The sequence below is a fragment of the Pelophylax lessonae genome (genome assembly GCF_965119305.1).
Source record: "Pelophylax lessonae genome assembly, chromosome: 12".
NCBI lineage: Eukaryota > Metazoa > Chordata > Amphibia > Anura > Ranidae > Pelophylax > Pelophylax lessonae.
Window position 1 is genome coordinate 189,932,813 of NC_138779.1, and position 72,089 is coordinate 190,004,901.

A 72,089-nucleotide genomic window follows, 5' to 3' on the forward strand; every position below is an offset into this window, starting at 1 on the left:
GTTCCAAATCAGGGACATTCCCTTTAAAATCAGGGACAGATGGGAGCTATCTATCTGCTAAACCTGCTGAAGCCAGTGAGTGTGTAACTTGCTGTGTTCTCTACCTTTAAAAAATGTTATCAGTTAGCATTGTTCCCAGGTATCTCTGTGGACTTTATAACAACTACTCATTATGTTTTAAAGATAAGAAGAGCAAGAGATGCCCCATAGTCCTAACATACTTCCAAAGGTGGCAACACTGCTTCTCCATAGATAGGGTACAGTTAGTGAGTGTTGTCACCCTTGGACAGATTGGCTATTTTGCCAAAAATATCTTAATTTCCTCAAAAATGTGGAAACATCAGCAAGGAACACATTGTTATATCACTCATATAGGTTAAATATCCATCCTACGTAAAAAAAAAAAAAAATTTTCAGAGATAACAATAAACTCCATTAAGTAGGTTAATAAGTAAACGACATAGATAAAAAAACCCATAATAAGTCATAGTCTCAGGAGATCAGCACACATAGAAAATCAAGAAAACTTGACATGGAACTCAACCCAGTCCTCTGCATCTGTGCTCTTTTATCTGCTACATTAGGTAAGTAAATAAATACACCCAAATATCGAATTTGAAGTCAGGTGTCAGTCATGGCTTTCCCAATAAACACAATGGAGGAGCAAGTGTAGCCATCTAAAGATAAGAAGTTCATTATTTGCAGGATTACCAGGTAAAAAAATAAGTGAATACGCCTTTTAAAAAAAAGTAAAAATGACACATTATGTAGCAACTTTAGCATGCTTTAAGTACTCTTGGCCAATTTGGGCTCATTAAAGTAAACTTATTGTACAAGCAGTTCAATGACCCCATTTAAGGTTAATTATCACATAATATTTTAAAACATGAACATTCCTTAATTAAAATTTACCCCCTGCCTCCTGTGAGGACATGCCACACAGCATGCAATGCATTAAGGATGTGGCTCTGCAAAATTTCCCCTTTTAAGTGCAGCAAAGTGCCTCCTGCTTTTTTTTCCTGGCATATTTCAAGGGTTCGTAGTCGCTATGTGGTCCCTGGGCTTTCACACTCCCTTCAGTGTCAGTATTACTGTTTCACTAGTGTAGAGATTAGGATAATTTCTGCTATTTTGCTCAATATTCAGCACTTTCTGGGAGGTACACCAAGATGAACTGTTTGTGAGCAATTTACTATCGTGCACATATAATATATATATATATATAAGCGATCGACCGATATCGGTTTTCCGTTACCGATACCGATAGTTTGGCCATTGCATATCGGTATCGGCCAATATTGGCCAATGTTTTCGTACATTTAGAAAAACATTGCTTTTTTATTTTTATCACTTGACAGGTACTCTTGTGGAGGGATCTGGGGGTCTAAAAGACCCCAAACCCCTCCTCTGCACTTAAAAGCATTCACAATGCCAAGTTTGGCTGTTTTGAATGCTGTAATTTTTTTTAATCTGGCGCCGAGTACCCGGAAGTGATTTCATCAGGGTTTTTACATGGAGACCCGATCAGAGCCGAATGCGGCTTTGATCAGGTCTTCGGCGGCCGTGCAGGCTGGTTGCCTGGGTCTCCCAGTGGGATGGAAGACCCAGGAGAGCTGCGGAAGGCGGTCGGGAGGGGGGCGTCCCCTCCCGCTCCTTGTAATGACAGCCGAGCGGCTTCTCAGCCGCATCGGTTGTCATTACAAGACAGCCGGCCATCGGCTATGGACGCCGGTATCGGAGTGATGCCTCTAGCTGCAGGCATCACTCCGGTACAAGCACTTTCCCGAAATATCGGCAATATGGGTCACCTTGGTGGCCGATTCCGATATATTGGGGAAAGTGCAGATCGGCCCTCGATATTTTGGCTTTGCCGATAATCAGTCGATCGCTAATATATATACACACACACACACACAGGTACATCTCATAAAATTAGAATATCATCAAAAAGTTAATTTATTTTAGTAATTCAATTCAAAAAGTGAAACTCATATATTTTATACAGGTGCGTTACACACAGAGTGATATATTTCAAGCATGGCTTTCTTTTAATTTTGATGATTCTGGCCTACAGCTAGTGACAACCCAAAATTCAGTATCTCAAAAAATTTGAATATTGCATAAGAGCAATAAAAAAAAAAAAAAAGGATTTTTAATATTGAAATGTTGGTTTACTGAAAAGTATGTCCATGTACGGTATAGTATGCACTCAATAGTTGGGGCTCTTATTGCATGAATTACTGCATCAATATGGTTTGGCATGGAGGCGATCAGCCTGTGGCACTGCTGAGGTGGTATAGAAGCCCAGATTGCTTTGATAGTAGCCTTCAGCTCAATAGTGGCCTTCAGCTCATCTGCATTTTTGGGTCTACTGTCTCTCGTCTATCTCTTGACAATACCCCACAGATTCTCTATGGCAGCTATGTCCAAACTTTGGCCTTTCTAGCTGTTCAGGAACTAAAATTCCCATCGTGCTTAGTTATGTCTCTAAATGTCAGAGATTTACAATGCCTCATGGGATTTGTAGTTTCTGAACAGCTGGAGGGCCATAGTTTGGACACCCCTGCTCTATGGGGTTTAGGTCAGGAGAGTTTGCTGGCCCATCAAGCACAGTGATACCATGATCATTAAACCAGGTATTGGTAGTTTTGGCAGTGTGGCGAGGTGCCAAGTCCTGCTGGAAAATAACATCAGTATCTCCATAAAGCTGGTCAGCAGAGGGAAGCATGAAGTGTTCTAGAATTTCCTGCTAGAAGGCTGCGCTGACTTTGAACTTAAAAAAATACAGAGGACCAACACCAGCAGATGACATGCCTCCCCTCCTCATCACTGACTTGGAAAAATTTGCATTTCATTTGAAAATCAAGATCCCGGAGTCTGGAGGAAGAGTGGAGAGGCACAGAATCCAAGTTGCATGAGGTCCAGTGTGAAGTTTCCACAGTCAGTGATGATTTGGGGAAGCCTTGTCATCTGCTAGTGTAGGTCCACTGTGTTTTTTTTTTCTCTTTTAATAAATTTGTATTGAATTATTATAAAGGGAACAAAAGTGTAATTACCAGAAAGTAGTGCAAAAACAAAGGAAGAACTGTATACAATTATATAAAAGGGAGTGATATCTGTGCTTGGGTATAAAAGTCATAAAAAATAAAAATACATAAATGAATATGACAATGATGATGTCATTTCCTGTGACGACACGCGTAAGGCAGAAGTAGGATACTGGACGCCCAAGCACGCTCCATGCCACGGTTTAAAATCGTATATGCTCGATTGTATGCTGTTCTATGTAGGTGAAATTTTTTTTGTGATTACATTTTAAGTCCTATACCATTTGCACTATCGATTGTCCATTTATTCTGAGGTAAACTGTGACTGAGACAAGCGGAGGATGTGTAGTGCCATGTATGCAGCCTGAGGGATTTTAGGATATCTATGACTGATTCAGGAGTTGCTACCCTGCGGTTTGGATGATCCTGTGTTTCCTGGTTCTATTTGCCTGTTTTGACTTCTCTTCATGAAGGTCAACTTTATCTGGTAAGAGTCCCCTTTGGCTGTCACATCTGGGTGCTCATCTAATTCACACTGTTTCACCGGTGATTGGGACTGTACCTCAAATCTACATATACCTTATCTTTACCAAGAATTTTTGGACTGCATTATTATTGCATGTTGGGACTTTTTATATTATTCAGATTCTTTATAATTGGCGCTGCTTTTTATATATTTCCAACTGTATACAATAGCACCAGTAGAAGAATACTCGAGAGAGAACACATAAAGCCCTAAAGTTAGCGAGATAATCATAGCATATCTAGAGAGGTAACATGTAACAATAATGAACAGTTTTAACCAGTAGTGAATTTAACAGAATATAGAGTAGCCCTTGAAGTATGGTAAATAATTCGTAAGTTGGTACAAAGTGTGGTTCAGCAGAGAAGGGGCATATTAGGACTCATGGTAGGTAGAAGGGGTAGGAAAATCTATGGTGGCGTGAAGGCAATGTAGGAGCAGTATCTGGTGCTGTGATTCAGAAGAAAGGGAAAGGAGGAGGCAAGAGAAAGAACAGAGAGGAGAGCTCTACAAGTGGGGAGTCTGAGCCTAAAAGGGGGTCAAGGATGGAAGTTTGTTTGACACCAGGTTGACCAGTATTCCCATGTTTGCTGTAAGATGAGGTGTTTATGTCCATCTTTTGCTAAGATAATATCATAATCGTAGTGGTTCTGGACGCAATTAATTTCTTCTATTTATTTAGGCGCGGTGGAGGTTTTACAGAGTTTGGTAATGGAAATCGTAGCAGCCAGGAGGATGCGATAGTGTTTGGGGAGGTTTTCTATGGAGAGGTTTAGTAGTGCTAAATCAGGAGAGGGTATAATATGTGAGCCAAATATTTGATAAATCAGGTGGAAAACTTCCTGCCAATAAGGAGTTATGATTGTACATTGCCAAAGAATATGCAATAGTGTGCCAGGGGCACCACAGTTTCGCCAACATGTGGGGGATGTATGGGGACAGAATTTGGCGATTTTTGTAGGGGTTAAGTATCTACGCTTGACAATATTTTGAGTGAGTTCCCAGAGTGATGTGCAGGTCGTGGCCTCGTGTATGGATTGCAAAGCCTTTTGCCATTGGCCGGCTGAGTAATCATGACCTAGGAGAAAATCTAAAGAATCTCTTGGAGGGTGTTATAGAAGATGGAGGTGCCTTTAGTTCTCTAGGAATCAGATTCCAAGTATTCCAGGGTTATTTTGGGGATGGGTGTGAGTGGATGTGAATTGTGCTTGAGGCAATGAGCGATTTGTATGTTTTGCAATTGGGCATTGCAACATAGGCCAAGAGTTAAGCATGGTTGTGTAAAAGGTTTAGGTTGTTTGTTTAGGATTAGGTTGTCTAGGAGTAAAGAGATGTGGTTGGGCCAATGTTGGATGTCTGGTATCAGATGGTGCAGAATCGAGATTGGTAGTTAAATAGGGCTGGTAGGTATGGATTCCCAAGTTGTGAATAAAAAGAGGTGCCAAATTTTCACAGCGGCTGTCATGGTGGGGTCCACTGTGTTTTATCAAGTCCAAAGTCAGCACAGCCCTCTACCAGGATATTCTATAGCACTTCCTGCTTCCCTCTGCCTTTACACGCACATGAACTTTAATGGCATTAAAGTTCATGTGCGTGTAAAGGCAGAGTGAGTTCCCAGAGTGATAAAGGCAGGCGTCCCAATACTTTTGACACAATATAGTGTATGTATAGTATATATATTTAATTCACATATATCACATGCAAGCAGAGCTCCATTGATTACTTTGGGAGAGCTGATCACCCAATGTAAATAGTAAGCAGGGCTGTTCTGTTTTTTCACAAATAGGTACAGGAGACTGCCCCTTCCTTCCCTGCCCTCTCCACCACAGCACCAAAGGCAGTTGCCTCTGACGATTATGGGTTGGCTATGCCCTGGCTACAGGAGATAGTCAGAGACTGTGTGAATGCTACTGGAGATGGTCAGAAACTGTGAACATAGTATAAGGCTTCATTCACACCTGAGCGTATCGTTTTCAGATGTTTTTTGGGCAGTTTTCAGGCATTTTTTCTGGCATTTTTCAGGTGTTTTTTGCAGGTGTTTGGAGGCAGGCATTGACATGTAACAAAAACGCATGTAATCTGCCAAAAAAGAAGCTTGTGTACTTTTTTGAGCTTCAGGCGTTTTGCTTCAGGCGACAAAAGGCTCATATGTGAACAGGGGCCATTGAAATTAATGGGATTTTGCTTGTTGGGCGTTTTGAGACTTCAGAGATGAGTGTTTTAGGAGCTCAGGTGTGAACAGTGCTTAAGAGTTGATGGGACCCTGGGACATGCTTCAGCAGACAGTCATAGACTAGGAATACATTGCATAAGACTGCTAAAGATCACTGCACACCAGAACCAAGCCACTATATAGGGAGCTAAAGATACGGCTTCAGCCTGAACTCCTCCTGGCTATGCTCCTCTGACATATATACGTAAACCCAACATTTCATGTTTTCTCAAGTGTTCTCCTGCTTAGTGTGGTGAGTTTAATAGGAAAGAAAGAGGACTGGCAAGAACACCGGGGATTCTACACAAAGGAAGCATTACAAAGAGAACAGGAGGCTTTTTCATACAAGTATTCAGAGATTCAGAGATTTTTGAAGATATGGAGGAAACATGGGTCAACCTGATAACAGTGGAACACTGTTGGTCTGTTAGGGGAAAGTTCAAGTCTGTTTCCCATCGAGTAATAACGCTAGAACAAGATTTAGTGTCCAATGCCAAAAGAGCTTTATATAGTAAGGATAAGCCAGATCTCGGTGGTTGTATTGTAGATAGGATATTTTCCATCGGATTAAAATCAGATAAGGAGCGTAGGGGCTTTGATAAACTTAGATAATTGATGATATCTCCACGCTTTAAACAATATAACAATTAATATTACAGAAGTAATTTGTCATTTAACCAACCTGTTTGTGTCCGTAGCACCACTTTGCAAAATATCAGCTGCACCGCCTTGGGGACATTAGCAGTTGCCCTCAGAATCCTTACAGGTCTACCAGCACCTGGTCACTATTACTGGACCACACCCAACCAGAGGACACCATACCAACAGATGGGTCCCCACTTTTATCCCACAACAGCAGATTTCAACCCATTCAAGGACCCCTAACCACCGACCTTGTCACCTACCCAAATCCCAAACCTATCCAGCCATAACCAGATGACTTTCAGCCGATGACTTCCAAATTCCGACTGTTACAGCCCAACCCCTCACTGCAGTCTAACCTCCTGCGCTCCTTCCCATCTCCCTGTATCCTCAACCAATCACGTGAATATCCCTTCTTTTCATCTCACTTTAACCACTTCCCAACCACCACCCGCCTTTTTACTACGGCAGGGTGGCTCTCCTGAGGAAACCGATGTAGACCTACGTTGGTCGCACGCGGGAAGCAGCGGGGAAGCCAATCAACGGGTCAGGCAACTCCAATTGCCGCCTGACACCCACGATAGCTCCCCGCTGAGAGAGAAGAACAGTCAGCTGTTGTAATCACAGCTGACCATTCTTCTCCTTGAAATGATCACAAAGCTCATGTCATCCTTCTATATAGGATCACATGTCTCTATGGTCATTTCAGAAGCCACGCCCCCACAGTTAGAATCGCTCCCTAGGCTCACATTTAACCCCTTGATCACTCACAGGGTTAACCCCTTCCCTACCAATGGTATTATTACAGTAACAGTGCATATTTTTAGCACTTATTACTGTAGTAATGTCACTGGTCCCCCCCAAAAGTGTCAAAAATGTCAGTTAGGGGTTCAATCTGTCCGCCGCAATTTCGCAGTCCCGCTAAAAATCGCAGATGGCCACCATTACTAGTAAAATAAAAAACAATAAAAATGACATAAATCTTTCCCGTAGTTAGTAGACGCGATAACTTTTGCTCAAACCAATCAAAATACGCTTATTGCAAATTTTTTACTAAAAATATGTAGCAGAAAACAAATTGGCCTAAAATGTTAAAAAAAGTAGATTTTTTTTTTTTTTTGAGAATGTCATATAGCAGAATGTGAAAAATATTGTTTTTTTTTTCAGTCAGTTCTCTAGCTATGCTGGGAACTTGGTGTACTCTCTTCCAATGATCAGACTTGTCCTGACATGCCCCCCGCTGCACAGCCATTCACTGGGAAAGTCAGCGTGCTGCTGCTTCTCCTCCCCAGCTCTTATGCAGCTAAGAACAGAGGGAATGGGATCACTTTGAAAAAAAGAGGGGAAAAAAAGGAATTTATAATGTTTTTTTATATCTGTACAAAAATGTTTTGTTTTTCATTTCTATTTTAAACGGAATGGGTTGTTTTACAAGGTAATCGTTTACAGTGACTTTAGGACCTAAAAGTAAACCTTCCTGGAAAAAAAGGTTATCTTCCTTCCCCCAACATAAATGGTTCATAACAAAAACTAAAAATAGACCATACCAAAAATAAAAAAAGGAGAAAGAAAAAAAACCACCTCCCTGCTGGATTTTGTGTTTAATTTATTTTATAAAGAATGTAAAGTAAGAAGGTAGAAGACACAAAGGGGAAGGACACAAAAACTCCTGGCTGGACAGAAGCAGAACTGGGAATTATGGCAGGGAGAGCTAACTGTTGGGGACATATGAGAAACCAGGGACTGATTTAAAGTGGAGTTCCAGCCTCAAAACTAAAATTTGACATCCGCTTGCTCTAAGTAACCTGAAAAAGAATTCGATAATCACGATTTTTTTTTTTTTTTGCTTTACTTACCTTGTTTTGAAGAAAATATACTCACCTTACTTCCACTTCCTCCCTCTGCGGCCGCGGCCCGTGCCTTAACTTCCTGTTTGCATTGACTCCTGAGAGCTGAACGTCATCGCTCCCAGGAATCAATGCGCCTGCACCGGCCCTGCTCGTCACTTCCGGTGCAGGCGCGTCATTCCCTGCTAAACAGCTTCTGGGCATGCCCAGAAGCTGTGCAGGGATGCCGTGCCTGCACAGGAAGTGACGAGCGGGGCCGGTGCAGGGCATTCTGGGACCGAAGAGGACACTAAAGAGGATGCATCGGCTTCAGCTGCCCACACCTGAGATGGCAGCGCTGGACAAGACATTTTCAAGGTAAGTATTTCTTCTAAAAGGTAAGTGAACCTGGGGACAGTTCAGAGGCTATCATTGCTGAAGTGCCCTAGCCCTGACTGTCCCAGGGGTATTTTTATCGAAAAAAAATTTTTGGAGGCCGGAACTCCGGTTTAATCCACCATGCTCTATTTTTACTATAATATTACTTTTAGGTGTCTTGACCTTTTCATTCACATTACTCTTTGGTAGTGATCGACCAATATCAGTTTTTCATTGCCGATACCGATATTTTGGCCAATGCAAATCGGTATCTGCCGATATTGGCTGATATTTTCGTACAAAAAAATTATTTGACAGGTACTCTTGTGGAGGGATCTGGGGGTCTAAAAGATTTCAAACCCCTCCTCTGCACTTAAAAGCATTCAAAACGTCAAGTTTGGCTGTTTTGAATGCTGTCATTGTTTTGGATCTGGCGCCAGACAGTACCCGGAAGTGATGTCACTCATGACATCACTTCAGGGTTTTTGCATGGAGACCCAATCAGAGCCGAATGCGCCTTTGATCAGGTCTTCGGCGGCCGTGCAGGCTGGTTGCCCGGGTCTCCCGGTGGGATGGAAGACCCAGGCGAGCCGCGGAAGGTGGCGGGGGGGACGTCCCCTCCCGCTCCTTGTAATGACAGCCAAGCGGCTTCTCAGCAGCATCGGTTGTCATTACAAAACAGCCAACCGTCGGCTATGGACGCCGGTACGGGGGTGATGCCTGTAGCCGCAGGCATCACTCCGGTTCAGCACTTTCCCCAAATATCGGCAATATCAGTAACTTCAGTGGCCGATTCCGAAATATCGGAGAAAGTGCATTTCGGCCCCCCGATATATTTGTTTTGCCGATAATTGGTCGATCTCTACTCTTTGGTCACTGTGGCCCTTAAGAGGATCACTGGCATGGGTAGATCCAGTTGGGGCCTCTGTGTTGCAATTGTCCACCTCCCAGTCCCTAAACATGAAGGTAAAACCTTCTTGCAGATTTTGTTATACCACTGTTGACTATTCAGGAACTTGCCTTAAGGCCTCATGCATACGGGATGTGTTGGAAGGGTAAAACCTTGCAGATTTTTCTATACCACTGATGACTATTCAAGATTAGAACTTGCTTTAAACATTACATGTATTAACCTACTGAAATCTGCTTTTGCAGCTTCGGCCTCTACAACAGAACTGACCAGTAATTCAACAGGATGGCTCTGGGAAGGTGAAGTGGTGTCTATGCACTGTTTCACCAAACTTAAAGACGCTGAATTTATCTGGCATGTGGATGGAGATTTATTACCCGGAAGTGATCGATATCATCTTTTCGAAGACCCCTTTGGACCCAATACTTCTCTGACCATCAGCCCTGTCTACAGAATTGACACAGGATCCTATACCTGTTTTGCCTTCAATTCAAAATTTAACGAGACCAGTAATGCCCTGAACTTGAGCGTGGCCAGTAAGTGATATGTTGTGTATACTTAAAGCAGAACTACACTGCATCTGAGCACCACAAACCAACAATGTTATTTATTTTGTTTTTAAAATTCAATCAAACTCACCCATCCATTCATGTTTCCACGCTTTTTGAGAAATAAGTTTGAAAAATGCCTTTTAGCATTTCTAGTTGCGGCCGTCTTGAGGGCAGATGATACCGATGATAGCATTTACTTCCTGGAATCTATCTGCCCTTAGCTCAGGCATGCAGGCAGGAGGGTATGCTTAGCAGAGAAATCTCCCCCCTCCCCTCCAGAAGACTCCTTGGATGTATGACCTTATTTGCATAGACCAAAAAGCAGGAAGTAACTGAAGAAATGTAAAAAAAATGAAGGTTTAAAACATTAAATATGAACTACTTCCCTATCTATTTATTAACCACTTCAGCCCCGGAAGGTTTTACCCCCTTGATGACCAGGCCATTTTTTGACCTCAGCCGTGTTAGCCCCCCATATCAACATTTTTGAACAAAACATATGCAGTTGGTTAGATCTTTGTTAGATCAGGTTAGATCAATTGTTGTTTGCGTTAGGTCTCACACAGAAGTAGAGATATTAACAGTTATTTGCAGGGGGGGGGCTAACCCGTCATCAGCCCCCCCTTATAAAAAAATTGACCAAACAATTAGTAATTATACGAGATCTAACTTTGAAATTACTTGATCTTACCGGATCTAACGAAGGCCTATTAGCCTGAATGAAATTTTACCATAAAATTGCATGTGGGGGGGCTAGCCCCCCTTTATGTAATACCAAATATTCATAATATCTCTGTAATTATATGAGATCTAATGTTAAAACCACTTGATCTTACCGGATCTAATGAAGATCTATTAGCCTGAATTAAATTTTACCAGAAAATTGCATTTGGATGGGTGGGGAGGCTAGCCCCCCTATTTAATACTACCTAATATCTGTGTTTTCATGTGAAATATCTCTGTAATTATATGAGATCTAACCTTGAAACCACTTGATCTTACCAGATCTAATAAAGACCTATTAGCCTGAATCGAATTTTACCTGAAAATTGCATGTGGGGGGGGGGGAGCTAGCCCCCCTCATTAATCACTTAATAAGTCTGTGATTATGTGAGATCTAACAAAACAACTAGTTGATCATACCGGATCTAACAAATATCTTCCAAAATAGCGAATTGTTTGATCAATTTTTTGGTAAGGGGGGTTGATGATGGGTTAGCCCCCCCCCCCCCCCTGCATATAACTGTTAATATCTCTACTTCTGTGTGAGATCTAATGCAAACAACAACTGATCTAACCTGATCTAACAAAGATCTAACCAACTGCATATGTTTTGTTCAAATCATTTTGATATGGGGGGGGGGGCTAACACGGCTGAGGTCATTTTTTGCGATTCAGCACTGCGTTATTTTAACGGAAACTTGCACGGTCGTGCGACGCTGTACCTAAATACAATTTATGTCCTTTTTTCCCCCACAAATAGCGCTTTCTTTTGGTGGTATTTGATCACCTCTTCGGTTTTTAGATTTTGTGCTATAAACAAAAAAAAGAGGGACAATTCTGAAATAAATGCCATATTTTTTACTTTCTGCTATAAATCAGTTTAGGCCAATTTGTATTCTGCTACATATTTTTGGTAAAAAAAAATCCCAAAAAAGCATATTTTAATGGGTTTGCGCAAAAGTTATAGCATTTACAAACTACGGGATAGATTTTTGGACTTTTTATTTATTTTATTTTTTTATTAGTAATCGCGGCGATCAGCGATTTTTAGCGGGACTGCGACATTGCGGCGGACAGATCAGAACCCTAACTGACATTTTTGACACTTTTTGGGGACCAGTGACATTAATACAGTAATCAGTGCTAAATAATATGCACTGTTACTGTATAAATGACACTGATACGGAAGGGGTTAATACTGAGGGTGATTAAAGGGGTTAATTGTATGCCTAATGTGCTTGCTGACTGTGTGGGGGGAGGGTCCTGTGACAGGCACAGAGAGATCGGGGTTGTAGCTTAGCTGAAACTGCTGATCTGTCCCTGCCTGTCTGACAGAAGATCCGCCTGCTTTGTTTACATAAGCAGGCGGGTCTTCTCTCCGTTTCTCCGCCGCTCCTCCCGCGGCCTGCCTCCCGCTTCCCTCTGTGTCTAAACACAGCGGGAGCGCGGCGCGCCGGAGAAACCGCATGCACTCGGTCACATAGTACTACATGACTGGACGCAGCTGAGCCGCCCTGCCGCAGTAAACAGGCAGTGGGCGGTCGGCAAGTGGTTAATGCTGGCGGCATAGGAATTAAAAATACTCAATGTTGATTGAGAGAGTGAAGGAATAATTAATGGTTTTATGCTTATTTTTTTTTTTTTTGTTTGTTTTTACTTTGTTACAGTTACAGGCTGAAAAATTTAAAAAACACAAAGAAAATAAAAATAAAAAAATAAATAAATTATATATATATATATTCATACTGTATAGAGGTAAATATGGACTATTGCATATTATTATTTCCATTTTGGACACCAATCTACATTGCTGTTTGTCCACAGAACTCAATAGCTTGAAGTAGAGCTTTAGGCCAATTTCTTTTTTTTAATTTTGTATAGAGTAACGGAAGGTTATAACCCCTGTAAGATTTACTTTTGCCCTCTTGTCTCAGTAGGGAGATCTCCCTTCACTTCCTGTCCCATGGCCAAAACAGGAAGTGAGAAGAAATCCCTGCAAATTAAGTCAATCTCTTGGGACCCCCAGGTCACCAGAACTAGTGTCCCCATTGGAAGATTTCTCCTGTATTATATTTCTGGAGAAAACCCAAAATGTGGGATTTTCTTTTACTTTCATTTTTAATGATAAGGGAAACAGGATAAATATAGAGGGGGAATCTCCCTAACAGGGGCACAGATAGCAATAACAACTGACACGTGTTCTAATCCATCTCCCCTCTATCCAAAATTGAAAAAAAAAAGTTTTGCCTTAAGGCTCGGTTTCCACTAGTGCGACTTGCGGTGCGACTTGACACATGTCAAGTCGCACAGCAAGTCAAAACCCATTGTTTTCAATGGGGCATGTTTCCACTGCCGCGGCTTCAGTTGCCGCGACCTCAAAAGTAAATCGTGTACTACTTTTGAGCGCGACTTCCCTCTATATATGAGGGACAAGTCTAACTGAAGCCGCGGTTTACTTTTGCTACGAAGTCATGCTAGAAGTAGCACGACTTCGTAGCCGCACTAGTGGAAACCGAGGCTTAGTTATACTTAAAGCTATTTTTTTGTAAATGAGAAGCTAATAGCAGAACTTACATGCACTTGCTGTCGTTTTTTGTTGTTTTTGTTTGTTTGTTTTTTTTCTCCTCTGAACTTCCTTCTCAAACTCTACCCCGCCACACTGACTTCCGTTATGTTGGTGCCCCCTTTGCCTGCTGGGAACTATGGACTCCCGCAAGGGTCTCCTATACATTGGAATTGTAATGTTGCCTGAAGCCATTCCCAAAACCAAACACCCAGGTAGCGTGAGAGGGACTCAGAGCCAAACCCACGCCTCTTCTCCACAGAGGTGATTGACCACTGTGGATGAGGAGGAAGAGAAGGAGAGGCGTGGGTTTGACTCCTTGTGTGATATTGGCTGACCCCAGTGCCTGTACCATCTGTACCTCATTTGTGATATCCTGGAACACCCAAAGGGGACATGAACATCTAAAGCCCCGTACACACGTACCGATGGTCGGCATACAAATGTTCCTCTTTTCTCCCCGGGATGTCGGTGTCTGCTGAAAAGTGCAAAGACAGCACAAGGACAGCACAAGAATTTTGTCCGCCGACTGCAGAAGTGATGTCATGTAATGGTTAACTTTCCCTGTGTTTTCTATTTTCTGAGCATGCCCAGTCTTGCAAATCTGCGGTCTGTCGGCCGAATTGTGTACTGACAGGCGAACAATCGTCCGTTCTGGTGTCGGCATACAAAAATTTTCATGTTTGCAAGAAAGACTTTTGTCCGCGGATTGTGCGCAGACATCTGTCGGAGGCACCATACTAACACGCGTACAATCGGCAGATCCTTCGTCCACCGACGTTTGTATGCCGACGATCGGTACGTGTGTACGGGCCTTTAGAGTCACAAGTGGGCAGGAACAAAGTTGGAAATTATTGCAAGGAGATAGCACTGATGAAGAATTCAAAACATACACTATATTACCAACAGTATCGGGACGTCTGCCTTTACATGCACATGAACTTTAATGGATCCCGGTCTGAGTCCTTAGGTTTCAATATTGAGCTGGCCCGTCCTTATAACAGCTTCAACTCTTCTGGGAAAGCTGTCCACAAGGTTTAGGAGTGTCTATGGGAATGTTTGACCATTCTTCCAGAAGTGCATTTGTGAGGTCAATGGCTCGCAGTCTGCGCTCTAATTTATCCCAAAGGTGTTCTATCGGGTTGAGGTTAGGACTCTATGCAGGCCAGTCAGGTTCCTCCAACCCCAAACTTGCTCATCCATGTCTTTTTGAACTTTGCACTTTGTGTACTGGTGCGCAGTCATGTTGGAACAGGAAGGGGCCATCCCCAAACTGTTCCCACAAAGTTGGGAGCATGAAATTGTCCAAAATGTCTTGGTATGCAGACGCCTTAAGAGTTCCCTTCACTGGAACTAAGGGGCCAAGCCCAACCCCAAAAAAACAACGCCACACCATAATCCCCTCTCCACCAAATGATTTGGACCAGTGCACGAACCAAGGTCCATAAAGACATAGATGAGTGAGTTTGGGGTGGAGGAACTTGACTGGCCTGCACAGAGTTCTGACCTCAACCTGATAGGACACCTTTGGGATAAATGAAAGCAGAGACTGCGAGCCACGTCTTCTCGTCCAACATCAGTGCCTGACCTCACAAATGCGCTTCTGGATGAATGGTCAAACATTTCCATAGACACAATCCCAAACTTTGTGGACAGCCTTCCCAGAAGAGTTGAAGCTGTTATAGCTGCAAAGGGTGGGCCAACTCAATATTGAACCCTATCGAGTAAGACTGGGATGCCATTCAAATTCATGTGTGTGTAAAGGCAGGCGTCCCAATACTTTTGAAATTATAGTATATAAGTGTAGGCAATGTGTCAACCCATCAGGTTTTTGGCATGATTGATGGCTGAGGTTTCTATTTTTTGTTGTGCTCCTGCGGGATGTAAATTTCTGAGCGAATGCTTTTGTTTCATGAGACAAGAGGTCTCCCTCAAACCTTTCTCTCTCCATAAGCTTAACCACTTTACCTCTGGCCACTGTGCCTCTACTGCGGCACAGTGGCTTGTTATCGTCCAGGGACGTAGACTTACGTCGCTGGACTCCTCCCCCTGTAGGCGGCGCTCGCGCTGTTTTAATTCACAGCGGGAGTCGGGCCAGGGGAGGAGCGGCGGTGATCGCCGCTGCTCTTCCCCGATCGTTGGGGAATCTAGTTTGGAGATCCGCCCGCCTGTGTAAACAGAGCAGGCGGATCTCCTAAGTGACAGGGAGTGACAGATCGGAGTGTTCAGAATAGCTGAACATCCGATCTGTCCCTGGCTCACTCAGTCACCTCCCCCCCCCCCACACGTTAGTAAGCACCAGGCATACATTAACCCCTCCCTCTCCAATAAAATTAACCCCTTCCCTGCCAGTGTCATTTTTACAGTAACAGTGCATATATATAGCACTGATTACTGCAGTAATGTCACTGGTACCCCCAAAAGTGTCAAAAATGTCATTCAAGAGTCCGATCTGTCCGCCGCAATGTTGCAGTCCCGCAAAAAAAATCGCAGATCGCCGCCATTACTCGTTAAAAAAAAAAAACATCAAAAATGACAGAAATCTTTCCCTTTGTTAGTAAACGCAATAACTTTTGCGCAAACCAATCAAAATATGCTTATTGTGATTTTTTTTTACCAAACATAGGTAGCAGAAAACAAATTGGCCAAAAATTTTAAAAAAAATTGATTTTTACATATTTTTGGGAGGAATTTCATATAAAAAAATGTTAAAAATATTGTTATTTTTTCAAAATAAACGCTCTTTTTTTTGTTTATAGCGCAATAAGTAAAAATCGCACAGGTGATCAAATACCACTAAAAGAAAGCTCTATTTGTGGTAAAAAAAGGACGTAATTTTCGTTTAGGTACGGCGTCGCACGACCGCGCAATTGTCAGTTAAAGTCGCACAGCGCCGAATCGCAAAAAGTGGCCTGGACGTAAGACAGCAAAATCCTCCGGTGGTAAAGTGGTTAAACAAGACGAGCAGGCCCAATGAACATTTAAGAAAAACAAACATTGATCTTCTGGTTATTGGTCTATGAGCCCCCACATACCTGTAATTTATAAAAATTGGTGAATTTTGTAGCTTTAATCTAACGATTTCATACAGAAGAGGAAACACAAAGAAGATAAATCCCAAGTTTCTGGTAACCAATACACAAGTGTCTCTGATGTGTAACTCACCCAATGTTGTCCTAATGCACCATTACCGTTGGTGTGAAGAACGCTCCCAGTAATCTAATTTTCTGCTTGTGTGATTGGCTCACTGGTTTTTCTCAGTCAGTTTCCCAGTCAGATTTTAACCACTTTAGTCCCGACATGTTTTACCCCCTTAATGACCAGGCCATTTTTCCGTTTCAGGTATTTTATTGAATAATGCAAGTGAGTAACAACGTTTGACATACAGAATAATGCGGAGTAGCGTAAACAAAGCTTGGTAACAGAGCATAACCAACAACTGGAACTACAGTAAAGTGTGAGGGTTGGTAGACAAGGGGCGGTAAGCAGGGTGGTCTCGAGAAAGCAGTGATTGGCACTGCCGACCCACAGGCACCCCATAAAGGGAGCACACTGTGCCTGGGCATTGAGGCGCAACCAATCAATTGTTACACTAAAAGGGAACAGTACCCAAGTTTACCGTACCGTGTGGAAAGGGGCAGGGGGATGTAAGGAACCTCACGGGTATCAACCAAACAGGAGAAACACAGGCTACAGTCAATCAGAATGAGGGAGTAGGTTGAACAGGTAACCAGTCAACTGCAGTGAAAAGGACAAGGCAGAACCAAACTTAGACATTGTAGGTGCTACAACGGATTAACCAGGCCATTTTTTGTGATACGGCACTGCGTTACTTTACCCACTTGCCGACTGCCAGCAGTACATATACTGCGGCAGGTCGGCTCTGTCCGGCTAAACGACAGAACTGTACTTCACTTCACAAACGTGCGCGCCCATTTGCCACAGGGGAAGCTAATCAGTGGTTCCGGTGGCCGCGATGTCTGCTGGGCCCCCGCGATCGCTCCCTGTGGAGACAGAATGGCGGTTTGCCGTTGTAAACACACAGACCGCTGTTCTGTCAGCAATGAATACAGGTCTCTGTGTTCATTCTATAAATACAACCCCCACACAGTTAGAAGGCACCCCCTAGGGACACATTTAACCCTTTGATCATCCCTGGTGTTAACCCCTTTCCTGCCAGTGTCATTAGTACAGTAACAGTGCATATTTTTAGCACTGATTACTGTAGTAATGTTATTGGTCCCCCCAAAAGTGTCAAAAATGTCAGTTAGATGTCCGATCTTTCCGCTGCAATGTTGCAGTCCCGCTAAAAATCGCTGATTGCCGCCATTACTAGTAAAGAAAAATAAATAAATAAAAATGACATAAATCTTTCCCCTAGTTTTGCCCAAAGCGGGGCAGTGAGAAGTCGCCCTAAAATGCACAATGATCACTCAGAGCGGATTGTTTTGTTTTTTCAAAAGTTGTTACTCTTTAAAAGTAATTGAAAACCCTCATATATACCCAGTAAAGTCACTGGCCTCAGGCGATACACAGAGATTAAACAAATCCTCCTACAAAGGTTTGCCTGTTTATCTGCAGCCATCTTTCCCCTTCATCCAATCAAATTGCAGAATTTACACAGGATCCCTCAGCTCTGAAATGCAGGGGATGGAGAGCTGAAGTTACATTAGTAAGGAGAGCTCTGACGGCTGATTGGAGGGAAGGGACACCCCCCCCCCTTCATTCAGCCCACAAGAACAAAGCTGATGCAGTCAATCACAGGCTGTGCCCTCCCCTGTCACCATTGTTCTCTTGGTGTCAGGAAAACTTGTCAGAAGTGCTTATAGCAGAGGAAGACGGCAGCTGACTGAAATTACACATAGTGCTCTGAATTGAGACAAGTATACACTATAGAGGGATTGGCTTTGTTCATATTTCATGTCTGAGGTTTACAACTACTTTAAGACTGCGGCCTTTTTGTACTGTTTGAAACAGCGTGGTATAATTCAGTCTCCTTTCTCTTCTTTAATTTTTTTTTTTTTTTTTTTACAGAACCCCCTAGTAATCCAAGTATTTATTGTAAATCAGAAGTTTACACAGACCAGGTGTTATTAGGCTGCTCCTGGGCAGGAGGACAACCTTCGGCTGACATTCAACTGTCATTTAATGGCACAATCAAAAGTGGACAGGATGAAGTAAACTGGACTGTGTCTCAGGATTATGAGGTCCAACAACCAGAGCTCATCTGTCGTGGAAATCAAGTGGGGAAGACATCGGAGTGCAAGATAGTTTATGGTGAGATGATGGAATGAGCTTGGCGTATTTTCAATAATATTACTATACTGAATTCATCTATTTATTAGTCTAATCCTCATTCCTGTCCCCGCACAGATGGTGCCCTTTGCACTGTGTACATACAGGGGAATCTCAAAAAATATGAATATCATCAAAAAGTTAATTTATTCCAGTAATTTAATTCTAAAAGTAAAACTCACATATTTTATATAGATGTGTTACATACAGAGTGATACATTTCAAGCATTTTTTTATTTTTTTTTTAATTTTGATGAATATGGCTTACAGCTAGTGAAAACCCAAAATTTAGTATCTCAGAAAATTAGAATATTACATAAGACCAATTAAAAATGATTTTTAATACAGACATGTTGGCTTACTGAAGAGTACTGTATTTTCTGGCGTATAAGACTACTTTTGAACCTCAAAAAAATCACCCAAAAATGAGGGGTCGTCTTATACACCGAGTATAATATCTCCAAGGTACCCTAAGTATAAGTATTACCGGTCGATGTAATCTCTCAAGACACTGGCTGTGTGGGAATCCTGTACCGGTATACCGTATGTACCATAGCTTCGGCTACATACAGTATACCGCGCTGAGCCAATCAGGGAGAGCGATGTATTCTATTATTGAATGCAAAGCCTGCTTGGATTGGCGGAGTAACATCAGCCTGCCTCTCTGACTCTGCCAATCCGAGTAGGCTTTGCATTTAATAATAGAATACATCGCTCACTGTGATTGGCTCAGTGCGGTATACTGTATGTAGCCGAAGCTATGGTACATACGGTATACCGGTGCAGGATTCCCGCACAGCCAGCGTCTTGAGATTACATCTACTGGTAATACTTAGGGTACCTTGGAGCTATTATGAGAGATTACATGTATTACAGTACTGGGGTACCTTGGAGATCTATGAGAAATCTGATGTTTTTCAATGGTGTTGCCTTGCTTCGGAAGGGGGGTAGTCTTATACGGCGAATATAGCCCAAAACCTATGTTTTAACTTGAAAATTAGGGGGGTCGTCTTATATGCCGGAAAATACGGTATATCCATGTACAGTATAGTATGCACTCAATACTTGGCCAGGGCTCCTTTTGCATGAATTACTGCATCAATGTGGTGTGGCATGGAGGCGATCAGCCTGTGGCACTGCTGAGGGGTTATTGGAGCTCATGTTTCTTCGATAGTGGCCTTCAGCTCATCTGCATTGTTGGGTCTGGTGTCTCTCATCTTCCTCTTGACCTCACCCCACAGATTCTCAATGAGGTTTAGATCAGGCGATTTTGCTGGACAATCAAGCACAGTGATACCAAGATCATTAAACCAGGTATTGGTACTTTTGGCAGGGTGGGCAGGTGCCCAAGTCCTGCTGGAAAATCAGCATCTCCATACAGCTGGTCAGCAGAGGGAAGCATTTCTCTAGAAATTTCTGGTAGAAGGCTGCGCTGACTTTGGACTTGATATTGATGCTGTTGTTGACAGTGGGTCAACACCAGCAGATGACATGGCTCCCCAAATCATCACTGACTGTGGAAACTTCACACTGGACCTCATGCAACTTGGATTATGTGCCTCTCTACTCTTCCTCCAGACTCTGGGATCTTGATTTCCAAGTGAAATAAAAACTTTTCCTTAGTCCGTGAAAACCAGCAGCCTACTGACTCCCGATCAGCGTTCTCAGCCAATGGCAAATATAGCTGATTGGAGTGTTCTGGTAGGGAGCTGTCCCCCTGTCAGAACACAACAGCTAAGTGGAGGAGATCGCTGTACTTTCTTTGCATAATGAGTATGCAAGTTATTTTTTCATTCAATCTGCTGGGAAAAAAACCTCATAGTGTGTACCCGGCTTTAGAATACGTTGACCTGCATCACAACAGATGCACTAAAGTTGTTCAAGTCATTATCTCTCAGCAGCTCAGAGTTCCCTTCCAGCAGTAGCTAAGCTCACACTACTCCACCTCTTAGTAGTGACTCAGTAACTTAACTCACCCTGCACCCCCCCCTCCCAGCAGTAACCCAGAAGCTTAATTCACCATGCTTCCCCCTCCCAGCAGTGACCCTAAAGCCTAACTCACCCGGATCAACCCCCAAATAGTGACTCAGCAGCTCAACTCACCCTGCTCCCCCCTCCCAGCCGTGATCCAGAAGCTTAAAGTAATTATAAATTCTGAAGGCTTTGTACCTTCATGCATTCCATGCATGAATTTAAAAAATCTTCTGTGTGCAGCTCCCCCCCACCCCAAAGTCTCCCTAATACTTACCTGAACATAACTTTAATCCAGCAATGTGTACCAGTGCAGCAGTTCTCTCGGCTCTCTCCATCCTCATTGACTCAGAGGCAGCAGCAAGAGCTATTGGTTCCCATTGCTGTCAATCACAGCCAGTGGGGAGGGAGCGGGGGTGGGGCTGAGCTACACTCTGTGTGTCTATGGACACACAGAGTGGGGCTCAGGAACAAGCCCGCACAAGTGCCTCCATAGCAATTGGCTTGCTATGGGGGCACTCAGCAGGGGGATGGAGCCAGGAATGTCAGTGGGGGACCTGAGAAAAGGAGGATCAGGGCTGCTCTGTGCAAAACCAGTGCACAGAGAAGGTAAGTATGACATCTTTAGAATCACTTTAAATCCTGCGAAAGAAAAAGATCTACTTTTTTATGTAGCACTGATTTACTGAGAAATTGGGCTCATTAAGATATCACTGCTCACAGAAACTCTCCCACGTGTGTAAAGAGCATCAGTGCATCAAACACAATCTACCCTGGTGACATCAGGTGGATCGCGTTCGCTTCTCCAGCACTGCCAACCCTCAGCCAAAATTGCTCCTTCCCTATCTATAAAAGCAGCGCAAGGATGCGAGTGCACTGCACCAATCCCCATTGGCCCTCTGCTTCCATCCATTCCAAGCATTTGTAGTGTGTATGTCATGTGGAATGGACTAGGTAGAAGGCCAACTGGGACAATCACATCAGAACAGGTAGACATGTCACAGCAGCTTCCCACCCCCCCCTGTACTGTCCCCTCCCGACCCTTTGTACTGTGCTCTCCTGTCCTGACCCTACTGTACTTTGCCCTCCTTACACCCTGCACTGTGCCATGTGCTTTCCTGACCGCCTGTACTGTACCATACCTGCTCTGGACCCCCCTGTACTTCACCCTGGTGTCCACTGGCTTCTGCCCTGCTCACCCATGGCCTCTGCCCTGTTGATCCTAGTCCCCTGGCCTACTGACCCCTCTCCACTGCGCCACTGATTTCCAGTCCTCTGCCCTTATAATGCCCAGTCATTTGCTTTGCTGATGCCCAGTCCTCTGTCCTGCTGATGCCTACATACTACTGACCTCAGTACACTGCCCTACATACTATGGCCCTCTGTACACTCCTCTACATGCTACTGACCTCTGTACACTGCCCTACATACTACTGACCTCTGTACACTGCCCTACATACTACTGACCTCTGTACACTGCCCTACATACTACTGACCTCTGTACACTGCCCTACATGCTACTGACCTCTGTACACTGCCCTACATGCTACTGACCTCTGTACACTGCTCTACATACCACTTTCCTCTGTACACTGCCCTACATACCACTTTCCTCTGTACACTGCCCTACATACTACTGACCTCTGTACTCTGCCCTACATACTACTTACCTCTGTACACTGCCCTACATGCTACTGACCTCTGTACACTGCCCTACATGCTACTGACCTCTGTACACTGCTCTACATACCACTTTCCTCTGTACACTGCCCTACATACCACTTTCCTCTGTACACTGCCCTACATACTACTGACCTCTGTACACTGCCCTACATACTACTTACCTCAGTACACTGCCCTACATGCTACTGACCTCTGTACACTGCTCTACATACTCCTGACCTCGGCACACTGCCCTGCATACCACTTTCCTCTGTACACTGCCCTACATACTACTGACCTCTGTACACTGCCCTACATACTACTGACTGTGACCCACACTTTGGCACTATAGCCAGGAGAAAGTCTGATGCGTTTGCCTACCCAGTGTCTACTGCTCTGTCCTGCTCTTGCTGTCACTCTGTACACACTCACACTCCGCTGACTGGCTCTCTTGAGCCAGGTGGTGGTGATGAGGGGGCACAGACGGGAGCACTGTCAATTTGCCTTAAATGAGTCTCTCTAAGTAAAAAAAAAAAAAAAAGAAAATGATTAGTTATTTAGCTAGTACATCCCACAAATATGAAATGAGAAAAAAAAATTAATGTGGTTAAAATAGGTTTTAGAGGGCTCTAGGGAACACTGGCAAGAATGTTTTTGCATTTTTTTTGCACTTGTTAAAAACATTCATTTACGCCTAAAGATTACCTAAACCCCTCAAAACTGTACATATTTTCTGAAAGCAGATACCCTAGAGAAAAAAAAATAATGGATTGTCAATGTTTTATGCCACATGGTATAAGCGCAAGGTTGTCAAGCACAACATTTCAGCAAAAAATACACTTAAGTTAATTTTAGGACACATAAATGCAATATACTACTAATTTTTAGAAAAATATAAAAAATAAGGTTGCAAATAGATACTTAACATGTCAAGCCTTAAAATTGTGTGCGCCCATTAAACAGTTACAAACTTTAGTACCCTAAAGTTTCATGGGTGGCCCTTTAAAAGCTTGATTGGGGGGTTTAAGTGCTTAGGTGTAACAATACTTTCTTACACTTTTTTAATAAACTTTATTTAGTGAAAAACCCTTGTGTGATGTTTTTTTGTTGTAATGGGTTCTCTATTTATTGAGACATTAGTTGTCTATTAGCCCCCTTATGTCTTGCCTAGCCTCCGCTACTGAAGCTAATGGAGTGCAGATCATGCTACATTATCTTCTACCCCAGCCACAGTGGTCAGGGAAAGTGACAGCTGAACCTGGAAGCAATGTAATACATGCCACGTTTTTTGCCAGGTATGTCCTTCAGTGAAAGGAGGTTTTCTGATCTCCCTCTCCTCTACAGGTGGAGCCTGGAAAATATAGGGGGGGGGGCACTATCGGGGATGCATGAAAGCGATCCAGCAGCTGTACAGCTTTTTGTAGCATTACATTCCCTGAATATTATGTGCAGCCCTTTAGTGATGTTGGGTGGCTACGCTTGAGACCCCTATATCAAGTATGTTAACCACTAAATTACAGCATCTCTTCTAATGTCTTCCCATCAGAACGTCCATTGTCTTCAAGTCACAACGACAATGCAGTAACTTCAGTGATGAAAGGAGAAAATGTAAAACTGACAGTGAACTTGAAAACTCCAAACACGCTTCATCCTACCTTCAGCTGGTTCCGTCTTAATCCAGACCCTGTTGAGATCACAAATGATGAAAAATTTAAAGTAGAATCTGGTCACTCTCAGTCCACACTTCTCATCTCCAACGTTGTTCAGAGTGAGAACGGGACCTACGAATGCCGAGCTAGGAATATCATTGGAAGCACACCCTTCAAGTTCAATCTGGAAGTTAAATCACAAGGTAAGAAAAGATATACGTGGCTGATGAATTCCGTAGAGATTTTTCCAAAAAGATGTGAACATAGATGGGCAGCTCTGTCACTAAACCTTGTTAAACATGTTACAAACTAGTTGTACTTTCTCAGTTTGACCTACCAACAACTATGGAGGGTCAGGTCCTTTTGATCTAAATACGAACTGGATTGGAAGAACTAAAAGAGATGATCAGATTGTAACATGTACGGACAGCTTAAGAGGAAGTAATGGTAGATCTTTTGAGTTCATTACTGACTTAAACTGTTGGAGCTCCGCTAGTCTTTACTTGGGTCACTGGCTGCCGGTTCAGATAAGGCACATATAGTAAATGTTAGTAGGAATAGGTGTATCGTTGATCAATTCATAAAAACAGTGTCCACATCCAAGGGGAGAAATATAGGGTGTTCTTCCGCTAATATAATCCTCTATTAGTGCTGTAAGGACCGCCACTACCACCCAATCACACAGCCTCATACCAAATCGCATTGACCCTCATTACAAAGGTCAATATGGGCAGCAGATCCTATGTAAAACATGAACAGTCGTGAGATCCTCTCAGCGTTCTCCCCCAGTGTTCCTCTCCCATGCACCGTTGGCTCCTTCCTACACGGTTCGTCGCGATATGACCTCTTCAGGGGTGTGGCCAAATGTCAATGACAGCAACTATATATACACTTATGATAACAGAGGGTGGGACCTCTTAGCAACTAAACCTTACAGTTCATTTGTTATATGGCTGTTTAATGTTCATAGAGAAATTCTAGGGTGAATTTAATTAGTTTAAATTTTTTATTAACTTTAATAGTCAAAAATCACCCATTTTTGGTGCCTGTCTAAAACTAGTTTAACTTTGTTAACCACTTGCTGGCCGCCCACAGTATATTTACTGCGGCAGTCAGCCCCTCCTGGGCAAAGCAACATAGTACTACGTCGTTTGCCCAGGATCCTGCAGGGGGCGTGCGCTCGTTCATGGCCATCCCCGCGCGTGTGACCGGCGGCTCCGATGTCTGCCGGCCACTCGCGATCTCCCGCTGCAGAGGGAGAAAGGCAGGCGGCTGATGTAAACGAAGCCGCCTGTCATTCTTCTTTGGTCACAATGGTCCAGTAAAATCATGTGAAGATAAAAAGGACACCTCTCATAGTGTATATATCATCAGGACATTTATTATAAATAGCAGCGACTTACACTCAGTTAAAAACTTTTCAACATATCCACCAATCAGAGCAATCACAATGAATCCACGAGTGTTCGTTTTAAACCAACAACATGGCCGCCACGTCCCCCATCTGTATGTGCTTCATGCACCGTTGGCTCCTTCCTACACGGTTCGTCGCGATATGATGTTGTCAGGGGTGTGGCCAAATGTCAATGACAGCAACTATATATACACTTAAGATAACAGAGGGTGGGCAGGACATAGACAGGGTGGGACAGGGTCTATGTCCCGCCCACCCCCTGTTATCATAAGTGTATAAAATACATATACACTGTATTACCAAAAGTATTGGGATGCCTGCCTTTATACGCACATGAATTTTAATGACACCCCAATCTTAAGCTGGATACACACTATCCAACTATTGTGGTTAGATTTCCTTCAAATTTACCTTTTCTATGTAGTGCAAGGGCCTGCCAGATTGCATACAAATTGAAAGTGTTTAGGTTTGACCTCATATTATATGGTTTTGGTAAATCTAAAGGAAAAAAGTCTTCAGAAAATCTTATAGTGTGTATGGCCCATTAGTCTGTAGGGTTCAATATTGAGTTGGCCCACCCTTTGCAGCTATAACAGCTTCAACTCTTCTGGGAAGTCTGTCCACAAGGTTTAGGAGTGTGTCTATGGGAATGTTTGACCATTCTTCCAGAAGCATATTTGTAAAGTCAGGCACTGTGATGTTGGACGAGAAGGCCTGCCTTGCAGTCTGAGCTCTAATTAGACGCTGTGATTGTCACCTCGATAATTAGGCGACATACAGTACATTATATTGATACAATGATGGTGTTATTGCAAGCACTTTCAACAGATCTTTAGAAATCCTTTTTTTCCTAACGATTTTCTAACCGTGTATGGCCAGTCAATATTTGAATACCCTTTGGCTTCAAAACAGCATCAATTATTTTAAGTACACTTGCACACAGTTTTTGAAGGAAATCAGCAATATGTTTACATTTCGAATTTGTTTTCAAATTTGTTTTGCAAATTCCTTTTGAAATCAAATTAAATTCAAATTCAAATGAAATTTAGTTTGGTTATAATTTATTTCTAGTTCATTTAAATTTATTCCTATTGTGATTTGGAGATTCAGATACATTCTAATTTCTAAACATCTAAAAATTTGTTTGAATTTTGATTCAGAACTTAACAAACTGCACATATCTAGCAAGCGATAATGCACCCATAGATTGCAGCTATAATAAGAGGACTGGTATGGTCACTGTGCCTTCAAACACAATGGTGTACAAACTGGAATCACATTGGTCAACAACTGTGTTCCTGGGAGGCCTACAATCTCCCCAAGCAAGTGAACCTGTTATCAGTTTTAAACTTTAACCACTTAAGGACCGGCCGCCGCAGTTATACTGCGGCAGGCAGCCCCTCCTGCGCGAACCAACCTGCAGCTAGGGGGCGAGCGCGCGCCGGCGCGTTCCCGCCGCCACTCGGCAGCGGGGACTCGGATGCACAGGGCTGGATGCTCTGATTGCCGCCTGACACCCGTGGTCGTTCCCCGCTGAGAGAGAAGAACGGGCAGCTGTTGTAAACACAGCTGACCGTTCTTCTCCCTGGAATGATCACAGAGTGCCTGTGATCCTGCTATGTAGGATCACAGGTCTCGGTGATCATTTCACAAGCCCCTCCCCCATACAGTTAGAATCACTCCCCTAGGGTCACATTTAACCCCTTGATCACCCACAGTATTAACCCCTTCCCTGCCAGTGTATTTAATGCAGTAACAGTGCATATTTTTAGCACTGATTACTGTAGTAATGTCACTGGTCCCCCCAAAAGTGTCAAAAATGTCAGTTAGGGGTCCGATCTGTCCGCCGCAATGTTGCAGTCCTGCTAAAAATCGCAGATCACCACCATTATTAGTAAAAAAAAAAAAAAAAACAATAAAAATGACATAAATCTTTCCCGTAGTTAGTAGATGCAATAACTTTTGCGCAAACCAATCAAAATACGCTTATTGCAATTTTTTTTACCAAAAATATGTATCAGAAAACAAATTGCCCTAAGGCTACATTCACACCTGAGTGGTTTTTTTACCGCGATTTTACCGCGATTTTTACTGCGATTTTACCGCGATTTTTACCGCGATTTACAGGCGTTTTTACAGGCGTTTTTTGTGCAGGCATTTTTAGATTGAATAGAAACCAATGGAAAACGCCTGTAATCTGCCCAAAAAGAAGCTCATGCACTTTTTTGAGCTTTGGGCGTTTTGCTTACAGCGTCAAAACGCTCAGATGTGAACAGGGACCATTGAAATGAATAGGATTTGTCTTGTTGGGCGTTTTGAGAGCTGATCCTAGAGCAGAAAAACTCCCCAAAAACGCCCAAAAACGCCTAGATGTGAACGGAGCCTTAAATGTTAAAAAAAGTTTGATTTTTATTTATTTCTTTTTTTTTTGGGAATGTTATATAGCAGAAAGATGAAAAATATTATTATTATTATTTTTTTTTTTTAGAGTTGTCGCTATTTTTTTGTTTATAGCGCAAAACATTAAAAATCACACAGCTGATCAAATACCACCAAAAGAAAGCTCTATTTGTGGGAAAAAAAGGACATCAAGTTTATTTGGGTACAGCATCCCACGACCGTGCAATTGTCCGATAAAATAACGCAGTGCCAAATCGCAAAAAATGGCCTGGTCATTTAGGGGGGAAATCTTCTGGTCCAGAAGTGGTTAATAAAAAGTAAAGGTCCGACCTATGAGCACTCATGCTATTACCTTTAAAATGGAAGCTCATCCTGGAATTATTCTAGGGACATTAAACAGCCATGATATAACACATGTACCTTTAAAAAAATCAGAGCAAAAACCAATATGTCTACTATACTGTATGTAACATTTTCTTTTATTCAAGTTTTTATATCCTTACAGAAAATTCCCAAAAAAGTTTTGTGAAAAAAAAAAGGCAGAGCACCATGTTTGACTTCTGGCTGTGCAGCAATCAGCACTGGAAACTCCCAGCCTCTTAGCAACTAAACCATACAATCCATTTGTTATATGGCTGTTTAATGTTCATAGAGAAATTCTAGGGTGAATTTAATTAATTCTAATTTATTAATAACTTTAATAGTCAAAAATCCCCCATTTTTGGTGCCTGTCTGAAACTAGTTTAACTTTGTAAATAGCAGCTTGACTTCCCTTAAAGTGATTGTAGTCTAATTTCTTTTTTAAATAACAAACATGTTATACTTACCTCCTCTGTGCAGTTGGTTTTGCACAGGGTAGCCCGGATCCTCCACTTCTCGGGTCTCTTTTCGCTCCTCCTAGCCCCTCCCTTCAGTCGAGTACGCCCAAGCTGAGCTGCAGCTCTATATGTCCATTCAGACACGGAACAACCTTTTTGCCCCACCCCCTCTCTCTACTGATTGGCTAACTGACTTTGATTGACAGCTGGGGGAGCCAATGGCGCAGCAGCTGTGTCTCAGCCAACCAGGAGGGAGAGTCCTGGGTGGCTGAGGGACTTGTGGACATCGCTGGAAAGAGAGGGGGCTTAGATAAGTATTAGGGGTGCTGTGGAGGCTGCTAAACACAGAAGGTTGCATAGAATGCATTAAGATAAAAAACCTTCTGCCTTTACAACTTTAATTATTGGGCTAATCTCTGTCAGCTTCTGTCAACCTGTCCAATGGAAGTGACCGAGTTATCGATAACTCTCACTAACTTGGTTAATAGCAGTTTTTTTTCTAGAGCTTTACTTCCCTGACCTCATGATTAAGCCCAAAGTGAAACTAGTATCAGAGAGGCCCACAGAGATGTTTTTTGTTTTGGGGCACAACACTTTTTTCAAATGCAGCGCTTACCCCCGAAAAAGGGGCTGGATGTATTGGGCCCGCGACTCCGCAAATAGCATCACACACTCTGACACACCAGGATGGCTGAGGAATATTTATTGCAAATGTATACTCAGTACCCGAATGGTAAAAGGAATATGAAACAACAGCAAACAATTAAACTATAGCAAGGAACAGGGGAGGACTGGGCCAGGGGGCTGGGGGGCAATTGCCCTCTGGGCTGCACTGATGCCCTGTAAAAAGGCTGCACCGCTTCTGCCACAGACATGCCTAATGGATTCCTGGTGAAGGGAAGTGAAAACTCCCTGCTGCTGATCTACTAGTGCGGATTGAAGACAAGGACAGAGCGCAGGCCTCCCTCCCCTAGCATGGATGGTGTAAAGTGTAAACTGTTTCTGAGCAAAGACCAGTTTCATGCCCCACTGGAGACTCTCCTCCCCCGGCCAACCCTAACCAAGCCGTCCCAGCTGCCCCCAACCGCTGGCCAGATCGGGAACCCGGATTCGACCAGTGAGTAGAGAGTACCTGGAGCAAAGCTTCAGCCTGGAATGGGCGTCAGGAGGAGGCTGGGAAGAGGAAGAGTGAGAGGGGGGCCAAGTTGCTGCACTATGGGCCTCTGGTTTGCACTTGCCCCCTAGGCCGAAAGTTGCCAGTCAGCCCCTGGCAAGGAATATATTGCAAATAGATTAACAGTAGAAATAAATATACTGTTTAAAACAAACAATGGGTGTATAGAACAACTTCTCTTAAACTCTATACTGGGAGCAATAACTAAGAAGAATCCCACCACTCTAAGATACAAGTCAGATTTCTGGCATCCCCTGCAATAAAAATTTCATTTTTGGGGAGATACTTCCAATAGGAACATGTCTAAAGGGATGCAGGCCCAGCAGCTTTCCTCATTAGAGCCCTGCAGCTGCCACAGCTGATAGATAATTATGAAACCACTCCCATTTGACCCGCTTAACACAGAGGCACAAACAATGATTTCTCCAGAATAACAAAAGGTAGGAATCTGCAACAAAGTTTGTTACATAGTTAGTCAGGTTGAAAAAAGTACACAAGTCCATCGGGTTCAACCAAAAAAAAAAAACAGTATTGAAAACCCAAACACACAATCCTATACCCCTTTTTGATCCAGAGGAAGGCAAAAAAAACCCCAGCAAAGCATGATCCAATTTGCTAAAGCAGGGGAAAAAAATTCCTTCCTGATCCCCCAAGAGGCAATCGGATATTCCCTGGATCGAATTTACCTAAAGAAATTTTTAATACCCATTTATATTATGTACACCTAGGAAAGAATCCAGGCCTTTTTTAAAGCAATCTAGTGAGCTAGCCAGAACCACCTCTGGAGGGAGTTATTATCTATTCCACATATTCACAGCTCTTACGGTGAAGAAACATTACCGTATTAGGAGACGAAATTTGTTTTCCCTCTAGACGTAAAGAGTGCCCCCTTGTCTTCTGTGTTGACCTTAAAGTGAACAACTCAACACCAAGTTCACTATATGGTCCCCTTATGTATTTATACATGTTGATCATATCCCCCCTTAATCTCCTTTTCTCAAGAGAGAATAAATTCAGTTCCTCTAATCTTTTCTCATAGCTGAGCTCCTCCATGCCTCTTATCAGTTTGGTTGCCCTTCTCTGCACTTTCTCCAGTTCCCCGATATCTTTTTTAAGAACTGGTGCCCAAAGCTGAACTGCATATTCCAGACGAGGTCTTACTAATGATTTGTACAGGGGCAAAATGATATCTCTCTCTCTGGAGTCCATGCCTCTGTTAATACAAGAAAGGACTTTGCTTGCTTTGGAAACAGCAGCTTGGCATTGCATGCTATTATTAAGCTTATGATCTACCAGAACACCCAGATCCTTCTCCGCTATGGATTCCCCCAGTTCTACTCCACCTAGTAGTATGTATGATGCATGCATATCCTTAGCCCCCAAGTGCATAACTTTACATTTATCAACATTAAAACTCATTTGCCACATAGTTGCCCAATGAAACAGTGCATTGAGGTCAGCTTGTAAGTTGGAGACATCCTGTAAATAAGTTATTCCACTGCAAAGCTTGGTGTCATCTGCATAGACTGAAATGGTACTTTTAATCCCCGACCCTATATCATTTATAAAGATATTTATAAAGATATTAAAAAGATATTTAAATTTATAAAGATATTAAAAAGTAAGGGTCCCAAAACTGAACCTTGGGGTACACCACTGATAACCTTAGACCATTCAGAGTAAGAATCATTAACCACTACTCTCTGAATTCTGTCTTTTAGCCAATTTTCTATCCAATTACAAACTGATCTTTCCAAGCCAGTAGATTTTACCTTACACATTAGCCGTGTGTGGGGAACTGTGTCAAACGCTTTTGCAAAATGCAAGTATACCACGTCCACAGCCACCCCTCTGTCCAAGGTTTTACTTACCTCCTCATAAAAATAAATCAGGTTTGTTTGACAACTTCTGTCTCTCATGAATTCATGCTGTCTGTTGCTTAAAATATTTTTTTTCCAGCAAGAACTCATCTATGTGGTCTTTTATTAAACTCTCCAATATCTTCCCGACTATAGAAGTTAAACTAACAGGTCTATAGTTACTTGGCAAAGACTTTAATCCCTTTTTAAATATAGGCACCACATTGGCCCTACACCAATCCAGTGGTACTATTCCAGTCCTTAACGAGTCCCTAAAAATTTGAAACAAAGGATTAGAAATTACAGCGCTCAATTCTTTTAGGATGCGTGGGAATTGGAAAGAGTCCAGAGAAGGGCAACAAAAATAATTAGGGGAATGGAGGAAATCAGCTATGAGGAAAGACTACAAGCACTGAACCTATTCTCTCTGGAGAAGAAACGATTGAGGGGGGATATGATATCAATATACAAATACTGTACTGGCGACCCTAGCATAAGGAATAAACTATTCAGAGAAAGGAGATACAACAAGACACGTGGCCACTCACTAAAATTAGAGGAAAGGCGGTTTAACCTTAAAATGCGTAAGAGGTTCTTCACTGTAAGAGCGGTAAGGATGTGGAATTCTCTTCCACAAGCAGTCGTATCAGCAGGGAGCATTGATAGTTTCAAAAAAATATTAGATGGGCACCTTAGAGACCACAACATACAGGGGTATACAATGTACGGTTAAAAGCAAACACACACTCACATCATAGGTTGAACTGGATGGACTGATGTCTTTTTTCAACCTCACTAACTATGTAACTATGTAATTATGTAACTATGTGGGTGGATGCCATCTGGTCCAGGCGCTTTATCTACCCTTATTCTGTCTACATATTTCTGGACCATATCACTTTTGAGCCATTGTGGATCATTTGGGGCTGTGTCAATACCGTCCTTGTTATGGTCATGAGCTCCCCCATGCTCCTTTGTATATACAGAGCTGAAGAAAGTATTTAATACATTTGCCTTCTCTTTGTCCCCAGTCACACACTCCTGGTTATTTTGTTAAGGGCCTACATGCTCAGACCTGACCTTTTTACTGTTAATATATTTGAAGAATTATTTGGGGTTTGTCCTACTATCTTTTGCAATCTGTCGTTCGTTTTGGATTTTTGCGTCCCTGATTTCCTTTTTACATATTCTGTTATATTCTTTGTAACAATTAAACAATGATAGTGTTCCCTCATTTTTATATTTTTTAAAAGCCCCTTTCTTTTTATCTATAGCTTTTTTAACTTTTGCCGTGAGCCACATAGGTTTTATTTTTAGACTTTTAAACGAATTACCCATGGGAATATACTTTGCAATGAGTTTGCATAAAGTCTTTTTGAAAAATTCCCATTCCTGTTCTGTGCTCATCGATGCCAATATTCCCTCCCAGTCTAAATCCTGGAGAGCAGCCATCATCCTTAAAAAATTTGCTCTCTTAAAGTTAAGTGTTTTTGTATTAAAATCCTTGTAATGTACAGAGATTACCCAGAGGGGAATGTTTTTTTCTCAACAAAAGTGGAGTTAAACTTTAAATACTCTTTAGTAATTCTTTTTTACACACCTGTTTCCATAGAATCCCCAGGCTCTAGCGGGCTGAGCGGAGGAGCCATAGCCGGCATTGTGATTGGTGTACTAGCTGGAGTGGCCGTTATCGGGGGCGGTGGGTTCTTTCTTGTAAAGAAACTGAAGTGATGTAAGTGTACAGCGGTCGGATGAGTTTGAAGCATATTGTCTGTATGTCTTAATGTATACTGCGTCTGCAAACCTTGAAATAAACCTAAAAGAAAATGTTATTTACAGATAGTGAAAGGATATTAAAGATGCTAAATAATGGTAGAAGATAAAGAATGGTAGGAGAAGGTCATAGAGGGTAGTAATACAAGGATAAAAGTTGATGGTGATAAATTATGAAAAATGTAGTTGTAAATAGACAGCGGATGATTACAGGTACATCTTATAAAATTAGAATATCATCAAAAAATGTATTTATTTCAGTAATTAAATTAAAAAAGTGAAGCTCATATATATTATATAGATGAATTACACACAGAGTGATATATTTCAAGCATTTCTTTCTTTCAGTTTTGATAATTGTGGCTTACAGCTAGTGACAACCCAAAATTTAGCATCTCAGAAAATTAGAATATTACATTAGACCAATAAAAAAAAGAGATTTTTAATACAGAAATGTTAGCTTACTGAAAAGTATGTCAATGTACAGTATAGTATGCACTCAATATTTGGTTGGGGCTCCTTTCGCATACATTACTGCATTAATATGGCGTGGCATTGAGGCGATCAGCCTGTGGCACTGCTGAGGTGTTATGGAAGCCCAGGTTGATTTGATGAAGTTTCCAGGTAGTGATGATTTGGGGAGCCATGTCATTTGCTGGTGTTGGTCCACTGTGTTTTATCAAGTCCAAAGTCAGCCCTCTAGCAAGAAATTCTACAGCACTCCATGCTTCCCTCTGCTGACCAGCTTTATGGAGATGCTGATTTCATTTTCCAGCAGGACTTGGCACCTCCCCACACTGCCAAAAGTACCAATACCTGGTTTAATGATCATGGTATCGCTGTGTTTGATTGGCCAGCAAACTCCACTGACCTAAACCCCATAGAGAATCAGTGGGGTATTGTCAAGAGGAAGATGAAAGACACCAGACCCAACAATGCAGATGAGTTGAAGGCCGCTATCAAAGCAACCTGGGCCTCCATAACACCTCAGCAGTACCAGAGGTTGATCACCTCCATGCCACGCTGCATAGAAAGCACTTTAGCAGTGCGGGTTGGTTGAGCTTTACAAACGAATCCTTCCTGTGGATGGCTGAGACGTGAAATCAGTGAGCAGGCTCCGCCCCTTTATATCTATCTGCATTGCACTGTTTATCATCAACCGCTTGGCGCAACACATTTATTTGGGTTTAATAGTATTTCAAGTGTGGAGTGAAAACACTGTATTTGTTTAAGCGGCCTTTTGGTTGTATATTACTACTGTTTTTCTCACTATTAACTTTTGCATTTTTCATTGCGTTGATTTTGTTTCTTTTTATATAGAATTAAACATTCACTCTTTATTTTTCAGCACTGACAATCATCGTTGGTCTGAACTTTGGCCTACACAAACATCTGTACGATATGTTACCAGCACTCTTTGGAGAACTAAACACAAAACAGATCTCTAGTTGTCTTTCTCAAACTACAATGCTGATCATTACATTACCAGTTTTATTTAATGATAGCAATGTGCTGTACCAATAGCAACCAATCATTTTTCTGCTCTAAATCTGACTGGTATATATAAGTCACTGCACTTTGTTTTTTACCGCCTTACTAAATAATTCTATATACTGTACAGGCGGTCCCTGGGTTATAAAACAAGATAGGGTCTGTAGGTTTAAAAGTGTAATAAAATAACCGCGCTAAACACAGAAATTCAATAAGGGTGAGACATTGAATTAAATCAAAGCTGCAGCTACAGTGGGAAACACCAAGGTAACAAATAAAGAGGGTAAAGTTGCGCTAAATGATATATGTAATAAAACAAATGTGATAAATAATATCTCAAAGAGATAGCAATAGGCTATCAAGCTAGTGACTATTCGAGTGATCGTGCAATCAAACAAATAAATAAAAGGTGACTAAAAAATAAATACAATAAATGCAGTAGAACACAGAGTCCATTAAATAATAAATTCCAAAGATGTGTATAATAGTTCTCAAGGACAGAATCCTCCACCGCTAAATAATATTCTTTCCACCGTGTTAAGGAGCATATCACGCTAATGCGCTTACCAGATGAAGGCTGTAATCAGGCATATATGACTCATGAAAGTATATCCAACCAGCTCAACCAGGACCCTTGGCAACTCCACTCAGACCAGCAGGATGATAGACACCGCAATATAGAGACCTGGGCAGTCCACAATCCAGCAATGATTATAAAATAATAATAGCCACCATAGTGAAGTATGCAAAGATGGACATTTATTATAATGGTAAAACACTCACATGTATAAAAACGAACAGCGCTTGTATCGGCAGGATCCAAAAAACACAGCCGCCCGACTTCCGGGTATCACGTGGTGATGTCAGCACGCCTTCCCGACGTGTTTCGTCATAGATGACGTCTTCCTGGGGACTGAAGGTTTGTTCTGAAGTCTAATTTGTTTGTAAGTCGGAACAGGTAAATTTTTTAAGTGTAGCCCCAGCCGAAATAATCATTTTTAGGTTTTTTTGGACAGCAGAGGGAAGGTTTAACACCCCTGTACCATTTGTTTTGCTGTCTGTACCCCTGTTCAGAAGATATCACCTCACTTTCTGTCCCTATGACAGCTGAATTTTGAAAACTTTAGGTTGTTGTGGAAACAAGGATTGGTGATAAACCTTCAGTGGAGACACCTTTTTCCCATGAGAACTCTTACAGGAGTGAATTTCCCTTCCTAGGGGGAGATTTCTCCTCACTTCCTGTTGTCTCCCTCCATTTGTAAGTAGGAGTCGTTTGTAAATCGGATGTTTGTAACCTGGGGATCCCCTGTATGTGCAATGTGAAATGTCATGTATTTATAGCATCTGTGAAAATGAAGATCAAAACTTGTAGATAATTGTTATATCTATACTGTAAAATGGGAAGGGAGGGGTTGTGCAATATTTTGAGACTTATGTCGCCCTATCCCTGCAGGAGCTGCTGGACAGGAGGGGTTCTCTGTTCTTTGCCTCTACCTTCTCAATGACGTCAGCCCCTCTGACACACTAGGTTATTTTGTTTTTGTTTTTTAATTCAAATAATCTTTATTAAACTTTTTTTTTTTCTTTTTATACAACAAATACATACAATTTATTAAACAAAACTCTTTGTCTTCATTTTTCTTATTATATAGACATTCCATTAACATATGGTGAATACTTAAATATTTATAAACAAATAAACAATCATATATACGTAGCACCCACCTAGGTAGGTGCTAGGTAGTGTGCCTAGTGTCTCCATTTGCTTATCAGGGGAGCCTGATTGTTAGTTATGTCTGCTGCATGTGTCCAAGTGTGATTCATCTGGGCAGAGGGAGTGTCCCCGCTGTATCCAATAGGGGAGCCTGTTGGACAGTGGAGGAAACTCAGCCAGTGACACACAGGCTTTGTAACTATCCCAGTTGGTTGGCACAAATAGTGGTGCATCCTGGGATATGTTATAAAAGCCACGGGCACATGTGACAGGGTGTCTTTGGGTGGGAAGCCAGGTCCCAGGAGGAGGGTGACGGCTGTCTCACCTCCTGTTTCCTGTGGATGGTGGTCACAGGCGGTCGGCCTTGTGGACCAGGAGTGTGGTGCTGAATCCAGAGGTCCAGGAAAGCTGACTGGTGGAGTAAACAGCAGAGCAACTCTGGAAAAACAGTGTCCGTGAGTACAGGGAAGCTTTCCAAGGGGTCTGCCCAGGAAGGGGACCACTCCAGTGGATAGAGTCAGTGGACGGGTGTCAGCAAACACAGGCAGTGGAAGTAAAGGGGGTGCCGAGCTTAGAACCCTGAAGAGAATGATTAAAACAGGAGCATTCTAAACTATCTTCACTTCTGTGGCAGGGTGAAGCAGCGGCCTTGCCGCACTCTGCAGTTAGTTGTCCTCAAGATAGTACATAGTTCATAGTTGGAGTATCCCACTCATCCCTTCTCCTATCCAAGTTCCAAATAAAACACAAAAAAAAAACCAACATCCCCTGGACTAATTATTGTTTGAGCCAAGGACTTTAAATGCCGCTTTGCCTGCTATCAGTTGCTAATGGTAACCCAGGGGACCCGCAAGGTGTAATTCTCAGCAGCCCTCTAGGAGGCAGTGCTATATATATATATATATATATATATATATATATATATATATATATAACATTGGTATACATAAGAAAAAAAGTAGCTATATGAGAACAATAAAGTGTCATCATACAATATAAGCTGTTATGGCATGATATAAATATATCAAGTATTGACATTATTTATAGCAATTATTTTGATAGAGTGATCAAACAAAAGAAAATTACATAGAAATAAAAAATAAAAAAAAACATAGAAAATAAAGATTTAGGGTACTGCAATAGTAAGGATGTAACAGTGTTCTATGCATTGGATAGAGTTTTATAAATGAACCATGGATCCCATTTTAAATCAAATAGCCTCTTGGTGTTATTGATTGAGTGGTGAATGTTTCCCAATTTTTGCAAGAATTTGTGGGAATGGGACGATAGGTTCTTTCCAGTGTAAAGCAATCGTCCAGTGTGTAGCTACACAAATGGAATAGATCAACTGTGTAAGACAGGGTTTCTCAACCAGGGTTCTTCCACAGGTAGCTAGGGGTTCCTTGAGGAATGGGCAATTTCTGCCTCTCAGATAAGTTCCCCTGACACCATTGATCTTTTTAGCTATCTGGAAGAACGTAACTCTTCCCAGTGTCCACAAGTGTAAGGAGCATTCATCCCACTGACCATCACACTAATGTATCATTCATGAGCTGTAAATATAGTCATTTTTAGCAGGGGTTCCCTGAGACCTGAAATTATTTCAAGGGTTCCCCTGTGTTGAAAAGGTTGAGAAAGGCTGGTGTAAGAGGTGGATGTATATCTGGTATGTCTTGAAATAATAGACAATTAAAATGAGATAATGTAATATTTTTACTTGCTAATTTGTTGATGAGATGAACCACTTGCCGACTGCCCACAGTAATATTATTGCAGCAGTGCGGCTCCCCTGGGTCCAGCGACATAGACCTACATCACTGGAGGAGAAGTGGTTTCCGCGGCGCACACGCACCGCCGGAGGCGGTCTAAACACAGCGGGAGTCGGGCCTGGGGAAGAGAGGCGGCGATTGCCGACTTCCTCCCCCGATCATCTGGGAAACTGTGAGAAGACCCGCCTGCTTACGAAAACAAAGCAGGCGGATCTTCTCAGTGACAGACAAGAAGAGCTCAGCAGATTCAGCATAGCTGCATCTGTCACAGAACCCCCCTTCCACACACACACACACATCAGTAAGCATGAGGCATACATTTAACCCCTTGATCACCCATAATGTTAACCCCCTTCACTGCCAGTGTCATTATTACAGAAACAGTGCATATTTTTAGCACTGATTACTGTAATAATGTCACTCTTATCCCCAAAAGTGTCAAAAATGTCAGTTAGGGGTCCAATCTGTCCGCCGCAATGTTGCAGTCCCGCAAAAAAAAAAAAAATCGCAGATCGCCGCCATTACTAGTAAAAAAATAAATAAATAAAATGACATAAATCGTTCCCATAGTTAGTAAACGCAACAACTTGTGCGCAAACCAATCAAAATACGCTTATTGTAATTTTTTTACCAAAAATATGGAGCAGAAAACAAATTAGTCTAAAATTTTAAAAAATTTAGATTTTAATTTTTTTTTTTTTTCTGAGAATGTTATATAGCAGAATGTGAAAAATATTGTTTTCTTTTTTTAATTGTCGCTATTTTTTTGTTTATAGCACAAAAAATAAAAATCGCACAGGTGATCAAATACCACCAAAAGAAATCTCTATTTGTGGGAAAAAAGGACGTAAATTTTGTTTTGGTACAGCGTTGCACGACCGCACAATTGTCTGCTAAATTCACGCCCATGCACATTAGGACGATTTGAGGCATATTTTGAGCTCAACGTTTAGAGGCAGGAGAAAAAACTCTTCTGGTTTGCATTACTGATTGGAGCTTTATGGCAGAGAAAAACGCAAAAAGCACAAAACTCTCCTAAACTCGTCTAAACTCTGTACAAAAACACTGTATATGAGCCAAGGGAACTGGTGTTTTTTTAAGCTGAGTGTGCATGGAGCCTTAAGATCCATACACACAATAAAAAATCAGAAGTAAAATTTCGTACAATGAGAGGTCAGCTGATTTTCGGATTGTTAGTATAGTGCTTTCGACAGCCGAATCCGACTTTTCAGACGACAAAAACTGAAGGTGCATGCTATAAAAATTTTTAACGTATGTGAACACAACAGATTATCGTTTAATCAGAACAGTTTTCGTCCAAAAAAAATTGTAAGAGCAAGACCACGCATGCTCAGAAACTAAAGAATACATACAAAACAATTCAACACATGACATCACTTGCAAAGTTGTATTCTGTTGTACGAGATTTTTCGTAAGTTAAGTAGCCTCTTCACTTTCGATATGAGACTAGTAAGTGTAGCACCCTCCTAGATAGGTGCTACTTAGGGAGGATAAGTTTGCTCTGCCTGCTTGACAGGGGAGCAGCAGGTAAACCATAGTCTGCTCCATCTGCTTATCAGGGGAGCCTAATCAGTAGTTAGGCCTGTTGCATGTGTCCATGTGTGATTCATCTGGGCTGAGGAAGTGTCCCCGCTGTATCCAATAGGGGAGCCTGTTGGACAGTGGAGGAAACCCACCCAGTGGCACACAGGCTATCCCAGTGGGTTGACACAAACAGTAGTGCATCCTGGGATATGTTAAAAAGCCAAGGGCACATGTGACAGGGTGTCTTTGGGCAGGAAGCCAGGTCCCAAGAGGAGGGTGATGGCTGTCTCTCCTCCTGTCTGTATGGAAGGTGGTCACAGGCGGTCGGCCTAGTAAACCAGAAGTGTGGTGCTGAGCCAGGAGGTCCAGTGGATACTGACACGTGGAGTAGGAGGCAGAGCAACCTTGGGAAAAACAGTGTCCGTGAGTACCGGGAAGCTTGCCAGGGGTCTGCCCAGCAAGGGGACCACTCTAGTGGAGAGTCAGTGAACAGGAGCTAGCACGCACAGCAAGTGAGAAAGTGGATGCCAAAATAGGACCCTAAAGAGAAACTAAATCAGGATCATATTCTTTACCTACACTTCAGTGCAAGGTGAAGCAGCGGCCTTGCCGCACACTACAGCTAGTTGTCCTCAGAATTGTGCCTAGTTCATAGTTGGAGTATCCCACTCATCCCTTCTCCCATCCCAGTTCTAAATAACACACAAAACCAAATCCCCTGGACTGTTCATTGTCTGAGCCAAGCATCTAAATTGATACGTTTCCACAGACTGTTGCTATAGGTAACCCAGGGGAATCAAGAAAGTGCAATTCTCAGCAGTCCTCTAGGGGGCAGTTCTAAATATGCAACGAAAAAATGGATGGATAGTAATTTGATAATCTCATCGTGTGTATTTGGCGCCTAACTCTAAAGGGCTAGGGGCTAAATAAGGAGAATAAATTATATATTTAACAGAGCAAAGGGGGAAAAATGAGAGACGTTCATTGTTAGGGTTTACAGACACTAAAATCAACAGCACGAGAAACTTTTTATAATAGTCTATAAAGATAAACAGCAGCTATAAGACTTATTGCTGACAGTATGGCATTGCTGTTACATGTTTCATGAGTGATGAAGTCTTGTTTCGTAATTCTGACATACTTCTCATCTGCCCTGCCTTTCTTTATCTGTTATTAGATAGCTGTTATTATTGCATCTCTCTTTTGAAACAGAAAACCTGTACTGAATGCAATAGGTAGGCTGCTATCAGTGATTTCGTTCTGAAAATGCTTGTTGACCTGGTTGTTTTATCACTCAAGGGCCTTTTACACTTTCTAAGTCAGGAACCCAAACAAGCATGTAGCCAGTGTTATAGAGTGAAGTTAGAGCTTTCTGATTTAGTGAACTGAAAAGTATTGAAGCCATTAGATCAGTATGGTAGCTAGGCATATATAGCACTGCCCCCTTGAGCCTTGGGGGTTGCTTGTAGTTGTATGTTCTTCTGGACCGCTTTCACCCTGTAAACCGTCCAGCCCTCCTGACACTCTAGGTTCAGAAATGTTGCGTATACCTTTAAATGACCCACTGACACCATGCAGATCGGTTTAAACTATTTAGCTTTGCTTTACTCAAAAAGAAGGCTTGAAAGGAGTATTAATCAACTAGGCCCAGGATAAACAGCCAAAGTTGAGTTGAATTAACACTAAAGAACAGTTAATAACCAGTTATAGTAACAAGTAAATACACTCATATACACAGTGTCTTACACTAAGTAAATTAATCTCTCAGGAAGATAAAAATTGCTATGAGAAATACTCCTGCTAAAGGGGAACCCCACCCCAGCCTATAGTACCTGTGTTCTTATGAGTGATGAGGTAATCTAGATAACAGTAATGCATCCCCTTTAAAAGCAATGAGATAGCAATGTTCAAAATGCAAGGCCTTGCTATTATCTTCACCGGTAATTGGAGCTCAAAGAACAAATGATTCCCCAGTGTAGCACAGTGTGAAACAGGCAATGCAAGGTAGCTGGTTCTGATTAATAATGATCCACTAACTGATCCAAGAGTAGGGTGTCTGTGTTCAGTGTTTAGGAAAAACTGTAGCAACTTTTAACTGGGCTTTGAGCAGGTGCTCTCTCACCAATCCTGATGTCCCTCTTATGAGTTCTGGAAGAACAGGTAAAGGCAACTCTCCATGCTGTTAGACACTGAGATGGCTGTGCTCTGCTGATTAAGTGAGTCCCGCCGACTCCAACTCAAACAGCGATGCTGCAGGGATGTCTGCGATGTAGCGAGTGTCGTCCGTCCCACCTGGGCTGAGTCTGCAGACAGCTGGGTGGTATACAGTAGGCCGCAATCATCTCTGTCTGTCGCGGACCGATGCACACACGATGGATCCGGAGACGCAAAAGAGCGTAGGCCTGCTGGGAGGTGTAGTTCATAAACAGTTCAGCAGTGCAGTAATATCCTTTCAGAAGACAACAGTTCCCACACTGCTTTTCTTCCTGTCTCAGGAGTATGATGCATGAATTCTGAGACAAACACTAGGGGAGCAAAGAGACAGTCTGAGAGAGCAGAGAATAAGTCTGCAGTGTCAGATAATGGTAGTCCGCTCCCAGCTACATCCTCCCCCCACTTGAAAGTCTTTGGTCCCCAAAGACAGAATATAACTTCATTAAAGTAGTAATATCTCAAAAGGAATTGCAAATCATAATTCTGCTAACCAGAATCTACAGTAGCAAACAGCTGACTAATAGAGGGATTTTTCAACAGTAAACTATACAAGTCATAAGACAAAGTTAAATAATTTTGATAACAGGCCAATAATAAGCTAGTGGCCCACCCAGAAGTGTCAGAGGAGGGTGGAACAGGGTCATCCTCCCCCAAAGGTTCGGTAGAGGAGGCTGGAACTTGACTACAATGCTGAGCTGAAGAAATAAGTTTGGCCGGTCTGACGGGTTCTAGGCCTTAAATTAGGATAGCCAGGTTTATAAGAAAAAGGGGGGTCAAGACACCCTAATGGCCTCAGATATGGGCAAAAGGTGGTTTTGGTGCCAGGTTTTAAGCGGACCGGTCTTTCCCTCTGAGCGGATCTGGTACATAGGAAGTACAAGTAGCCCGTCTGCAGACCATGTAAGGTTGGGAACGCCAATGATCAGCTAGTTAGTGTTTGCCGGGCACTCCCAGATTTTGTAATAACACTCGATCTCCTGGTGGCATGTCCTGTACACTCACTCTAAGATCCAAATTTCTTTTGTTCTTTTTCTCCCTTGCAGTGAATGCTTCAGGGCCTTCTCATAAGCAAGCTTCAAATTCCTTCTAAGTCTACCAACATATCCTTGATAAGAGGCCTGAGAAGTGCGATCTGGAGGCATTCCAAAGGCTAAGTCCACCGGCAGACAGGCCTCCCTCCCAAACATTAGCCAGTAGGGGAAGTACCCAATAGAGTCGTTCACTGTGCTATTGTAAGCGTGGAGTACTACGGCAATATGATCACCCAGTGTTGTTTCTTCTTTATGGCAAAGTTCCCAGCATGTTCAACAAAGTGCGATTGAAACATTCTGGTTGCCGATCTCCTTGAGTATAATAAGGGGTGGTTCTGGAATTTTGAATGCTAAACAAAGAACTTCTCTACCAGAGTCTTGGCAACTGTACTGGCTTGTTGATCCTTGGTTGGGAAAGCTTGAACATAATAGGTGAAATTGTCTGTCACAACCAGAACATTACTGCGCCCACTTAGGTCAGGTTCTAGACACTAGAAATCAATGCACACCAGTTCTATTGGCCCTTGACTTCGTAGATGGCCCATTGGGGCAGTCTTTCTCTGGATGCACTGACGACAATAACTTTCAACTTCCATCCTCATTGATGGCCAATATAAATGATCCCTAACTAGATTAGGGGTTCTATCCAGTCCCAGGTGTCCATGATGTCAGGAAGAAACAACTGTCGAACACCTTCGGGTTCTTCAGATGGACATTTCTGATATACAATCCCATCTTCCAGTTGCATTCGTTCCCATTCTTTGTTAATTACTTTAGCAGCATTAACCAAACTTTTCAGCAGCATCTGGGAGTCTCGAGCCACCAATGCTTTCTTGACACGGTCACATAGTGGATCCTCCCGCTGATCCCTTCTCAGATCCTCCGGCAATTTTTGAATGCGCACCTGAGTCAGATCACAGTAGTAGCAAGGTACTCCAGCATGGTTGACCCCCACAGCTGCAGCTCCTGTGGCTCCCTTATGATGATGCTCTACCCCCTGACACACTGCATGAACATCTTCGGGGGTCAGATTGTCAGAGAAACGGCCATGCTGCAACTGGCAACTCTGCCAGTACTTCCAATGGCCGCAATGGACTCAGGCCATAGACTCATTGTTTGTGAAATGGTTGTGCTGCAACTGGCAACTTTGCCAGTACTTCCCATGGCTGCAATGGACTCAGGCCATAGACTAATTCACTGGCCTATAAAAGGACTCTGCTCAGCCCATCTGATTGCTGGATTGTCTTCAGCTCTTCCTGTTTCCTGTGCACTGTTACTTCCTGGATTCCAGTTTGACCCGGCTTGTTCCTGACCTGTCTTCTCTCTCTCCTGGCTTTGACCCTCGGCTTCATCTGACCATCCGATCCTGCTCCAGTGTTTGACCCTCGGCTTGTGTAACCATCCTTGCTCTTTTGCCCTCTGCCTGACTTCTAGTGTACCGATCCCGGCTTGCTCAACGGACCTGCTTCTGCTTAAATCCCCTTGTCTTGGCGCCTGTTTGGACTGATACCTGTGTATGACCCTCGGCCTGGCTTTTACCTGCACATTGCTTGATTCCCTGGAGGCCCTGAAAGTTGTTCCCGATACCCTTGTGAACCTTTACTTGCACTCCACAAGCATCCAGTGCTCCTTGGGACGCGTCACCTCCTGTCCCACTTCCAGGGGTGATTCGCACCGAGCTGCAAGGGAAGCCCTCTCAGCATTTCGGCCTCTACCAAGAAGGGATCTGACACAGATGTTTCCAATTTCGGGCACCATCATCCGAAACATGTGTTCTTCAGGATAAAGCATCTGCATCCCGATTTCCTTTCCCTGGCCAATTCTTCAGGCTGAATTGAAATTTGGACAGTGCAGCCAGCCACCGATGTTCAGAGGCATCTAACTTAGCAGTAGACAACAGATAGGTCAAGGAAAGGATTGTTATCTGTTTGTACCAAAAACTAAGCTCCATACAAGTAGTCTCACAGCTTGTCAACTACTGCCCACTTGAGGGCCAGAAACTCTACCTTGAGCACTGGGTAGTTCTTCTCAGTGGGAGCAAGGCTTCAACTCACATAGGCTATCGGACAAAGGTTCCCTGCCATCTCTTGATACAGAACTCCTCTGAGCCCATCTTGGCTAGCGTCCACATGCAACTCATAAGGCTTGGAAGGGTCAGAGTAGGCTAGGCCTGGGGCTTCTGTAAGGCTCTTATTCAAACATCTAAAAGCCTGTTCACAATTCAGAGTCCATTGATCCTGAACAGACTCATGCAGCCTTCTAGGCCCCAATGGCCGTCACTCCCCTGGACTCAACTTCTCCGACTCTTCACTCCCTTCTCTCTGCAGCAACTCATTCAGAGGTCTCGCAATTTGCGCAAAGTTCTTCAGGAACCTTCTATAATAGGAGCAAAATCCTAGAAAGGGCCTCAGTTCTGTAACTTTACTTGATCGGGGCCAAGTGGTAACAGCTTCCAGCTTTCGTGGGTCAGTGGCTATTCCATTGGCCGAGATTACATACCCCCAAGTAAGTAACTGACGTCTGGTAGAATTGGCATTTTTCCAAGGACAACTTCAGCCCCTCTGCACTTAGGCTCTGGAAGTCCTTTTAGAGTCATGCCTCGTGTTTCTCTAGGGTCTTGCCAAACACAATGATATCATCCAGATACACAAGTGCCTCTATTAAATTCATATCCCCCATTGTGTTCTCAATCAACCTTTCAAAGGTGGCTGGGGTTCTCGCCAATCCCTGTGGCATGCGATCAAACTCGAAGAATCCCAATGGACTGATAAAGACAGTCTTTTCTCGGTCATCAGGGTGCATTGGTATCTGGTAATACCCGCTCTTCAGTTCTAACACACTGAACAACTTTGCTCCAAACAGACACTGCAAAGCATCTTCTATCCAAGGGGTTTTATACTGATCAGGTATAGTTCTTCGGTGAATTGTTCTATAATCGATACACATCCGAATGTTTCCATTTTTCTTGCGCACCACCACAATGTGGGATGCGTAAGGGCTTCTGGGTTCCCTAATGACCCCAGACTTCTTCAGCTCTGCTAATTGCTTCCAAAGGTCTTCAAGGTCACTCAGAGAGATCCGCCGAGCTCTCTCCCAGAAGAGGTTTGTCTTCCCTCAGTCGAATTCGGTGTAAGGCACTCTTGGCGCAACCCACATCAAAGTCATTCTTAGAAAACATCTCTTCCCATCTTGCTAGCTCAGCTTTGATCCTCTTCTTCCACTTGAGAGGAAAAGGAGGACATTGAACCTGAAATTCTCCTTCCTGGTCCTCTCCAGTGGCCTTCTGAACCAAATCATCCAACGTCACAGGAGTAGCCGTACTCACCCAACCTAGCACCATCCGAGGCTTCAGGCTGACCGGTTGACCTGTAACATTACAAACAAAAACAAGTTCACATGAAACAGTTCTCTCTTTGTTTGTCATTATATGATTTTTTTTGTGTCAATTGTTTTTTCTTCACTATTTTAAATTATTATTCATGTAATAAAATGTATTGAATTTTACAATTGTTGAGTCGCATCTGTCCACACCACTCTGTGCCTTTGAAAGTCCAACATTTTGTGGCACGACTGTTTTAAATTCAAACAAGCATCCCTCCTTTTTTCTATACCTCTTTTTCTTTAGTTTAGGAGAGGGTGCATTGACCTCAGGTGTCTTTCCCCCCAACCCGGGAGAATTATTTTTAGAGACAGGTGGAGAGGTAGGAGGACAAACAGAAGGCACCCTCCTTTGGCTTTTCTTTGATACTTTTCTAACTCTGGAGCCCTGTTTGGTCTCGGGACACTCAATTGGCTCCTTCACTGAGGTCCCCGGAGGTTTCCCTCCTTCTTTGGAAAGAGTATCTTCTGTAAGGCTTTCAACACGTCCACCAGCAACTGTGGACTGACTCCCTTCTTGGGGAACTTAGCCCTGAAGTGCCCAACTTCTCCACATTCAAAACATCTCCTTTCCCTGGTTGGAAATGGCCCTGATCCTCCAGGATATATCTTTGTTCCTGCGTTTTCCCTTGGGTCTCCATCACTTGCATCAGAGCTTGATATATCTGTGTTTGAACTTGAGAAACTTGAGTCATCAATTCTGCCAATTTCGGAGTGTCAAATGACCTTTTACTGTCTGGGCTCTCCTGTCCTTCTTGGCCTGTTTCGGTCTCACTGTCCTCATCTGAGAAACTAGGTTCTACATGAACAACACAGGCATAAGCTCTCTTCTCCTTCCCCCCTCCTGGAATTAGCTCTCTCGCCCTTTGACTCTTTTCTTCCAACAAAGCTTCCTCCTCCCTTACTACTTCTCATCAGTTCTGGGTAAGTAGGGACTGTCCATGCCCCTTTCAGCAGTAACTTCAACATAATGGGATGATTTGGATGGGCCCCTTGCAGGACCCGATCCAGTCAAGCTTAGTCAGCATCCTTGGGGTCTATGCCCCTCTTGAGAATGATCTGGTGTAACATCCTATCTACTTGAGAAATGTATTCTGAAAGTCTCTCCCCTCTTTGTTGGTGGGTGTGGTTAAACTTATACAACAGATCCAGGGTCTTCCCTTCAAAAAACAGCATACAAAGCATCAATGTAATCGAAAGCTACACAGTCCTTCTTTCCTATCCGCAAATTATGGATCACTTCGGCCGCTGGGCACCTGAGGCTCTTACAAAGATGTTGTCTCTTCACACTCCACTTTTCTACAGGTGGCCTGACTCATCTGGGTCTAGAATTCCTCTTCTCCAGCCGTAGACGGCAATTGCCCTGAAAAGAACCGGAGCTTCCTATATCGTTCGCCCGCATTATTGGAACCATTCTTCACCAAACTCTTAACTAGCCGGCTCATGTCCATATTGAACGAAACGGGGGGCACCAACTGGCCCCATTATCCCCACACTGGCTTGCAGTGGTTGATAGTCCCTCTGTGGTATCTTCCCTCTCTTCCACCCAAGCAATTATTTCTTCTGTCAAGGTTACCTCTTCTTCCTAGAAACAGGCAGGTATATCTCCTGCCACTCCATCAACACCCACACATAGTCCAGAGTAAACTCTGCCTTCACATCCAAGATGTAGGCCCTCTGATCTGGCACTAAGGCCCTCACCCATTGGCAGATCTCGTTCTCTGTACACTCACTTTTTGAGATCTCCAGGACAGTGCTTTGCTCCATCGGAGCTCCTTAAGCTCTTCTTTAGCAGCTGCAGCAACTGGGTCCATCTCTCTCTCTGTCATTGGCTCGTGACTGGGCTGACTAGGGCCTTCCGAAAAAAAGAGCATCCCGGACGAGCCCCCAAGTGTAGCACTGCCCCCTTGGGGGTTGCTTGTAGTTGTTTGTTCTTCTGTACCGCTTTGACCCTGTAAACCATCCAGCCCTCCTGACACTCTAGGTTCAGACATGTTGTGTATACCTTCAACCACCTCAATAATGGGCACTTTCACCCCCTTCCTTCTCAGACCAATTTTCAGCTTTCAGTGCTCTCGCATTTTGAATGACAATTACTCAGTCATGCTACACTGGACCCAAATTACATTTGCATAATGTTGTTCACACATGTTTCTTTTGGTGGTATTTATTCTCCACTGGGTTTTTTGTTTTTTGGGATATAAGCGGAAAAAGAGCGAAAATTTTGAAAAAAAAAAAACAATATTTTCTACTTTCTGTTTAAAAAGATATCCAATAAAATCAAATTTCAGCATAAATTTAGGCCATAATGTATTCTACTACATGTATTTATTAAAAAATAAATCCTGATAAGTGTATGATAATAGGTTTGTGTGAAAGTTATAGAGTCTACAAGCTAGGCTACTTATCGTTGAAAATTGATCAATCCTGATGTACTCACTACCTATTTAATTTCTTGAGACCCTAAAATGTCAGGACAGTACAAATACCCCCCAAATGTCCCCTTTTGTAAATATGACAGTCCAAGGTATTTAGTAAGAAGCATAGTGAGTTTTTCGAAGTTGCAACTTTTTGCTCACAATAGTTTGGGTAATGAAGATTTTTTTTTCACACAAAATTGTCATATTAACAAATTGTTTCTTACACATGACATAGATACACTTGCAATTACACCCCAAAATATATTCTGCTACTCCTCCTGAGTATGGCAATACCACATGTGTGAGACTTTTCTGCAGCCTGGCCACATACAGAGGCATAAATTACACATTTCCTAAGTACCTATCACATTTGTGAAGGCCCTGGAGAACCAGGACAATGGAATTACCTACAAAATGACCCAGTTTTCTGATTTTTTTTACACAAAGTTGTCAATTTATAAGATATTTCTTACACATAGCATATACATAGCAAAAAATGACACCCCAAAACACATTCTGCTACTCCTCCTGAGTATACAGAGGCTCAACATCCACGTAGCACTGTCAGGAGTTCTAAAGGCATAAAAATTCACATTTCATTTCCCGAGTACCTATCACATTTTTGAAGGCCCTGGAGCACCAAGACAATAGAATTACCCACAAAATGACCCTATTTTGGAAAGAAAACACCCCAATGTATATTCTAAGAGGCATAATGAGTCTTTTGAACATGTTATTTTTTTTTCCACAAGTTTTTGGAAAATGTGGGAAAAAAAATGAAAACCTATTTTTTAACACAAAGTTGTCATTTTTTAAAATATTTCTAACAAATAGCATGTACATACCAAGAATGACACCCTAAAATACATTCTACTACTCCTGAGTATGGTGATACCACATGTGTAAGACTTTGTCATGGACTGGTCACATAAATAGGCCCAATAGTAGCACCTTCAGGCTTCTAACACATAGCATGCACATACTAAGAATTACACCCCAAAATACATTCTCCTGTGCAAAGGGTAAAAATTAAAAAGATTACCTGTGGTTTTAGCAGGCAGGAATACTGTCCCAGCACATGAAAAGCATTGGTTCAGACAGCCAACAGAAAAATGTTCAGGAGTTGTCTAGCCAGTAGGCAGAGCTATGTGGTATTGGTCCTGGCAATAGTTCAAGCAGCAGGCATAGGCATGGCCAGTTCAGGTGGCAGACAGCGGGATGGCCAGTTTAGGTGGCAGGCAGAGTCATGGCCAGTTCAGGTGGCAGGCAGAGGCATGGCCAGTTCAGGTGGCAGGCAGAGGCATGGCCAGTTCAGGTGGCAGCAGGCAGCACTATAAGGCTGAGGACAGGGGTAGAAGCTTCCCCTACCCAAATCTCTTTGAAGCCTCTGAATCTCCAGTCCCTAATTATAATTCGAGAAAACCCAGAGAAAAAAGTTTTCTCCACTCGGAAATTCTATTCTGGAGCCCCTCACATATGTGAGACCCCTGTGCTGTCTTGAATCCCTCTAATACAGTGGCAGGGCAAATGATCAGTTCAGGAGGCAGGTAAAAAAGCATGGTCATTTAACAGGCCGAGGTCAATTCACATGTAAGGCAGATACATGGTTGCAAGAGGCATAGTCGATAAACAGTCTGAGTCATACACAGAAATACAAGCCCGATTCCAAAAAAGTTGGGAAACTGTACAAATTGTAAATAAAATAAATAAAAACAGTTTCAAATTTCCCCTCTTCTTTGTATTACAGTCTGCAAACGTCTGAGGAGACAAGTTGCTCAAGTTTAGGTATAGGAATGTTGTCCCATTCTTGTCTAATACAGGCTCCACTTGGTCAGCACACTGGATCCTTCTGCAGCACAGCTCAACCCTTGGTCCCTAGGCCGACTGCCTGGGCCACATTCCTCACATCAGCAGGAGGAGAGACAGCCGTCCACCTCCTCCTGGGAATTTGCTCCCGCCAAAAGACACTCTGTTTCAGATGCTCTCCACTGTTTTTCCAATCCCATGGTGCACCTTTCCAGGTGCCAACCCACTGGGACGGTTACAATAGCCTGTGTATCATTGGCCAGGTTTCCTCCACTGTCCAACAGGCCTCCCTATTGGATGCAGTAGGGACACTCCCTCAGACCAGATGATAAAGACAGAATGTCAACCAAAAATCCAGAAAAAAATACATAAAACAAATGCTATAAATTTCGTTGCAGTTCAGTAAGTAAAATAAGTATTTGATTCCCAAGCAAAACATGACTTAGTACTTGGTGGAGAAGCCCTTGTTGGCAAGCACAGAGGTAAGACGTTTCTTGTAGTTGGTTACCAGGTTTGCACACATCTTAGGAAGGATTTTAGTCCACTCTTCTTTACAGGTCTTCTCTAAATCCTGAAGGTTTCTTGGCTGTCTCTTGGCAACTCGAAGCTTCAGCTCCCTCCATACATTTTCTACAGGATTAAGGTCTGAAGACTTAGTAGGCCACTCCATGACCTTTATGTGCTTCTTCTTGAGCCACTCCATTGTTGCCTTGGCGGTATGTTTTGGGTCATTGTCATGCTTCCATGACCCATCTTCAGTATTCTGTCTGAGGGAAGAAGGTTCTCATCCAAGATTTTACAATACATGGACCTGTCCATTGGCCCCTCAATGCAGCAAATTTGGCCTGAACCTTTAGCAGAGAAACATTCCCAAAGCATCATGTTTCCACCTCTGTGCTTGACTGTAGGGATGGTGTTCTTAGTGTCATAGTCAGCATTTTTCTTCCTCCAAACAGGGCGAGTTAATGCAAAAATGCTCAATTTTGGTCTCATCTGACCACAGCACTTTCTCCCAAGCCTTCTCTGAATGATTTAGATCAGGGGTCTCCATATATTTTAAACAAAGGGCCATTTTATTATGCTTCAGACTTTAGGAGGACCGCACTGTGGCCCGCAGGGGCAGTAAATGTCCCGGGCTTGGCATCAATGAGAATAAATATGGCCTCAGGTTTGGTGGTCAATAGTAGGAAGGAGCAGTGCCCCAGTAGGGGGAATAGTATCCCATCATTGGTATAGGTGGAAGAATTATAAGAATAGTGCCTCATATCAGTGGGAGAAATATTGTGCCAGAGGGCCAGATAAAGACTAGCAAAGGGCCACATCTGGCCCTCGGGCCGCAGTTTGGAGACCCCTGATTTAGATGTTCATTGGAATGACTGTACATGTGCCTTTTTGAGGAGGGAGACTCGCCATGTTTGGAGGAAGAAAAATGCTTGGAGATGGAGAAAGTGCCACCTATCAAAGTTGCCATCTCCTTGCTAGCTGCATTGTTTGATGGACCTTAGAGGGAAGATGGGTGCCCAGTCCGACCTCACAGCTAGCCGTAGCCAGTGCATTGGAAGATGGGCTAACTTGCTACATGTAATTTGTCCTCTGAGTAACAGAACACAAAAATGGAAGTGAGACTTCCCTTTTTAAAAAGGCCTTAATGAAGAAAGTATATTATTCTTTTGTGCTCATTAGTAAGGTGCAAAGGTAGCTTGAGAAGATAAATCAGAATTGCAATATATCATAATAACAGAAAAAAAGGAAGTGGCGCTCACCGTGCTATACAAATAATAAAGCAAGTGTACAGTGATGTCTTCAAAAAACATATGATAACAATGCCAATAGCCAATGCAAAATAAATGCAGATGCAAATATTTAAAAATTCAAATAAAAAAAAATGCCATTTTACCCTTATTACTCACACTAATCAATAAAGATTTTTCAGGTTTTGGCTAATAGTGATGGGTATAACTATAAATTTTATATTTTTTGGGGAGTCAGGGGTTGGGTTTTCTTTACCAGCGTTCTCAGATTCTCCAGCTGGCTTCAGTCATTATAAGGAGTCTCATTGTTTTTGTTGAAGTGTTAATGGAATTTCACACAGCAAAAATAATGAGACTTAAACTAAAGGCTCGTACACACTATAAGAAAATCGGGCGAACATTTTCACTTTTTTGTACGATTTTCGTATAATGTGTACAGAACTTTCTACAGACGATTCAGAATTTTCTTCTGAAAATTTTAGGATGGATAAACTCCAAAATCTTTCTCGTACGGGAAAAAACAAACAATTTTCGTGTAATGTGTACCGTTTTCGTACGATTTTTGTACAAGAAAAAAGAAAGACGGGAAACAATAAACAGCAAAAAAAAGCCTTTGTCGTATGAGAATTTTTGTACGAATTTTCATAAGAAAATTCTTTCATCGGTTCCGATTTGCTGTGAAACAACGAGAAAAATCGGACAATAGTTCGCCCGATTTTCTTATAGTGTGTACCCCACTTAAGATTCAATGGCAGAGGCTAAAGCCTAGTAAACACGGATTGAATATCAGGCAGCGTCAGCTGGTTCAACAGAAACAAGCCGACATTCAGCCCGTGTGAACGGCAGGCGGTCCGGCAGAAGCCGGCCAAACAAAGGGGCATGACCGAAAAAGCATCCAACCAGCACTCTTAGCCAATGCCTGAGAGCTGTGACCGGTGTGTCCTAGCAGAGGGGGACCATCCCGCTGTCAGAACACAATAGCCCAGCGGGAGAGATGGCTGTACTAACATAGCATAGTTAGTACAACAGCTCCTCCTGAGCTCTTCAGTTTTTTTATTATTTTGTTCAGCCCGCTAGGTTGAATGAAGAAAAAAAGAATAATGTGTACCAGGCTTTAAGTTAGCAATGAGGTAATTTAAGGCCCCTTTCACACTTGTGTGACTTGACCTGCTATTTGGGACTGCAAAGTCCTATGACAAGTCGAACTCCATGATTTCGAATGAGTACCGTTCATATCTGTGCGACTTCAAGTTGCAACGACTTCAAAGTAGTCCCTGCACTACTTTGGTCCGACTTTGATAAGTTTTGAGGTCCATAGATATAGGCATTGCTTCAAGTCCAGTCAAAATCGCGGCAAAATCGTGGCAAAAAAATTGCGGCAAAATTGCGCAACTTTTAGGTTGCACGAGTGTGAAAGGGGCCTTAATATACATGAAACTAGGGACTATTTCAGTCTACCATTGCCAGGCCATCACTCATACCCTAGATTTAAGAAGGTAAATGCTTTAGGGTCCATTGGGATGAAACACTCCTCAAGCCATCCTCAAGCCATGAAAATAAGTAATTGCTGCATGACTGCTATAAATGAGCCGTTAAGAATTGTATTTTTTTTTTTTTTTTTCTTCTTTGGTGCTCAAGGGTGAAGAAAACGTAATTGTTTACTTGGTAGTGGCAACATATCTTTTCACAGTGGTGGAACTCTTGAACGTTGATGCTTCATAGCTGTAACAGCTGAATATCTGCAGGATGAGATCATCTAAAGTTGACTACACATTATACAATTTTCTTGTACAGTTTTTCTTTAGATTTACCAAAACCATATAATATGAGGTCAAACCTAAACACCTTTACATTACACAGTGCCCCCCACACCTCTGGACCCCTTTTGCATTACATAGCCCCCCCCACACCTCTGGACCCCTTTACATTACAGAGCTTCCCCACACCTCTGGACCCCTTTTGCATTACATAGCCCCCCCCCACACACCTCTGGACCCCTTTTACATCACACAGCCCCCCTTCCGACACCCCTGGACCCCTTTACATTACACAGCCACCCCCCCCCCCCCCCACACACACACACACCTCTGGACCTCTTTTGCATTACATAGCCCCCCCCCACACCTCTGGACCCCTTTTGCATTACATAGCCCCCCCACCAACAACTCTGGACCTCTTTACATTACAGAGCCCCCCCCACACACCTCTGGACCCCTTTTGCATTACACAGCCCCCCTCCCACACCCCTGTACCTCTTTATATTACACAGCCCCCCTCCCACACCCCTGGACCCCTTTACATTACACAGCCACCCCCCCTACACACACACACACCTCCGGACCTCTTTTGCATTACATAGCCCCCCCCCCCCACACCTCTGGACCCCTTTTTCATTACATAGCTCCCCCACACCTCTGGACCTGTTTACATTACATAGCCCCTCCACACCTCTGGACCCCTTTACATTACAGAACCCCTCCCCCACGCCTCTGGATCCCTTTTGCATTACACAGCCCCCTCCCACACCTCTGGACCCCTTTACGTTACACAGCCCCCCTTCCATACCACACACACACACCTCCGGACCTCTTTTGCTTTATATAGCCCCCCCCCACACCTCTGGACCCCTTTTGCATTACACAGCTCCCCCACAGCTCTGCACCTTCTTACCTGATTCATGCATGCAGAGGGTGAAACACAGGAGAGCGGAGCAGGAAGCAGAACAGAGGCCGAACTGGAGAGAGAAACACCAGCGCTGAATAGACAGCGGGAGTTACCGGAGTTAACTTTCCAAATGGTCCTAGCAACCAATATCACCTGCTGGGTAACTTGGAAAGTTAACTCCGCCAGCTACCACTCTCTTTTCAGCATTGGTGTGCAAACTGAATACTATAGCCCCATACCTCCCAACTTTTGAACTTCAGAATGAGGGACACTTGAGAGAGGAAGTGAACTGTGGTACGTAGCATGGCAAAATGGGTGTGGCCAAATGCTTAAAAAAACACGCTTCCTTGTACTTATAAAAAATCTTTGAATGCTGACCCACAAGCTGAAGTGTCAACGACTCAAACCCCAGTAAAATCATTAAAAAAAAAGAAAAGAATAAAAAACACTTCCATTACAAATGGTTTTGCACAAACTGTGGAAGAGTACATTACGTTAAGTGTGGAAGGATTTGTGAATTTTCTATAGAGTGCAAAGTTCGGGAATTTGTTGTACAGAATGTATGGTTCAGGAATGCGTTGCACAGGGTGTAAGGTTCAGGAATGTGTTGTACAGGGTGCAAGGTTTAGGAATTCGCTGTACAGGGTGCAAGGTTTAGGAATGCATTGTACAGGGTGCAAGGTTCAGGAATGCGTTGTACAGGGTGAGGGGTTCAGGAATGTGTTGTGCAGGGTGCAAGGTTTAGGAATGCGTTGTACAGGGTGCAAGGTTCAGGAATGTGTTGTACAGGGTGCAAGGTTTAGGAATGTGTTGTACAGGGTGCAAGGTTCAGGAATGTGTTGTACAGGGTGCAAGGTTCAGGAATGTGTTGTACAGGGTGCAAGGTTTAGGAATGCGTTGTACAGGGTGCAAGGTTCAGGAGTGCGTTGTACAGAGTGCAAGGTTCAGGAGTGCGTTGCACAGAGTGCAAGGTTCCGGGGTGCGTTTTGTACAGGGTGCAAGGTTCTGGAGTGCGTTTTGTACAGGGTGCAAGGTTCAGGAGTGCGTTGTACAGACTACAAGGTTCAGGAGTGCACTGTACAGAGTGCAAGGTTCAGGAATTAGGTAAACTGCAAAGACACCAACTAGTTAAATATAGCACACTTATCTTAAATCTAGCAGCACACAGGAGCCGAGGGAAAAATGGCGGCATCACATGGAACATAAATGAGTGCAGCGTATAGCAGGACATGCAGCAGTGTAACATCTATACAACACAGCCAGGCATTGGTGGGCAAGTGGTGTATAATTCATTTTTATTATACACCGCAGTGGGTGCACATACAGCAGTTACAATTGGTCCCGCCTCCTGCCACCTTCCTCCCTGGCCTGCGGCTGTTTGTCTATGCACGGAACAAAGGGGCGGAGCCCCCATATCAGCCCTGTCCACCCCCGACATCAGTGCTTCAACTTGACAGCTCCAATCATTCTCATTGTGGCTGCCCCGGCTTGCCCACCAATCACTGGATGTGCTTTATAGATGTTACACTGCTGAGGTATTTAGGCCCCGAGCTCCCAGCCAACCCTAGGCCTTGGGACTCGGGCTAATCATTTTAAATAAGCAATAGGAGACCCGGGGCTTTTTGGGGGCCCACTCAGGGCTATAGCCCCGGTCAGCCCCCCGACACCACTGAGTCTGTGACTTTGTTTTGTTTATTTTATTAAGAGATATGAACTTGGATAGGGATTGGAAATTATGGGATGCCCTCTTGACTTTAAACAAACTTTGAGGACAACTTCTCCCATATACAATCCTATATACAGCTTCTCTTCTTCCTCCAGCACTCATTTGCTTGCAAAAACCTAGCTGTGTTACCATGTTGCAATTTTTTAGCACAGGCCCATTACAGGCAGGGACTCACAGCCTCTATACTTGAAGATAGGGTGGCACAGCTTACACATTTCCACATTTCTCTTCTGTGTGGTCACTGACCCCAGCACCACTGATTCAGGCACTGTCAATCCCCCTGACTGCAGCTGCCTCTTTCACTAGCCCCCCTGGCTAACTTCTCCACAATCCTCCCAGACTGACACTCTCTCCACAGTCCTCCCAGACTAAACACTCACCAGCACACCCGGATGACTTCTCAGAAGATCTGGACGTGCTGACCTCCTCCCACAATTCTCACTCCTTGCTCCCTTGTACAGAAGGGCTTCCTTTGTGTGTTGTAGGAGATACTTCAAGCACCCGAGCCCCAGACCCAAGGTCACCACCCCCAGACTAGGGAGCGCCCTACGAGGGCATCCAACAGCCTCCTTAGTGATCCGTTGGCATGGCTCATGTCTATTTATGAGGTAAGTCTGCCCACTGCCAGCCCATTTGCTGGAGATTGGCCATAAATATGCACATCAGCCCCTCCTCATTCCCACCATCTAGTTCTGGAAATTTCTACCAATTTCCAGATTAGGGGGAAGTGTAAGAGAGAGCTTCCAGATGAGTCATCCAGCCTCCCTGAGTCACCAAACCCTGACCCACTTTAACCACTTAAGCCCCGGAAGATTTTACCCCCTTCTGACCAGGGTTTTTTTTTGCGATTTTTTACTGCGTGACTTTAAAGGACAATTGCGCGGTCGTGCGATGCTGTACCTAAACAAATTTGACGTCCTTTTTTCCCCACAAACAGAGATTTCTTTTGGTGGTATTTGATCACCTATGCGATTTTTACTTTTTGCGCTATAAACAAATAAAGAGCGTAAATTTTGCAAAAATAACAATATTTTTCACATTTTTTTATATGAAATTCCCCCCAAAAAAATGTAAAAATCAAAAATTTTTAACATTTTTTGGCCAATTTGTTTTCTGCTACATATGTTTGGTATAAAAAAATTGCAAAAAGCGTATTTTGATTGGTTTGTGCAAAAGTTATTGCGTTTACTAACTAAGGGAAAGATTTCTATCATTTTTGGTGTTTTTTTTTTTAACGCGTAATGGCGGCGATCTGCGATTTTTTTGCAGTACTGCGACCTTGCGGCAGACAGATCGGACCCTTGACTGACATTTTTGATACTTTTGGGTTTACCAGTGACATTACTGCAGTAATCAGTGCTATACATATGCACTGTTACTGCAAAATGACACTGGCAGGGAAGGGGTTAACTTTATTGGGGGAGGAGGGGTTAAGTGTGTCCCTAGGGGCGTGCTTTTTACTGTGATTGGCTGTGGCTACTGGTGTAAGAACAGAGATCAACGGTCCTACATAGTAGAACCGTATGATCACTGTTTCTACACAGGGGAGAATGACAGGTGGCTTGTTTACATCAGCTGCCTGCCTTTCTCCCTCTGCACCGACGATCGCCGAGTGACCGGCGGACATCGGGTCCGGCGGTCACACACACTGACTTCCCTGTGAGCGAGCCGCAGCGGGCGCACGCTCGCCCGCTATTGGCTCACAAGAAAGTGACAGGCAAGTGACGTATATATACGTCACTTTGCCTGGCCGGGGCTGACCGCCGCAGTGTATAGTCGTGCGGCGGTCGGCAACCGGTTAACATTTAGTTCCTTATCTGTTCTCTATCATGGCTACCAAGAAGTCTGCCATTCAGAGCACAACTGAGATCACCCACCGGCACTGCCCAAACCCACCACTGCTGACAAAGGAGCACATATTCTCCAGTGGAAACTGCATCAATGTGCTCATAAGCAGACCGCCAGTCATTAGGGGGGCTCTGAAATAAGATGCAAGCAATATCCAGCAATATCCACGAGTGCCTCAGCCATCCAAGACTCTCTCCCCTGATTGACTGAGTTTGATTGACAGCAGCGGGAGCCAATGGCGCCACTGCTGTGTCTCAGCCAATCAGGAGAGAGTCCCGGATGGCTGAGGCACTCGTGGATATTGCTGGATAGAGAGGGGACTCAGGTGAGTATTAGGGGGCTAAGGGAGGCCCCCTAACACTAACCTGGACCCCATATCTGTCCAGCGATGTCCACGAGTGCCTCAGCCATCCGAACAGTATGGTCACCTGCTGACTTGGCAGATACATACTGTCCGGACAGACTGTGTCTAAGAAACATATAAATTCATGAAGGGGCATTTTAAACAGAACAATGCCGTTTGTGAGACCAGCGACCACTCTGCTCTCACCTTGGGTAGGGCCACTGGTCATGTAAATGCCCCTGTGTATTATGTTTCTGTTTTGGCAACATAATTACAATGGTGCAGTGAACGGTCCCATTCTGTTCAGATTCCTGGTCTTTTCCGCACATTCATGCTTCCATGACTTGAATGAGAGTCATGCAAATGACTTCCCGCACACAGTACCTGCAGTGGCAGGTGACACATGCTCCCAGTGGCTGAATAATCCTACATTGTGTTAGTAGCAATGGCTGTGTCCTGGAATTATAAAAGCTGATTGTATCATGGGATTTTAACCACTTGCCGATCGCCCTATAAGAGTTTTACTGCTACAGGGAAGCCGTGCTGCACAGGATCACATATATATAAGTAATCCTGCACATCCAGGCAGCGGCTCGCTCCCACTGTGATTCTACACAGCGGGAGCTGATCAGAGGGTCCCGTGGACTTGATGTCCACTGTCACCCGCTGATCGTTCAGTACACAGGCAGATCGGCAGTCTGCCTATGTAAATAAGGCAGATCGCCTTCTTGTCAGTAGGGAAGGCATGGATCCTGTGTTCCTGCAAAGCAGAGACATGGATCTATGCCTTCCTCTACTAAAAGCACCTCCCAAACTACAGTAAAACACGCCTAGGCACACAGTTAACCCTTTGATTGGCCCTGATGTTAACCCCATCCCAGTCAATGTCATTAGTACAGTGAAAGTGCATATTGTTAGCCTTGATCACTGTATTAGCGCCACTGGTCCCCAAAAAAGTGTCAAAAGTGTCACTTTTGTGTCCAATTTGTCCACCACAATCCCGTTATAAGTCACTGATTGTCGCCATTATTTGTAAAAAAAGAAATAAATAGAAATTCCATAAATATATCCCATAGTTTGTAGACACTATAACTTTTGCGCAAGCAATATACGCTTATTGGGATTATTTTTACCAAAAACATGTAGCAGAATACATATTGGCCTAAACTGATGAAGAAATTCGATTTTTTACATTTCTTTTTTTTTTATTGGATATGTTTTAGAGCAGAAAGTAAAAAATATGTATTTTCTTTTCTAAATTTTCGTTCTTTTTTTACATACATTTTATTTGGGTACAGCGGTGCATGACCATGCAGTGCCGTATCGCAAAAATTGGCCTGGTCAGGAAGGGGGATAAATCTACTGGAGCTGAAGTGGTTAAAAGCTCAATTTAAGCAAAAGTACGGGAATGAGAACAATACTTTTTCTTCTTGTGCTCTGGGAAGGGAATTTTAAGGGCTCGTTGAACCATGCTTTTACTGCCACCCTTTTTAGCTGCAGAGGTAGTGACTGGGGTTGTACACATGCAAAGCAAAGCATTGCAGGCCTGGTAAGATTTATACTCCTGTCGGTTTTCAGCAGATGTAGTGCTTGCAGAACAAGACCCATTCAAGTGAATAGGGTTACTCTACAACCACAGGCATTGCACTAGTGTGGGGACCAAGGGGTTGGAGCAGGTGGCGAGGAGGCCACCTCACCACCTCTCCACTGCACATGTGAATGAGCTCTAAGGCTAGGTTCACACTTGTGCGGGTCCTGCATGCCCCGTTTGAACAGGCACAGTAGCTCATTCATATGAATAGACAATGAATAGGCTGCTGTACCTGCGGGAAATATGGGGAAAAAGTCCCCAACCCTTTTTCAAAAACACAGCTACACAAAACAGCATGGTGCTGCGGCACCATGTGGTTTCGCAAAAACATGCCTCATTTCCGATGCACAGGCACAGTAGCCCATTCATATGAATAGGCAATGAATAGGCTGCTGTACCTGCGGGAAATATGGGGAAAAAGTCCCCAACCCTTCTTCAAAAACACAGCTACACAAAACAACATGGTGCTGCGGCACCATGTGGTTTTGCAAAAACATGCCTCATTTTCTGATGCATACAGGTGCAATTAGGAACGAATGGCACTTTTGCAAGTCTTCTAAAGAGCAGCGCATTTTTTGTGTGGGTCAGGAACGCATGCGATTATCTAAACGCTCCCAACCCGCACAGATGTTCAGTTAGTCTAAGAGGGATTTTAAAATAAGTCGGAAGTTCAACTTTAAAGAAATATATAAAGGTTTGGTTTGAACTGTATTTTTTCATGAACTTTGATGAATTAATTTCAATTCTGTATCTTTTTCGATTATTTTCCTGTGTTGTGTCATCTGTCCTCATTTATAAAATTCTTTAACCACTTGCCGCCTGTCCACCGTCAAATGACGGCGGAGTGGTGCGGCTCTCGTTCTGGGATGACGTCATATGATGGCGACACAGAAAGGCCGCTCTTGCACACCCTAGGACACGGCACGACCCTGATCTTGGTAAAGAGTCAATGACGTGACTCGGCTGTGTCCAATCACATGTAAATGTGGAAGTGTCGTTTATCGGCGCTCCTCGCTTTACACTGTCAGAGTGCGTGGTGAGGAGAGACGATCAGCGGCTCCTCCTCGAAGCGGAGTACAGGACAAGTAATCAGGGCACTGATCATCGTGCCCTGATTACAGTAAAGCAAAAACAGTGCTAATAAGTGACACCAATCAATGCCCATCAGTGACACCAATCAATGCCCATCAGTGACATCAATCAGTGCACATCAGGGCACTGATTAGTAAAGCCAGAGAAGTGCCCATCAATGACACCAAACAGTGCACATCAGTTACACCAATCAGTGCCCATCAGTGACCCCAATCAGTGCCTATTAGTGATGCCAGTCAGTGCCCATCAGTGCCTGCTCATCTGTGCTGCCCATCAGTGCTGCCTATCAGTGCCACCCCTCAGTGCTGCCTACCAGTGCCGCCTATCAGTGCCCATCAGTGCCATCTACCAGTGCCCATCGGTGCCACCTATCAGTGCTCATCAGTACCACCTATCAGTGCCCATCAGTGCAGCATATTAGTGCCTCCTCATCAGTGCCACCTCATCAGTGCCCTTCAATGCCACCTCATCAGTGCCCTTAAGTGCCATCTCATCAGTGCCCATCAGTGCAGCCTGAGCCTATCAGTGCCGCTTTATCAGCGCACATCAGTGAAGGAGAAAAATTACTTATTTTCAAAATTTACTGACAGAAACTAAGAAAAACGTTTTTTTTTCCAACATTTTTGGTCTTTTTCTTTTTTTTTTAGTAATAAAATAAAAAACCTAACAGTGATTAAATACCACCAAAAGAAAGCTCTATTTGTGTGAAAAGAATGATAAAAAATTTCATATGAGTACAGTGTAGCATGACAGCGCAATTGTCATTCACAGTGTGAGAGCGCTGAAAGCTGAAAATTAGACTGGGCAGGAAGGTGGTGAAAGTGCTCTGTTGTGAAGTGGTTAATTAAAACTATCTGTGCCCCCCCCCCCCCCAGAGCAGCCAATCTGATTTCAGTTCTAAAGCCTCGTACACACGATCAGATTATCGGACTAATTTTCGTCCATTTTTTGTTGCATGCTAGTCTGATGTGGAAAGTGAAGAGGTTACTTTCATACGAAAATTCCCGTACAACAGAATTCTACTTCAGAAGTGATGTCATGTGTTGGATTGCTTTGTATGTATTCTTTTGTTTCCAAGCCTGTGTAGTCTTGCTCTTACGTATTTTTTTTTGGATGAAAACTGTGCTAATTAAATGAAAATCGGACGTTGTATTGACGTACGATAAAAATTTTATAGCCTGCACATCCAGTTTTTGTCGTCCGAAAATTTGTAATCGGCTGTCAAAAGCACCATACTAACAATCCGAAAATTGGCAGATCGTTTGTCGGACGAAATTTTACTTTCGATTTTCTTATTGTGTGTACGGGCCTTTATTCTCTATCATTTTTAACCACTTTACCACCGCCCACCACAGATATACTGCAGCAGGCAGCCGCTCCTGGGCAAACCGACGTAGGTATAAGTTGGTCGCGCACAGGCAGCTAGGGGGAGAGCGCGCACCGTCGGCAGTGCGCTACCACCCCCGCTCCTCAGCGGGGAAGCCGATGCAGCGGGCAGGTGGCTCCGATTGCCGTCTGACATCCGCGATTGCTCCCCGCTGAGAGAGGACGTTCAGCTGATGTAAACACAGCTGACCGTTCTTCTACCTGGAATGATCACAGAGCCCATGTGATCCTTCTATATAGGATCACAGGTCTCTGTGATTCTTTCACAAACCATGCCCCCTCACAGTTAGAAACACACCCCTAGGTACACATTTAACCCCTTGATCACCCACACTGTTAACCCCATCCCTGCCAGTGTCATTATTAGCGTAACAGTGCATATTTTTAGCACTGATTACTGTAGTAATGTCACTGGTCCCCCCAAAAATGTAAAAAATGTCAGTTAGGGGTTCGATCTGTCCGCTGCAATGTCGCAGTCCCACTAAAAATCGCAGATCGCCGCCATTACTAGTAAAAAAATAGAACAATAAAAATGACAAATCTTTCCCATAGTTAGTAGACGCAATAAATTGCTTATTGCGATTTTTTTTTTTACCAAAAATATATAGCAGACAACAAATTGGTCTAAAATGTTAAAAAATTTAGATTTTTTAATTTTTTCTTTTCGGAATATTATATAGCAGAATGTGAAATTTTTTTTTTTTTTTTTTTTCAGAATTGTCGCTCTATTTTTTTGTTTATAGCGTAAAAAATAAAAATCGCACAGGTGATCAAATACCACCAAAAGAAAGCTCTATTTGTGGGGAAAAAAAGGACATACATTTTATTTAGGTACAGTATCACATGACCGCGCAATTGTCCGTTAAAATAACGCAGTGCTGAATCGCAAAAAATGGCCTGGTCATTAGGGGGCAAATCCTTCCAGTCCAGAAGTGGTTAAGGACTGATTGAATATTGGTTGATATGCAGCAATGCACAGTTCTAGCTAATGATGATTTGATTCATGAGGCCACTAGGTGTCAGGCAATACCTGTCTATGTAATGTCACAGATTCAGGTGCGATTCAGGTGCAAATTGTTGCCTGAATTTGCACCTGAACAAAGGTCAAACACACACAAAGGACCCTTTTCAAATTCGCATTCACCCTGGACATGTGTGAAATGGCTCCATTGAAAGCCCGTCACACTTACGTGTCATGCGAATTGTATGCAGTGTAAAACGCATCTAGGTTGCATATATGTGAACCCAGCCTGAAGTCTTTCTGATTAACTCACATTGGGCTTCAGTCAACCTATAAGACTGAGGGCACCTTGTGCTGGAATAGAGGTACTGCAGTGGAAAACTATTCATGTCTGAGCTGGGTTTTTTTTTTTTTTACATTAATATTAACACCTGGGGAACATATATATTTATACAAAAACATGGGGAAAAAAAACAGCCTGGAATTGGGTTTTTAACCAGCTCTGGACCGGAAGATTTTCCCCCTATTGACCAGGCCATTTTTTGCGATTCGGCACTGCGTTAATTTAACTGACAATTGCTCGATCCTTTGATGCTGTACCCAAATAAAATCGATGTCTGTTTTCCCCACAAATAGAGATTTCTTTTGGTGGTATTTGATCACCTGTGCGATTTTTATTTTTTGCGCTATAAACAAAAAAAGAGCAACAATTCTAAAAAAAAAACAAAAAAAAACAAAACAATATTTTTAACTTTCTGCTTTAAAACATTCCAAATAAAAAAAATTAAAAATCCAATTTTTTCATAATTTTAGGCCAATTTGTTTTCTGCTACATATTTTTGGGGGGGAAAAAAAATCGCAATAAGCATAATTTGATTGGTTTGCGCAAAAGTTATTGCGTCTACAAACTAGGGGAAAGATTTATGTCATTTTTATTTATTTATTTTTTTTTACTAGTAATGGCGGCAATCAGCGATTTTTAGTGGGGCTGCGACATTGCGGCGGACACATCGGACCCCTAACTTACATTTTGACACTTTTGGGGGGGACCAGTGAGATTACTACAGTAATCAGTGCTAAAAATATGAACTGTTGCTGTAATAATGACACTGGCAGGGAAGGGGTTAACCTAGGGGCGATCAAAGGGTTAAGTGTAAGCCTAGGGGGTGTTTTCTAACTGTGAGGGGGGGTGGGCTTGTGGAATCAACACAGAGACCTGTGTTCCTAAATAGGTGGAACACAGGAGCCCTGTGATGATTTCTGAGAGCGTGCCCCCACCATCGCTCCCGCGAAGCGCCGTACAGGTATGGCGATTCGCGGGAACCTGCTGACCTGCCGCCGTATATCTGTGGTGGCTGGTCGGCAAGTGGTTAAGGAGGGAGAGAAGGAGAGAGAGAGGGAGAGGGGGGGAGAGAGGGGGAGAGAGGGAGATTGGGAGAGAGAGGGAGGGAGAGGGAGGGAGAGATAGAAGGGGAGGGGTGGAGAGAGTGGGAGAGGGGGAGAGAGAGAGCGAGGGAGAGGGAGGGAGGGAGAGAGAGAGAGAGAGAGAGAGAGAGAAGGAGGGGGAGAGAGAGAGAGGGAGAGGGAGAGAGGACATAATAGAAGAGATGATCAGAGACTGCGGACATACTACAAGAGATGGGGGTCAGAGACTAAGGACAAAGCTGATAACAGAGGCTTCTCACATGGCCAGGAATGTGTACAATGTTCTGTGTACAATTATTTACAGTGATTTGGGAATTAACCCATACATTCTTATTCAATTCAAATTCAAATGTATGGGTTGATTCCCAAATCACTGTAAATAATTGTATTATATTGTAAATAGACAAATTGAAAGCGTGTTTGTAGCAAAAATTGTAAACAAAGAGTACCACATCCCTAATTCGTATGTTAAACACTGGGAAAGATATCCCAGTAGAGAAATCCACAGCCGGAACCTGAGGTGTACAGGTGGGTGCTGGGGTTGAAAGAAAAAGAAAGAAAGAAGCAGAGGAAAAAAGGGGGAGGCAGAGATAAGCAGAATGGAAGGGGAGGACCAGGAGGGACAGGGGAGGGTGAGACAAAAGGGAAGGAAAACAGGGAAGGGGGGAAAAGAGGAAGGTGGAGGGAAAAAGGAAAAAAGACAGGGAAAGAAAAAGAAAAACAAAGAAAAAAGGAAGAAAGAAACAAAAGCGAGGTGACCCAGGGGTCAAGAAGTAGATAGGAGGGCTAGTGGGACTTTAAAGGTACCAGGTATTCAAAATGATAAAGACATAGTTAAAAACATGAAATATTTATTAACATAGCATATTTAAAAACAAAAACCGACAATACAACATTGATACATATAGTTCTGACATATACAAAATTGGATGTGTAAGACACAAGGCAAGAAATGAATGATGGTAGTCAATGGGTCCAATGCTGAACATCAAACCATTCCCGACATGTTTCGCGGGCAACAGTGCACCGCTTCTTCAGGGGAATAAAAATACATAAGTGTGCAATGCCTTTTAGTATCCTTATTTCGTGTCTACAATGGACACATTCACATAGCCAAAAAAATAAAAATAAAAAGTCAGAAGCAGGAGGGCTCATGCAGAGCGGTCATATTGGAAACCCCCACGTGGGGTATTATTCTGCGTAGTAGTGGATGTGCTTTTTCTGAAAAGGGTAGTACCATAAAGTGTAATACGGCCCAAATATAGGCTCTCAATTTTATACCACTAAATCAAAGGAGGAAATGCCATCCATTCAACGCTTCCACGTGGGACCGCCGTGCAAGTGAACGCCGACTCCTAGGAATACCTGGTACCTTTAAAGTCCCACTAGCCCTCCTATCTACTTCTTGACCCCTGGGTCACCTCGCTTTTGTTTCTTTCTTCCTTTTTTCTTTGTTTTTCTTTTTCTTTCCCCGTCTTTTTTCCTTTTTCCCTCCACCTTCCTCTTTTCCCCCCTTCCCTGTTTTCCTTCCCTTTTGTCTCACCCTCCCCTGTCCCTCCTGGTCCTCCCCTTCCATTCTGCTTATCTCTGCCTCCCCCTTTTTTCCTCTGCTTCTTTCTTTCTTTTTCTTTCAACCCCAGCACCCACCTGTACACCTCAGGTTCCGACTGTGGATTTCTCTACTGGGATATCTTTCCCAGTGTTTAACATATTGTAAATAGACAAATAAAGTATTTTTTGACAAAAATTGTGTCACCTTGCCCTTAAAGTCCCAACCCCTGGGTTTGAGGCACCCTACAAACTTCAAATATCGTACCTCGGGACGGTGGCAAACAACGACTACTGTGCCATACAGAGACAAAAACCCCCCTTCTCCTGTGTATGGTGGAGGGATGTCACTGAGCTAAGTACACTACACAGGTCAGTGAAGTTTTCTCAGTATACACACAGAGCTAGTGTGTGTGTGTGTGTGTGTGTCCCTCAAAACCTGCTGCTCACCCTCCCTCACAAAAAAAAAAAAAAAAAACAGACAAAGAGCCCACCTATTGTGTGGATTATGTCTTGGTGCATGTTGGGATACCGTATAAAAGCCAGGAGCACATGTTCTCAAGGTCTTTCGTTGGGGAGCGATGTCCCAGAGGGAGGGGACGGCCGCCTTCTCTTCTGTAGAGGTGCCATGCAGCCTCAGGGGGTCGTCCTGAGGGCTGGAAGAGTAACAGTGATTAGCTGAACCCAGAGGACCAGGGAAGCTGACTGAGAGGGGAGACACTGGAGGATCTGTTTCTGCAGTACAGTGAGTACAGAAACTCGTTTCAAGGGGCCTGACCTGAGGGGGGCCACCCCTGCACCTAGGATTGTCAGTGGACGGGTGTCAGTGCGAAAAGGATGCTAGTGAGAGTGTCCTGAAGATAGATTATCATCCATAAAGTCATCTTGTTAGAGAGCGGAGAGAACAAGAGACTTAACCCCATCTACCCTAGTGGAAGTGTGGATTAACAGCCTGGCTGTTCCATATTTTCATGCAGAACTCTGGAGATAAAAGGCCTCAAACAATGTGAATAGTTCAATTGGAGTATCCCACTATCCCCTTCTCCTATCCCAAATTATCAATAAACATCAAAACCAACAACATCCCTAGACTGTTCATTCATGTGACGAGCCATTGGGAGCAAAGAGTGATTCACAGACTTGTTCTAGTAAATATGTGTTGGTAACAAGGGGAGCCCACAAAGACAATATTCAGCAGTTCCTGCGGGGGCAGTTCTACAGGAGCATGCACTGTTTGGAAAACCATCAAACTGGCTATCTTACTGCTATACACATACACACATTTGCTTCTGCCTTTTTTTTTCATGATATACGTTATAATCAACAAAGGTTGATTCTCTCCTTTTGGCCATTGGTGCATTGGCATGCGCACCCCAATTTCTAGTCTTTCTAGTATGAATACTTGCAAGCTTAAGAGAATTTTGTACATTATAGTAGGCAATTTGTTTAGTAGTAATTTGTGAAGAATCTGTGCGTAGTAGTGACCGAGCCTGGATTCAATATACAACTATGGCTTAGCTTCCTTGAGAAGGAAATAGACTTTGAGTCTCCCAGAGGAAGCCAGCAACTTCCTGGGTTGTCCAGCAGATAATTCTGGGCCCAAGGAAGGGGTATCTAACCAAGATCCTCCCTAAAACAGAGGCTAAATAGATTTTCTGTTTGGGATCGAGGATCCCAAATCATCATCTATATGAGGGGTTCACCTACTTACCTTTTGTGCGTTGATATAACTTTAGGGCAAATAGACTGATGTCCAATTTTTAAATAAGTGAAGAATGTTGAGCAGGTTGAGTGTGGAGAGGAGGCACCATTAAAAGTTTGATCTATGAGCACCTGATTTGTACATATGAGCAAGAGTTACGTGTGTATACAAAAGGGAAATCCTTTCAGAACATGAGGGTCCTTAGTGATTAGGGATGCATTGCTCCAACCAGCCACAAAAATTAAATTTAATATCTGATTGAAGGATACATGGGGTTAAATGAATTAATATTCCCAGACCTGGAGAATATCAGGCTGCTGAGGGTGCTTGGTTCCTTGGCTCCATGATCAGTGTTACTTAATCTTTTATCCACAAGATAGAGTGAGGAGCTAACGAGTTTTACTTGATAGTTAGGACAAATATTGCCTAACACTTCTCAGATAGTTTGATAGATGGCACTGAGCCTAACAGATAAAATAGTGATTTCTTATTCGCGCATGCGTGAACACCAATGCATGATTGCGTGATGATGCAATTGCGCAGGGATGTCACATGCCTCATGACGTCGCTACATGTGGCTGTATGGAGGCTATTTTGCCCATAATGGTATAAATACAGGGTGACCAAACAATTGGTTGCTATTTTTCCTTTCACCACCATGGACCTTATATGTTAGTTTGTCCTATTATTTTGATATATTATCTGGTACTCTTGATGAAGCTCATTTAGTGAGCGAAACATGTGGAGATAAGTTATTTTTTGCACCTATCTTTTCATACTTTTAGGTTTCCAAAGGGGCACATGGTCTATTGGGATGGTGGACAAACAGTTTTTTATGTAGTCATGAGAGTTCTGTTTGACCAACGAGTGGTTTGGATGCAAGTCACCATCCCATGGTAACTGGCCAGTGAAATTGCCTAGGAGGTACAATGAAGATGTAAACTTGTAGGTTGTTAAGATATTCTGACAAAATTAGTGATATGTTAATGTTGAAACGAATATGCGTAGAGCTACCCACGTGGGGGCTGCTTACTGAATCTGTACCCTACTGGTTGCCCCGACCTTGCAAGTCCTCCGACACCTCTGACACCCTGGTTTCAGACATTTTTGGTGATAATCAAGATAATCAGGGACACATACTCAATTTAAGTTGAGTCTTGTTTACTAAAAAGTTAGAAACATTTGATTCCAGTAACATAAACTTAGCCCTTGAAAAAGTTTCACTAGAGCAAGTAATAACAATGATATGAGACAATAGAACAGAAACAGTAACTGATTGCAGAATATGAGGACTACTCAGTCAATACTCTGTTTAGTTGGAGACAGTGGCGTAACTAGAACCTTCGGGGGCCCCGATGCAAGAAACCATAAAGGGCCCCCCAGACGGGGCCCTTCCCTCCCAGCCTGGTGGCGGAACGCCAGGGCCGGTCGCAAGTGCAGTGTTTGTGTGGTAGTTCTGCCATTGGTGTCAGTAGTTTTTTATTTTAATTACATTTTTCTACCATTTGCTTTATTCATTTTTTTTTCTTTTAAATATTTTTTTACAATTTTTTAGGCGAAATATCAGGTGTCTAAACAGACCACTGATATTCCACCTTTGAGACATCGCCATACATCCCCCCCCCCCCCCGAGCTTTACACGCCCCTCCATCTCCATATATCCCCCCCCCCGAGCTTTACACACCCCTCCATCTCCATACATCCGCCTCCTCCCCGAGCTTTACACACCCCTCCATCTCCATACATCCCCCCCCCCCAAGCTTTACACACCCCTCCATCTCCATACATCCCCCCCCCGAGCTTTACACACCCCTCCATCTCCATACACCCCCCCCGAGCTTTACACACCCCTCCATCTCCATACATCCCCCTCCTCCCGAGCTTTACACACCCCTCCATCTCCATACATCCTCCCCCCCCAGCTTTACACACCCCTCCATCTCCATACATCCCCCCCCCCAGCTTTACACACCCCTCCATCTCCATACATCCCCCCCCGAGCTTTACACACCCCTCCATCTCCATACATCCCCCGCCCAGCTTTACACACCCCTCCATCTCCATACATCCCCCCCCCAAGCTTTACACACCCCTCCATCTCCATACATCCTCCCCCCCAAGCTTTACACTCCCCTCCATCTCCATACATCCCCCCCCCAAGCTTTACACACCCCTCCATCTCCATACATCCCCCCGAGCTTTACACACCCCTCCATCTCCATACATCCCCCCCCCGAGCTTTACACACCCCTCCATCTCCATACACCCCCCCCCCGAGCTTTACACACCCCTCCATCTCCATACATCCCCCTCCTCCCGAGCTTTACACACCCCTCCATCTCCATACATCCTCCCCCCCCAGCTTTACACACCCCTCCATCTCCATACATCCCCCCCCCCAGCTTTACACACCCCTCCATCTCCATACATCCCCCCCCGAGCTTTACACACCCCTCCATCTCCATACATCCCCCCCCAGCTTTACACACCCCTCCATCTCCATACATCCCCCCCCCAAGCTTTACACACCCCTCTATCTCCATACATCCTCCCCCCCAAGCTTTACACACCCCTCCATCTCCATACATCCTCACCTCCCCCCCCAAGCTTTACACACCCCTCCATCTCCATACATCCTCACCTCCCCCCCCCAAGCTTTACACACCCCTCCATCTCCATGCATCCTCCCCCCCAGCTTTACACACCCCTCCATCTCCATACATCCCCCCCAGCTTTACACACCCCTCCATCTCCATACATCCTCCCCCCAGCTTTACACACCCCTCCATCTCCATACATCCTCCCCCCCCAGCTTTACACACCCCTCCATCTCCATACATCCTCCCCCCCAGCTTTACACACCCCTCCATCTCCATACATCCTCCCCCCCAGCTTTACACACCCCTCCATCTCCATACATCACCCCCCCCAGCTTTACACACCCCTCCATCTCCATACATCCCCCCCAGCTTTACACACCCCTCCATCTCCATACATCCTCCCCCCCAGCTTTACACACCCCTCCATCTCCATACATCCTCCCCCCAGCTTTACACCCCCCCATCTCCTTACATCCTCCCCCCCAGCTTTACACACCCCTCCATCTCCATACATCCTCCCCCCCCCCAGCTTTACACACCCCTCCATCTCCATACATCCTCCCCCCCCAGCTTTACACACCCCTCCATCTCCATACATCCTCCCCCCCCAGCTTTACACACCCCTCCATCTCCATACATCCCCCCTTGCAAGTTAGTAGTAGTTAAACATCACAGACCTCAGATCAGAGCGGCG

General features: G+C 43.5%; 1 protein-coding gene across 1 annotated transcript; it reads left to right on the plus strand.

The window, feature by feature from the left end:
• Positions 1-532: 532 nt before the first annotated feature.
• On the plus strand, positions 533-33,348 carry LOC309568958 (cell adhesion molecule CEACAM1-like; the record flags this gene model as incomplete). The annotated part of the gene is made up of 5 exons (XM_082274723.1): positions 533-584; positions 9,784-10,074; positions 18,410-18,652; positions 23,850-24,155; positions 33,230-33,348. 5 exons carry the CDS (start codon positions 533-535, stop codon positions 33,346-33,348), a joined length of 1,011 nt encoding a protein of 336 aa, XP_082130849.1.
• Between the last annotated feature and the right edge of the window lie 38,741 nt (positions 33,349-72,089).